At 46.4% G+C, this 72,089-nt stretch overlaps 2 protein-coding genes across 3 annotated transcripts; one reads left to right on the top strand and one right to left on the bottom strand.

Annotated features, from left to right (window-relative positions):
* Positions 1-14,059: 14,059 nt before the first annotated feature.
* On the top strand, positions 14,060-30,954 carry LOC129715376 (E3 ubiquitin-protein ligase TRIM39-like). 2 transcript variants are annotated; one of them, XM_055665257.1, is made up of 6 exons: positions 14,060-14,524; positions 14,613-14,708; positions 15,332-15,565; positions 19,198-19,220; positions 19,316-19,431; positions 26,822-30,954. In XM_055665257.1, exons 1-6 carry the CDS (start codon positions 14,075-14,077, stop codon positions 27,343-27,345), a joined length of 1,443 nt encoding a protein of 480 aa, XP_055521232.1. In that variant the 5' UTR covers positions 14,060-14,074; the 3' UTR covers positions 27,346-30,954. The 2 variants fall into 2 exon arrangements, with proteins under 2 accessions (XP_055521232.1, XP_055521233.1); XM_055665258.1 differs by lacking the exon at positions 14,613-14,708.
* Positions 30,955-53,542: 22,588 nt separating this feature from the next.
* LOC129715378 (zinc-binding protein A33-like) lies at positions 53,543-62,868 on the bottom strand. Its single transcript, XM_055665261.1, has 6 exons — positions 62,362-62,868; positions 62,182-62,277; positions 61,109-61,342; positions 60,228-60,250; positions 60,010-60,128; positions 53,543-55,870 (listed from the first exon to the last, which is right to left on the bottom strand). The coding sequence occupies exons 1-6, from the start codon at positions 62,770-62,772 to the stop codon at positions 55,341-55,343; spliced, it is 1,413 nt and encodes a 470-aa protein (XP_055521236.1). The 5' UTR covers positions 62,773-62,868; the 3' UTR covers positions 53,543-55,340.
* Positions 62,869-72,089: the final 9,221 nt, after the last annotated feature.

Raw genomic sequence — 72,089 nt, 5'->3', positions numbered from 1 at the left:
CGAAGGCACAAGTACCACCACTTCTTCCCGGTCAATGAGGCTGTGGAGATGTACAAGGTAACGTCGCGGGCCAGCTTACCTTACAGGGAGGGCTAGGACAGGCTGGGACTCCCACTTTGACCAATCCACTCCAAAGACGTACAGGTTTCGTAGGCTAATTGGTTTCGGCAAAATTTCAAATTGCCCTTTGCAGCGAATTGTAGACGCAGCCCGGACCATCACGTAAACCTGCGAGTCTGAAGAAGGTTCTTGACCCGAAACGTCACTTATTCCTTCTCTCCAGAGATGCTGCCTGTCCCGCTGAGTTACTCAAGCTTTTTAGAAACATAGGTGCAGGAGTTGGCCATTCGGCCCTTTGAGCCTGCACCGCTATTCAATATGATCATGGCTGATCATCCAACTCAGTATCCTGTACCTGCCTTCTCTCCATATCCCCTGATTCCTTTAGCCACAAGGGCCACATCTAACTCGCTCTTAAATATAGCCAATGAACTGACCTCAACTACCTTCTGTGGCAGAGAGTTCCAGAGATTCACCACTCTCTGTGTAAAAATGATTTTCTCATCTCGGTCCTAAAAGACTTCCCTCTTATCCTTAAACTGTGACCCCTAGTTCTGGACTTCCCCAACATCGGGAATAATCTTCCTGCATCTAGCCTGTCCAACCCCTTAAGAATTTTGTAAGTTTCAATAAGATCCCTCCTCAATCTTCTAAATTCTAGCGTGTGGAAGACAAGTCTATCCAGTCTTTCTTCATATGAAAGTCCTGACATCCCAGGAATCAGTCTGGTGAACCTTCTCTCTACTCCCTCTATGGCAGGAATGTCTTTCCTCAGATTATGAGACCAAAACTGTATGCAATACTCCAGGTGTGGTCTCACCAAGACCCTGTACAACGCCAGTAGAACCTCCCTGCTCTAATACTCAAATCCTTTTGCTATGAATGCTAACATACCATTTGCTTTCTTCACTGCCTGCTGCACCTGCATGCCTACTTTCAATGACTGGTGTACCATGACACCCAGGTCTCGTTGCATTTCCCCTTTTCCTAATCGGCCGCCATTTAGATAATAGTCTACTTTCCTGTTTTCGCCACCAAAGTGGATAACCTCACATTTATCCACATTATACTGCATCTGCCATGCATTTGCCCACTCACCCAACCTATCCAAGTCACCTTACAGCCTCCTAGCATCCTCCTCACAGCTAACACTGCCCCCCAGCTTTGTGTCATCTGCAAACTTGGAGATGTTGCATTCAATTCCCTCATCCAGATCATTAATATATATTGTAAATAGCTGGGGTCCCAGCACTGAGTCTTGCGGTACCCCACTAGTCACTGCCTGCCACTCTGAAAAGGACCCGTTTACTCCTACACTTTGCTTCCTGTCTGCCAGCCAGTTCTCTATCCGCATCAATACTGAAACCCCAATATTCAATTTTTTTTTTCAATTCAACTTTAATGTCATCGCACAAATACAAGTATGAGTACAACGAAATGCAGTTTTGCGTCAGTCCGTAGTAGTTGTGCATAAAGAAAAAAAAAATAGAAAGAGAGAAGATACAGAATAATCAAGAAATACAGAATAATTAAACAATGGGGACGGAGGGACCGGAGAAATTTATCGGCGGGACTCCGAGTTCAGCAATGTGATTGTATTGTTGTAGAAGCTGTTCCTCATCCTCCTAGTACGTGACCTGAGGCTCCTGTACCGCCTCCCTGATGGGAGGAGGGCAAACAGTCCATGGTTGGGGTGTGAGGGGTCTTTGATGATCTTCCCAGCCCGTCTCAGACACATTTTCGGTGGAGGGCATCCATGGCAGGGAGCGGGGCACCGATGATGTGCTGCGCGGTTTTCACCACCTGTTGTAGTGCCTTCCTGTCTGCAGCAGTGCAGCTGCTGTACCATACCGTGAAGCAGGTGGTCAGGATACTCTCTATGGTACAGCGGTAAAAGTTGGTCAGGATCCGGGGGACAGGTGGGCTTTCACAATAGTGTGTACTTTAAGTTTGCATACTAATCTCTTATGTGGGACCTTGTCAAAAGCCTTCTGAAAGTCCAGATATAACACATCCACTGGTTCTCTCTTATCCACTCTACTAGTTACATCCTCGAAAAATTCTATAAGATTCGTCAGACATGGTTTACCTTTCATAAATCCATGCTGACTTTGTCCAATGATTTCACCACTTTCCAAAGGTGCTGCTATCCCATCTTTAATAACTGACTCCAGAATTTTCCCCACCAACGATGTTACACTAACTGGTCTGTAATTCCCCGTTTTCTCTCTACCTCCCTTTTTAGAAAGTGGGGTTACATTAGCTACCCTCCTGTCCTCAGGAACTTCTCCAGAATCTAAAGAGTTTTGAAAAATTATCACTAATGCATCCACTATTTCTGCGGCTACTTCCTTAAGCACTCTGGGGTGCAACTTATCTGGCCCTGGGGATTTATCGGCCTTTAATCCATTCACTTTACCTAACACCACTTCCCGGCTAACCTGGATTTCACTCAGTTCCTCCATCTCATTTGACCCCCGGTCCCCTGCTATTTCGGGCAGATTATTTATGTCTTCCTTAGTTTAAACCAACATCTGCGGTTCATTCTAACACACAAACCTTCCATAGAACCCATCTACACTTCACACTGCCTCGGCAAGGCCAGCAGCATCATCAAGGACCAATCTCTCCCTGGTCACTCCCTCTTCTCCCCTCTCCCATCAGGCTAGAGGTACAGAAGTGTGAAAACGCACACCTCCAGATTCAGGGACAGTTTTATCCCAGCTGTTATCGGACAACCGAATAATCCTACCAAAACCAGAGAGCAGCGCACAAGTACTATCGGACGGAAAAATCGAAGGTTGGCAAAAATGGTGGAGAAACTCAGCGTGTGAGGTCTCGACCCGAAACGTCACCTAATCCTTCGCTCCATAGATGTTGCCTAACCCGCTGAGTTTCTCCAGCATTTTTGTCTACCATAGGACTATCTTTGATCGGATGTTACTGCCTTTATCTTGTACTAAACGCCATTCCCTTATCATGTATTTGTACACTGTGGATGGTTCGATTGTAATCATGTTTCCACAGGCTGGTTCGCACGCAACAAAAGCTTTTCACTGCATCTCAGTTAAAGTGTCATTAAAATAATCTAAACTAGTGTGGTGTAGTGTAGTAGACTGGTGTGTGTAGGATAGTGTTAGTGTTCGGGGCAATTACTGGTCAAAGGAGGACGTGTCACCCTTCATACAGCAAATCAAGAGGCAACTGCTTGGCTAAAGGACTTTGCATTCGCTAAATAAAAAATAACTGGTCAATGTGGACTCGGTGAGCCGAAGGGCCTGTTTCTATGCTATATCTCCAAACTAAACTAAACTTTGAAGCATAGGCGGCTATGGGATGAGGTGTGTGTGTTGTTGAGAGCCGTGGATAAAGTGAATGCTTGCTATCTTATTCCCCCAGGGTGGAGAATTGATAGGGTAGAGGGCGGCACGGTGGCGCAGCAGTAGAGTTGCTGCCTCATAGCGCCAGTGACCCGGGTTCGACTCCGACCACGGGTGCTGTCTGTACGGAGTTTGTACGTTCTCCTCGTGACCTGCATGGGGTTTCGCCGGGTGCTCCGGTTTCCTCCCACACTCCCAAGACGTGCGGGTTTGTTGGTTAATTGGCTTCAGTAAATTTGTAATTTGTCCCTAGTGTGTGTAGGACAGTGTTAGTGTGCGGGAATCACTGGTTGGTGCGGAATCAGTGGGTCGATGCCATTATTTCTGCGCTGTATCTCTAAATTAAAGTAACTAAACTAAAACTAGAGGGCACAGGCTTAAGGTGAGAGGGGTGGGGGAGATTTAAGAGAGACCTCAGGGGCAACTTTTCAACTCAGAGGGTAGTCTGTATCTGGATCGTGCTGCCAGGGAACGCAATAGAAGTGGATACAATTGAGACTTTAAAAAACATTTGGACAGATGTAAGTATAGGCAATAGAACACCGCCATTCAATGTGATCACGGCTGATCATCCCCAATCAGTGCCCTGTTCCTGCCTTCTCCCCATATCCCCTGACTCCGCTATCTTTAAGAGCCCTATCTAGCTCTCTCTTGAAAGGGATATGGGCAAAATGCAAGAAAGTGTGACTAGCCCAGAATGCCAACTTGGTTTGCGCGGAAAAGGTGGGCCGAAGGGCGTTTTTCCTTTCAATAGATGAGCATTGGAATGGCTGAGGCAGAGAAGGTTGTGAAGGAAGTGCAGGTAAAAGGAATTAGTAAGGTATTAGTATTTGTTGAGTTCACTTGCGTTGATTTTATTATTGAGTTGGATGAATTATTACTACGTGTAGCGAGATACAGTGTAAAGGTTTTATGTTTAGTGATTTTATTATTGTTGAGTTTTTTATTGTCGCTTGCAGCGAGGTACAGTGCAAATGTTTTTGAGTTTATAGAGTTTATTACTGTTAAGTTTATTATTGAGTTGAGTTCATTGTTGTCCCGTGTAGTGAGGTACAGTGAAAAGCTTTTGTTGCGTGCTATCCAGTCAGCGGAAAGACTGTACATGATTACAATCCAGCCATTTGTGGCTGGTATGAGCCTGATGGGCCGAAGGGACTGTCTGCTGTCACGAATGGCTGAAGATCTGCTTCCGTCTCCCACCAGGGCAAACTGAAGGCATCCATGGACGCTGCCACCAGGAGGAAGCTCACGGTACTGCGCATGAAGTCCGAGCAGCAACAGAAGATTTCCCACGTGCGGGTAAGGCAGCATCTGCGGGAGGGTGTATGTGATGGATGGGTGGATGGATGGATGGGTGGATGGATGGAACGGGTGGATGGATGGATGGATGGATGGATGGATGGATGGATGGATGGATGGATGAATGGGATGGATGGATGGATGGATGGATGGATGGATGGATGGTGGGTGGGTGGGTGGGTGGGTGGGTGGGTGGGTGGATGGTTGGGTGGATGGGTGGGTGGTTGGATGGATGGGTGGGTGGATGGATGGATTGATGGGTGGGTGGATGGATGGATGGATGGATGGATGGATGGATGGATGGAGGAATGGATGGATGGAGGAATGGATGGATGTATGGATGGATGGATGGATGGATGGATGGATGGATGGATGGATGGATGGATGGACGGAGGGAGGAATAGACGAATAAATGAATGAATGAATCAATTAATCAATGTATGAAGGAAGGAATGAAGGAATGGATGATGCTTTAAGATACATTAAGTTTAAGATACAGACGTTAAGTCACAAGTAAGAATGTCATTGTTCTATCTTGGACATATGACAGTAAACAGTTATGACATGTCGCGGTGATAATCTTTGTCTTGAATACTGTGTCTTGTGTGAGGGACCTCTCCTCATGTGTGAGAGACCTCTCCCTGTGATGAGCATTCTCCCCTGCATGAGATGAAGGAAGGAATTATACTGTATTTTCACAGGTGATATGTCAAAGTGGGATTCTTTATTTTGAGTACCATACACAATGTATGCAAAGAGTCTCCACGTAAAGGGCACAGTCAAAGTTAAGAAGTGTTCATTAGAGTCCGCAATGGTCCCCCTTTGTTATCCCCACCCCCCCCCCCCCCCCCCCCCTTGCCGGGACCCTCTTTGTTCTCTCAGCGTCCTCGACCGATCTCTGGCACTCACCACCGACCCTGCCTCGAGCATCCACCACCTGGTCTTCTCTTGACGGCTGTACAGCGCTCGCTGGGAGCTTCCCACATGTGACGAGGGATCTCCCCTTCCATGTGAGGGATCTCCCCACCAAAGTCAAAGTCAATTTTATTCGTCACACGGATATCAAATGCAGTGAAATGAATTTGTCAGCAGTGATACACTTAAAAAGAATACACAATCTATAAAATTAAAAGTATCATCTTGACCACTTTCCGTCTGTGCTGTATATAGATTTTAGAAAAAATGCTTCCATATATCGCTATGATTTTTTGGCCATCTTACTCACAGTTCTCCTCCGCTGAACAGGCCCCAACGATTTTTGCCATCGATGAAAAATAAAAAAAGTTATGAGTGTGTAAAAAAACCTTGAGATCCTCTCGCCTGTCAATCATCATGATGAAGGTAACGCCCTTTCTGGGGGGATGGACTATAAACCCCAGATGCCTGGACATGACTCAGTCACTCTGCAAGATTGCGAGGGAGAGGCCATGACTCTCATTCTAAGCTGTGAATCAACTGAGCTGTGAGTCTGCAATGTAAATGATTTGTTAGGCCTTAATGAAAATTAAATGAGTTGTTTGGCCTGCCCTGTGCTTGAAACTGCAATGGCAATGGAAGTGAAATGAAGATGCAATGAACTGTTTGGCCTGCCCTGTGCTTGAAACTGGAATGGCTATGGAAATTAAATGAAAATGCAATGTGCTGTTCAGCCTGCCCTGTGCTTGAAACTGCAATGGCAATGGAAGTGAAATGAAAATGCAATGAGTTGTTCGGCCTGCCCTGTGCTTGAAACGCAATGACAATGGAAGTGACAGTCTCTCACCTGTTTTGGGCAGCATTTCTGGCAGTTTCTGAGCTGCCAGCCAACCAGGCCTGAGTACTGAGCTGCCAGCCAACCAGGCCTGAGTGACTGAGCTGCCAACCCACCAGGCCTGAGTGACTGAGCTGCCAGCCCACCATGCCTGAGTGACTGAGCTGCCAGCCCACCAGGCCTGGGTGACTGAGCTGCCAGCTCACCAGGCCTGAGGCACTGAGCTGCCAGCCCACCAGACCTGAGTGACTGCCAGCCCACCAGGGCTCAGTAACTGAGCTGCCTGCCCCAGAATCCATTCGGGCCGCAATGTCCATACTAGCCCTCTGGAAACCAGTCCCTTCGGTCCTCAACACACATACTAGCGCTCCAGAAAGCCCCCCTCCCCCCCACTGGTCACCAATATTGGAATTGGTGGAGTTATGGAATCTCGCGTTGGGGGACCAGCCCTCCCATGTGAACATGGGACCCAACGGGTCCCACTTAGTCTAGAACACAATAAAGGTTAACACAAACATCCACCACAGCATTTTTCACTGTGGTGGAAGGCAACAAAGTTCAGCCAGTCTTCCTCCTTTGTTCATCCGAGGTCGGGGTCATACACCCTCCGTAGTCGCTGCTACGGCCGGCTGGACATTCAGGCCCTCTCATCAAGATGATCTAAACTCCGACGTCGGGATGGTGAAACACACCCCGCGGCTTGGAGTGCCCGAATCGGTACTTTCCTACCGGAGTCCGTGGCTTCAGGATTTTATCGGCCGTGGGCCGGAGCTGTTCTCCAGCAATTCCCGGCGAGGGATCCCAGACTCAGGATGGTAAGTCCACGCCACGCCCGCGGCTAGAAGCTCCGCAGACCATTGCCCCACGATGTTGTGTATATGGACTTCAGTAAGGCCTTTGACAAGGTTCCTCATGGAAGGTTGGTTAAGAAGGTTCAATGGTTGGGTATTAATGGTGGAGTAGCAAGATGGATGCAACAGTGGCTGAATGGGAGATGCCAGAGAGTAATGGTGGATGGTTGTTTGTCAGGTTCGAGGCCAGTGACGAGTGGGGTGCCACAGGGATCTGTGTTGGGTCCACTGTTGTTTGTCATTTACATCCATGATCTGGATGATGGTGTGGTAAATTGGATTAGGAAGTATGCAGATGATACTAAGATAGGTGGGGTTGCGGGTAATGAAAGAGTTTCAAAGTCTACAGAGAGACTTATGCCAGTTGGAAGAGTGGGCTGAAAGATGGCAGATGGAGTTTAATGCTGATAAGTGTGAGGTGCTACATCTTGGCAGGACAAATCAAAATAGGACGTACATGGTAAATGGTAGGGAATTGAAGAATGTAGGTGAACAGAGGGATCTGGGAATAACTGTGCACAGTTCCCTGAAAGTGGAATCTCATGTAGATAGGGTGGTAAAGAAAGCTTTTGGTGTGCTGGCCTTTATAAATCAGAGCATTGAGTATAGAAGTTGGGATGTCATGTTAAAATTGTAAAAGGCATTTGTGAGGCCAATTCTGGAGTATGGTGTACAATTTTGGTCGCCTAATTATAGGAAGGATGTCAACAAAATAGAGAGAGTACAGAGGAGATTTACTAGAATGTTGCCTGGGGTTCAGCAACTAAGTTACAGAGAAAGGTTGAACAAGTTAGGGCTTTATTCTTTGGAGCGCAGAAGGTTAAGGGGGGACTTGATAGAGGTCTTTAAAATGATGAGAGGGATAGACAGAGTTGACGTGGATAAGCTTTTCCCACTGAGAGTAGGGAATATTCAAACAAGGGGACATGACTTGAGAATTAAGGGACAGAAGTTTAGGGGTAATATGAGGGGGAACTTCTTTACTCAGAGAGTGGTGGCTGTGTGGAATGAGCTTCCAGTGAAGGTGGTGGAGGCAGGTTCGTTTTTATCATTTAAAAATAAATTGGATAGTTATATGGACGGGAAAGGTATGGAGGGTTATGGTCTGAACGCAGGTATATGGGACTAGGGGAGATTATGTGTTCGGCACGGACTAGAAGGGTCGAGATGGCCTGTTTCCGTGCTGTAATTGTTATATGGTTATATGGTGTCAACGACACCAGGCTAGCGATCGGAGCACTCCTCACTGGCAACCCCCGGAAAGGGTTCGCCCCGCTCCGTGATGGAAAGTCTGTGCCGATGCTCCGGGCCCGACTCCGGGGAAGGCCGCTCCAATCCATGTCGTTAGGCCGCGAGGCAGGCGACACGGAAAAAGTCATTTCTCCCCCCCCCCCCCCCCCCCCCCCCCCCCCCCCCCATCCCGAAAGAAAGACACCCAAACTGAGACTAAACACACCAAAAAAAACACTAAAAGTATCAATATTGAACAGGCTGCTGGCAGGGCAGTCATCTGGCAGCGCCCCCACCGACCTCCAGTACCCACTGTAGCCGCCCCCCATGCATCACTGTCCGTCTCGCCCGCTGCAGGAGCAGTCAATCAGCCTGCACGCCAACATCCGCTTCCAGTTTGCGTGAATGCACCGGGTGCTGAGCGAGAGGGAGCAACGCCTGAGCAACGAACTGCAGGATGAGAGGAGCGCATCCTGGCACAGATGCAGGAGAACCTGCAGCGCATGCAGGACACGCTGGATTCCGTGGAGCGGTTCCTGCGACAGCTGCAGACACGCATGGAGCAGCGGGACATCGTGGCTTTGATCAATGTCAGCAACGCAGCTCGACGCAATACCATATAAACCATATAACAACGACAGCACGGAAACAGGCCATATCGGCCCTTCTAGTCCGTGCCGAACACTTGCCGGACGCGGCGGGTTTGCCTAATTCTGCTACTGGATCTTGAATATATGGTTGGGTAGGATAGGGCAGAAGGGTAATACACAATAGACAATATGTGCAGGAGTAGGCCATTCGGCCCCTCGAGACAGCACTGCCATTCAATGTGATCATGGCTGATCATCCCAAATCAGTACCACGTTCCTGCCTTCTCACCATATCCCCTGACTCCGCTAATCTCATAGAGGTGTATAAAATCATAAGGGGGATAGATAAGGTGATTGCACAGAGTCTTTTACCTGAGTAGAGGAATCAAGAACCAGCGGACATAGGTTTACGGTGAGGGAGATTTAATAGGAATCTCAGGGGTGACCTCTTCACTCAGATGGTGGTGGGTAAATGGAACAAACTGCCAGAGGAGGGCGTTGAGGCAGGTATTATCACAATATTTTAAAGACATTTGGATAGGAAAGGTTTAGAGGGATGTGGGATGATCGCTTGCAGGCGGGGCTAGTGTAGAATGGGAGGCGTTGGCAGGTTGGGCCGTGAGGGCCTGTTTCCATGCTGTATATCTCTAAATGAGACTTAGATGGGGCACCTTGTTCGGCATGGGCATGTTGTGCCGAATGTCCTTTTTCCATGCTGTATATCTCTAAATGAGACAGTCTTAGATGGGGCACCTTGGTCGGCATGGGCAGGTTGGGCCGAATGGCCTGTTTCGTGTTGTGTGACTGTGACTTATTAACCGAATGAAGACTGAGATATCTTTCTTGTTCATTTCAGGAGGAACGTATTTGGAATAGGAGGTAAGATATCTCACCTCTCTCTTGAAGGCCATGTGTTATAGGAGCAGAATTGGACGATAATGCCCTGATTCAGTCATGGCTGATCTACCTTTCCCTCTCAATCCCATTGTCCTGCCTTCTCCCCATAACATTTCACACCCTTATTGGTCAAGAACCTATCAATCTCCACCTTCAAAATACCCAATCGCTGGGCCTCCGCCGCCGTCTGTCGCACTGAAATCCACAGATTCACCGCCCTCTGACGAGTGAAATCCTTCCCATGTCCATTTTGAAGACTCATTGTGTATGAACTCCGAACAAACTTCTCAGGATGTGTGTTTGATGATGTGAAATAATGTTGATTGGTAAATTATGTACCGATTGATTTTCCTTTTGTCTTTTGCTGTCGATATGTTACTGGGCGCTGGGCTGAGCGAGGAACCTCACGCGTGGATGGAGAGATGGAATAGAACACGGGTAGAGTGCGTGACACAAAGAAAAATAGAAAAATAAATGCAGTAGTAGGCCATTCAGCCCTTCGAGCTAACACCGCCATTCAATATGATCATGGCTGATCATCTAAATTTAGTACCCCGTTCCTGCTTTCTCCCCACATACCTTGATTCTGTTAGCCCGACGAGCTAAATCTAAATCTCCCTTGAAAACATCCAGTGAAATGGCCTCCACCGCCATCTGTGGCAGAGAATTCCACAGGTTCACAACTCTCTGATGAATCTTCTTAGGGTTGTATTTCATTTGATCACTGAAAGCACCAAGGCTTCAATGATTTTAAAAAGTGCATCTACTTCATGAGAAGATTACGGAGAGTCGGTTTGTCAAGGAGGGTGCTGTCGAACTTGTACAGGTGCACAGTAGAGAGCATGCTGACCGGTTGCACGTGGCTTGGTTCGGTAACTTGAACGTCCAGGAGCGTAAAAGACTGCAGAAAGTTGTGACCACTGCCCAGTCCATCATCGGCTCTGACCCCCCCCCCCCCACCCCCCCCCCCCCCCCCCCCCCCCACACCCCCCCCCCCCCCCCCCCCCCCCCCCCCCCACCCCCCCCCCCCCCCCCCCCCCCCCCCCCCCCCCCCCCCCCCCCCCACCATCGAAGGAATCTATCGCAGTCCCTTCCTTAAAAAGGCTGCCAGCATCATCAAGGACCCACACCATCCTGGCCACACACTCATCTCTCCGTTGATATTCGGAGGAAGGTACAGGAGCTTGAAATCTGGAAAATCCAGGTTCAAGAACAGCTTCTTCCCCACAGCCATCAGGCTATTAAACACAACATCAAACAAGCTCTGAACAATAACAGCCTATTGCACTTTATCTGTTTATTTATTGTGCACATATATGGTCTATGGTCTATGGTATATAGACATACTGAAGTTTTATCTCCTGCTCTGTATTATGTTTCCATATACTGTTGTGTTGCAGCAAGCAAGAATTTCATTGTCCTATCTGGGACACATGACAATAAAACTCTCTTGACTCTTGACTCTCTTGGCACGTAATTCGAATAAACAAAACCTTTCTATTATGTTCTTGTGAATTTTACTGGTCGGGCGAATTATCCAAATTCAACAAAGGGGCATTAAATGTATCTATTGCATTAATCTATTATTGTATAATTTCGTCATGTTTTGGGGGGTCTTTGCCCTCAAAGAGGATCCACTCATAGCTTCTACAAATGCTTCCTGATCAATTTAATTCTACCAGAAGTTCACTTCTCGCTCCTGCATTGAGGGTCTCTCCACTATTCCACCTCATGCATGTGCGGCATCTGCTGACTCTTGTGGCCCAGTGAATTCTGGACATCAACAACGATGAACCAAGCATTATAAATTATTATATTCAACAAATCGCATGCGTGTAGAACTTCAAATTAGCAGAATATGGTTTAAAAATATGCAGCGTGTCAAGAAGGTTCGTAAAAATTTCATGCAGGCAACCGCATACATGTCATGTTCAGTTCACTGCAGTGCCGCTTTCAACTGATGCCGAACTGTCTAAATGTTTAAGAAAGAACTGCAGATGCTTGAAAAATCGAAGGTAGACAAAAATGCTGGAGAAACTCAGTGGGTGAGCAGCATTTATGGAGCGAAGGAATAGGTGAAGTTTCGGGTCGAGACCCTTCTTCAGGCTGTCTCAAACGATGAGTTTATCCAGCATTTGTGTCTACCTCCGAGCTATCTAAATGTTTGCACGGCGCAACGTCCCCACCGGCTGGTAAAAACCCGACACTGCAGAATCGGCCGATATATTAACCCATTGCCCGTGGGGATGGTGAATCCGGGGCAGCGAGAATGAACAGATTCCGATGCTGGAGGCCGGCATTGACGTGGGAGCAGTGGCGGTGACTGAGACACAATCCGGCATGACGAGAGAAACGAACAGGAGAGACCGCAAGACCAACCTGGTTGTCTAACTTGAGTAATACATTGTGCTATTATTTGCTCAAGAAGGAACTGCACATACTGGAGAATCGAAGGTAGACAAAATTGCTGGAAACTCACTCAGCGAAATAGGCAACGTTTTGCGGTAGCATCTATGGATTCGAAGGAAAATAGGCAACGTTCTTCTGGGCTTGCCACAAGGGCCCCTAACTCCCTCATCAGACTACTATCTTGCATTGTTTTTCATCAATTTCCCCTTCCTTAACGACCCCTTGTCCTGGACTTCCCTAAATACAATCTGTCCTGGTCTTAAACTTAAAAAATTAAACCTTCTTATTAAGGAGTATAAACCAAGTTAATGTATCCCAGGAATGGGTGATCACTCCCTTTCCTTCCTCAGATTTGGAGTGTAGCAATACTCCATGTCGCTGCAAGACCAGCATTCATTGCACATCACTAATTGCCCTATGAGTAGATCGCTCGGACATTTCCAAGGGCATTTGATCTTCAACCACTTTGAACGAGTTGGATCTTCAACAAAATAAGTGTGGAGCGGTCATCGTATATCAGACAGTTTAATTTTTTCAAGCACTTGATGTGATTTAAGAAAATACTTACAATTGTGTCCCTGGTTTGTGCCACTAGATTCCATGTTCGATAATTAAATCGGTGCCTGACCACCGCAACCCAACCTCCAGTTGATGCCTCGAGTTCACCATTTCTTATTGGATTGCGGCCCGTGAGCTAATAACCATGTTTAAAGCCGGCTTTATTCCCGTCATGATCTTACACACCTCTATAAGATCACCCCTCATCCTACTGCGTTCCAAGCAATAAGGTCCTAGTCTGCCCAACCTCTCCCTGTTGTGAGGCCCTCAGGCCTAGGCAACACCCTCGTCAATATTATCCACATTCTTCACACAGCAGAGTGAACAAAACTAAACATGTTACTCCAAACCCTTTTCCCTTTGAGAATAGGGAAGATTCAAACAAGAGAACATTACTTCAGAATTAAGGGACAGAAGTTTAGGGGTAAATGAGGGGGAACTTCTTTACTTAGAGAGTGGTAGCGGTGTGGAATGAGCTTCCAGTGGAAGTGGTGGAGGCAGGTTCATTGGTATCATTTAAAAATAAATTGGATAGGCATATGGATGAGAAGGGAATGGAGGGTTATGGTATGAGTGCAGGCAGGTGGGACTAAGGGGAAAACAATTTGTTCGGCACGGACTTGTAGGGCCGAGATGGCCTGTTTCCGTGCTGTAATTTGTTATATGGTTATATGGTTAAACTGATCATCCTTAATATGAAATGAAGCACGGTTTCTCCAAATATAGGTGCACCTGAAGACTGGAGCGTGAGAGACGAGTGTACTGATGTGGATTAAAATATGTTTACTTCCATCCTGATCCCGGGCTGTGAACGGAGATGCGGACGGCGGCTTCCACTGCCCCCTCAGTTACACCTCCTCATCGCTGGTCCCTGTCCCTTTCTGCCTTCGACAACCCTAGGGCAATCTCTCCGCTTTCTTCTATATTCAAGCCGGTTTAATGTCTAACTGACCCCTCCCTCGCGTGGGATTAGTTGGGAGCGGCCAGGGCACTGAACACTGAACACTTGCAGCCAAATCACATTCATTCCCCGAGACGGCAGCGCGCGCAATGGAAAACACTTTGAACCAGGAAGTACAGGAGTTAAAAATGGCTGCGAAAGACATTTTCGAGAGTTTAACCGAGGAGGTAGTTTGTCCCATCTGCCTGGATTTCTTCACCGATCCGGTGACATTGGAGTGTGGGCACAACTTCTGCCGCTCCTGCATCACACGGAGTTGGGACAGGGAGGTGAGAAACTCCTGCCCGGAATGTAGAGAGCAGTTTGTGGACCGCACCCTCAGGGTGAATCGGGCCTTGGCGAGACTGTCTGAGAAAGCACGAACATTGAGCCTGTGTCGGACAGAGAAGGAAAGTAAACATCACTGCGAGAAGCATCTGGAAGAACTGAAGCTTTTTTGTGAAACAGACAAGAAAGTGATTTGTCTGATCTGTCGAGATGCGCGGGAACACAAGTCTCACAGCTTCATACCGATAGAAGAAGCTGTTGAAATCTACAAGGTAAAAGCAAACCGATATTGATCACATCATTGTCATGTTTTGTTTATTTTCTGACATTTTTCTTCTCTGATCTGAAACCCAACTCCAGGAACAGGTGAAATCTTCCTTTGAATCTCTGACAAAAAAGAAATCAGAGATCGAGCAAATGGAGCAGCAACAGAAAGAGAAGATTTCTGTTGTTTTGGTGAGGTTTTCCAATTTTGATTTCCTGATCTTGTGTAGTTTTCATCAATGTGACTGTAGATAGAGTGGATGTGGGAAGAATGTTTCCACTGGCGGAACTGTATGACCAGAGGTTATAGCCTCAGAATTAAAGGGTGCTCTTTTAAGGAGGTGAAGAGAAACTTAGAAAAGCGGTCATGGTGGCACAGCGATAGAGTTGCTGCCTTACAGCGAATGCAGCGCCGGAGACCCAGGTTGGATCTTGACTACGGGTGCTGTCCGTACGGAGTTTGTACGTTCTCCCCGTGACGTTTTTTCCGAGATCTTCGGTTTCCTCCCACACTCCAAAGGTTTGTAGGTTAATTGCCTTGGTAAATGTAAACAATGTTAATGTGTGGGGATTGCTGGTCGGCGCGTACTCAATGGGCCGAAGGGCCTGTTTCCGCGTTATTTCTAAACTGAAAAGAATCCTAAACTTATTTTGTCAGAGGGTAATTAATCTATGGAACCCATTGGACATGTTGAGCCAAATGGCTTATTTCTGTGCTCCATGCCAAAGTTTGATTGGCCAACTACCCCCTTGCATATCGTTAGGAAACACAATACAGCAACATTATATATTGATCTTCACCTTTCATTCCACAGGAAGAGTCACACAACCTTCAGTCACAGATCACATCCCAGTTTTCTGAACTGCACCAGATTTTCACTGAGAAAGAGCGGCGTGTACTCGCAGATATCCGGGAAGAAGAGATGAAAATTCGGAACGCAATGGAGAAAAGGCTTGAAGAGATTCAAGCGAATTTAAATTCCATCCAAAAGGAACTCTCAACGTTGCAGGAACAGATAGGTCAAAAAGACAACAGGATATTTCTGAAGGTGAGGGGTTACACTACAGTTAGCGAAGTGAAACTGTACAGCCACAACATGGTGGGTGACATTTCTGAAATTAATGCATTATTTACCAGTAATTCAGAGCTGGGTCAATGTTCGGTCTACCGGAGGACTGGGAGAAATTCAAAGACCAGCAGAGGAGGACAAAGGGCTTAATTAGGAAAGGGAAAATAGATTATGAAAGAAAACTGGCAGGGAACATAAAAACTGACTGCAAAAGTTTTTATAGATATGTGAAAAGAAAGAGATTAGTTAAAACAAATGTAGGTCCCTTGCAGTCAGAAACAGGTGAGTTGATCATGGGGAACAAGGATATGGCGGACCAATTGAATAACTACTTTGGTTCCGTCTTCACTAAGGAAGACATAAATAATTTGCCGGAAATAGCAGGGGACCGCGGGTCAAAGGAGTTGGAGGAATTGAGTGAAATCCAGGTTAGCCGGGAAGTGGTGTTGGGTAAATTGAATGGATTAAAGGCCGATAAATCCCCAGGGCCAGATAGGCTGCATCCCAGAGTACTTAAGGAAGTAGCTCCAGAAATAGTGGATGCATTAGTAATAATCTTTCAAAACTCTTTAGATTCTGGAGTAGTTCCTGAAGATTGGCAGGTAGCAAACGTAACCCCACTTTTTAAGAAGGGAGGGAGAGAGAAAATGGGGAATTACAGACCAGTTAGTCTAACATTGGTAGTGGGGAAACTGCTAGAGTCAGTTATTAAAGATGGGATAGCAGCACATTTGGAAAGTGGTGAAATCATTGGACAAAGTCAGCATGAATTTACGAAAGGTAAATCATGTCTGACGAATCTTATAGAATTTTTCGAGGATGTAACTAGTAGCGTGGATAGGGGAGAACCAGTGGATGTGGTGTATCTGGACTTCCAGAAGGCTTTTGACAAGGTCCCACATAAGAGATTAGTATACAAACTTAAAGCACAAGGCATTGGGGGTTCAGTATTGATGTGGATAGAGAACTGGCTGGCAAACAGGAAGCAAAGAGTAGGAATAAACGGGTCCTTTTCACAATGGCAGGCAGTTGACTAGTGGGGTACCGCAAGGCTCAGTGCTGGGACCCCAGCTATTTACAATATATATTAATGATCTGGATGAGGGAATTGAAGGCAATATCTCCAAGTTTGCGGGTGACACTAAGCTGGGGGGCAGTGTTAGCTGTGAGGAGGATGCTAGGAGACTGCAAGGTGACTTGGATAGGCTGGGTGAGTGGGCAAATATTTGGCAGATGCAGTATCATGTGGATAAATGTGAGGTTATCCATTTTGGTGGCAAAAACGGGAAAGCAGACTATTATCTAAATGGTGGCCGATTGGGAAAGGGGGAGACGCAGCGAGACCTGGGTGTCATGGTGCACCAGTCATTGAAGGTAGGCATGCAGGTGCAGCAGGCAGTGAAGAAAGCGAATGGTATGTTAGCTTTCATTGCAAAAGGATTTGAGTATAGGAGCAGGGAGGTTCTACTGCAGTTGTACAGGGTCTTGGTGAGACCACACCGGGAGTATTGCGTACAGTTTTGGTATCCAAATCTGAGGAAGGACATTATTGCCATAGAGGGAGTGCAGAGACGGTTCACCAGACTGATTCCTGGGATGTCTGGACTGTCTTATGCAGAAAGACTGGATAGACTTGGTTTATACTCTCTAGAATATAGGCGATTGAGAGGGGATCTTATAGAAACTTACAAAATTCTTAAGGGGTTGGACAGGCTAGATGCAGGAAGATTGTTCCCGATGTTAGGGAAGTCCAGGAGTAGGGGTCACAGCTTAAGGATAAGGGGGAAATCCTTTAAAACCGAGATGAGAAGAACTTTTTTCACACAGAGAGTGGTGAATCTCTGGAACTCTCTGCCACAGAGGGTAGTTGAGGCCAGTTCATTGGCTATATTATTGAGGAAGTTCGATGTGGCCCTTGTGGCTAAGGGGATCAGGGGGTATAGAGAGAAGGCAGGTACGGGATACTGAGTTGGATGATCAGCCATGATCTTATTGAATGGCGGTGCAGGCTCGAAGGGCCGAATGGCCTACTCCTGCACCTAATTTCGATGTTTCTATGTGCTGCCGTTATTCCCAAACTAAATGGCCTCCTGCATAAATTATGGTATCTCGGAACAGGCTGCAAAGTCCTTGAAAAAGAGTCGCTGTGATCCTGAGTTCGTGAATGTCTAATATTTCCCCGAAAATAAGGAAAATCTGCAGGAATCATAAGACCACGGAGAAAGTCTTCTGTATGGTCAGCATTAGAGGAAAAGGAGTTTGTGGTGTTAGAACATCCCCATAAAAGCAGTCTAATGATTTTAGCCCAGGATACACATTGGAATTTGTCCTTAACAGCACTTAATTGGACCTGTTCAATCCCTAGTTACCCTTTTGCTCTTAAAGGGGAATATTCTCCGCCCGGTTATTCTTTTGCTGGTAATATACTTGTAGAATCTTCTTGGGCAGGGGGTGGGGGGGTTCTCACAATTATCTGAGCCACATCGTGAGCATTTTGCCTAGCTTTCATGACCTTAACCATCAAATGATGTTACAGCATTGGAGGCAACACAAAACTGAATCAGCGGGATAATTGCAGGATGAGGGGCTTGTCTCATCAGCAGGGTTTATCGAGGTTGGATCGATATACCTTGCAGTTTAAAATAATCAAGACTCATTTTACCATTGTCCCCAAGGTCCACGACTGGATGGAGAGCAGTGAATCTCTGGAATTCTCCAACCCAGAGATTTTTGGGGATTGAAACTGTTAGCAGTATTTGAACCAGAAAGAGCGACATTTTTGTTTTTAATTCCAGGAATTGAACATGAGGGGAATGGGGAAAATAGGAGGAGTTCTGTCCTGGGCAAGATTAGCCATGACCACATTGTGGGGATTAACATTAATCTAGAACGTGGCATACACACATCATCATCTATCATCTGTCATCCATGAATTGAACTTGCAGGGAATGGGGCATGCACGGGGAAATCTCTTGTGCTGATCCTGCTTCTCCTTCAATGTATCTGCAATATAGACCGGCCACTTTGTGCGATTGAGTTCCACATTCCCTTTGCTGCATGACTAATGGGATTTATTAAAGGCCATTCCATATTTCATCTTTGAATTTTAGTCTCCCTAAAAGTAGCTGCCTCTTCTTGCGTATAGCGTGCACAGCCTAAAGTTGCCGGACAACTTGTTCTATTTGGTCATATTTGATTGTGCACGCCGGGTTAATTGCATTCATCGAAACAGGGCGGACCACATGAAGGTTGCAATCTCCCACCCCCCTAAAAGTAGCAATATTATTTGTCCCCCCACCCATTTAAACCCACAGATAATCTTAAATCACCCCATCCCTTCATTCCCTGACATCTTCTTCAGATAACACCCACCATCTCCTCATTCTTGCCCGTAACTTGCACCCGCTTAATGATGGCATCATTTTCATGTACGTTCCTTGTGTTTCCCCCCGTGGTTCTTTGTCCCGACGGAAATATCCTTTATATGTCTGAGTGGCTGCCGCAATAAGAGTTGGTAAATAGAAATATTGTGGAAATTTGCATGCCATTTCTGCTGTCGGGATGTGGATGTTCTGTCTCAGTTATTCACACATGGGTCTTATTTCTTTCAGGAGGCAACTGGTCGGAGAAGGAGGTAGGACACGCTCTTGATTGAAACACTGTATGTTTTGTAGAACAGCTCCGAAATTATGGAAGTTCAGATTCTAACCAGCTGTTAAATATTTGCAGGGTTAGTGATGAAATTAATTCATTGTCAATGACAGATGGTGCCTTGCCAATTGAAAACTTTCATCACCACTTTGTGTTGAACACACTGTGGAGAGAAACCTGTGCCATTCAGCGAGGTAAAACTTGTTCAGTTTCCATTCTTCTCATTGATTACATCTTTAAGTACCACAAATGCAAATATTACGCAGTAATTGTACGCACCTCCACCTCTGGCATCTCGTTCTATCTCTCTACCATCCACTCTCTGAAAACATTGACATTCAATGCATTTTCCAACTTTACCATCTCACCTTAAACTGATGCCCTCAATCTTTAGACTTTAGAAAATTCTGTCTTCCATTCTTCAGCCCATTAGACCTGCTAATTAGGATCACATTTCATCTCAGGTCACCTTCTTCACTCTCCATGATGCCACCAATCTTAATGTCCTCCACAAACCTACTAACATGCCACCCATATATTCATACAAAGCGTTTGTATAAATAACGACCAGCAATGGAGATACAGTCGTCCTCTATGGCACACCCTTTACGAGAGCCTCCAGTCTGAAAAGCATTCCTCCACCAACCCTCTGTCACACTGAAGAGGAACTGGAGCCAGCTTCGTTCAGCCATTATCACATTGAACACAGGATAGGCCTGAGAGGCGAAGCCTACTCCGCACCTATTTTCTTCCTGTCTTATGTTTTTTCTACTTATACAAAGATAAACTTTGCACAGAGCGAAAGTAGCAATGATTGACAATACTTGGTCCCATTATATTTGTTGTGCGGGTGACATTGAGTAGACTCTGCCTGTGCTCGAGAGTTCAGTTGTATTTGAGGAGATCGCTGGGAAATACAAAGTTCCTACACTGCTCAGTGGGCTGGATGCAGGGAGGATGTTTCCCCTGTCTGAGAGGTCTGGAACCAGAGGAAACTCTCTCAGAATGTGGGCTGCACCATGCAGGACAGAGACAAGGAGACATTACAATTCCGGTGGGCGGCGCGACTCATGTCGCAGCGGCCTCTGCAGTCCGTCTGTCTTTTTATTATTTTTTGTCTTGTTTGAATGTAGTTTTTATTTATTTTATTTTTTTTTGCGTATGTGTGTGGGGGGTGGGGGAAACCTTTAAAATCTTTTCCCTGTAAGGAGAACCCGACCTTTTCGATGTCGGGTTTCCGTTGGTGTTGGGTCCGAGCACCGTGGAGCGGCCTCCAACCGGAACGACCTGGGGCTTCAGTCGCGGAGCTGCAGACCTACTTACCATCGTGGAGCTGGCCGAGTTCGGAGCAGGAGGAGTTGTGGTGGCGCTCGGCTGCGAACCGACCCCGGAGATTCGGAGGCTTACTGCAGTTCTGGTAGACAGTAACACCGGGAGCCCGCGGGTCCCTACTGGGAGACCGCTTTTCGGGGCTTCCGCAAAGGCAAGTTGCGGGGTTGAAGAGTGCCTGGAACGGGGCTTTGAATGGCCGCGGGACACTTACCATCGCCCGCCGGGGTCTTTAACTCTGACATCGGGAGGGGAATGGGGAGAGCAGGGGAGAGATAGTCTTTGCCTTCCATCACAGCGAGGAGGAGATGCGCTGTGATGCATATTTGTGTAAATTGTGTTGTGTCTTGGATCTTTTTCTTGTGTGTATGACTGTAGAAACAACATTTCTGCAAATTGTATTGTATTGTATTGTATTGTACTGCACGCAGAGACTGGGCAACCTTTGGAATTCCCTGCACTGGTGGTTGTGGAGACTCGGTCATTCAGTGGTCTTGGAGCCAGAGAGCCATGGTTGTATATTACAGTCAAGCCCTTCGGCCCATCACGTCCATGTCCACCTTTTTTCCCAGCCACGCAATTTCATTTTGCCCACAGTAGAACCTTATTATTCTGCACCTCGTTTCCTAAATCATGCCTCTTACCTGTAGTGATTACATCTGATTCCACAACAACCTCTGGCAAAATATTCAATGTATTTAACCACTCTTTGTGTGAAGAAAACTGTGTCCTCCTGTATTGATATCCCTGCATGAAAATAAAGTTTAGCTGATCTAGCCTATATCCTGCTGCAGACTTTGAGAGACTTCCTTGCAATCTACAACCTTACCCGTTCTCTGCAAACATTGTAGTCACACCTCCTACATTCACTGCCAAGCCATGAAAACATAAAATAAACAGGAAAGGTTGCAGCAGCGATCTCTGCTGCACTCCACCAGTCACAGACCTCCAGGCAGAAAAATCATCCTTCTACACTACCTGCAACCACCAAGCTAACTGTGGGTCCATTTTACCAACTCGTCTTGGATCCCACCTGCCTTTGCTTTCTGGACCAGCCTTACTTGCGAAACATTGTCAAATCCCTCAGTGAAGTTCATATATTGCTTCAAAATGAGATCAGAGTGTTCTTGGTTGTAAAGACGCATCAAATCCACCCTCCACTAAAGAGAGCAAGTAAACAGTAGATTCCCTCGCCCAGTTCACTCCCGTTGAGTGTGATCACGGCGGCAACTCCACCCGACATCTCTACATCCTCTTCAACCACCTCTAATTTTACTTCGGAGTCACCTGAGTGACTTCGTGAAGAAGCCCGCCCCAGGACGCATTGCGGCATTACGTTTCGGCATGCAAAGCGGCAGCCGGGAGTCAGGGCTCCCGAAGAAACGAGAGAAAAAATCTAAGGTTAGGTAAGTACTTACCTTTACTGTTACAGCCCCTTTGCGTCTGCTTGTTTCCCGCAGGGCGTGCAAGCGGCCCCCTTGGACTCCGGGAGGAGTTTTTTCCGTTCGCGGGAGGGGAGGAAAGACGCTACAAGGACCGCACTCACCGGCGGACCATGGATGGGAGCTGTGCCGGTGCCGGTAACACTCCACAGGGGCGACATCCAGAGAGCGCAGGAAGACGGCGCTAGCACTGCGTTGGGGTTCCCCTCAGTCCTCGCTCGCCCTCGAGTACTGTCCAGGTGAGGCAGGCAGGCGGGCGGGAGGAGGCTTCCGACATTTGCGGAGCCGTTAGGGGGACCCACTGTGCAGTGCTGGCGTGGAGTGCGCTGCAGCCCGAGTGCAGGTGAGCAGCAGCCCGAGTGCAGAGAGAGAGAGAGCGAGGACCGCTAATCAGCGCCCCGCTCCCGACTCTGCATCAAGCCGTCAGCATCAGCTGCGGGCTTGGGGGGGGGGAAATGCTGCACCTGCCCGCTCGACGAAAGGACGTCGTTGGGCAGCAAACAGGGGTGGACCGCTTAGCAGGCGGTCCGCAAACCCGACACCGGGACCGAGCCAGCCCGCTAGCACCTGAGCAGCGGGCTGGATGTGTGTAAAACCCGGCGGTGGAGCTGACATCGGACTGGGACGTCTCTCCACCCAGGAGGGGGAGAGACAGCCGCCTGAGCTGCAGGAGCGGCTCTTGGGCATTGGAAAGGTGAGTTTGCAGTTGTGTTTTATTACAGATTTCAGGAACTCAACGCAAAAAACTCGCAAAGAGAAACTGCCCCGCTCCAACTCTACCAGCGGGGCAGCAACCGGCGGCAGCGTCGCTCGCAGAGCGTTTTCGCTATCCCTGAGACCGAGCCAAGCCAGTCTCGCCAGAGCCTACACGGCGGACTGGGAAAGCGGCCAGGAAGCCAAACGGCCGGTCGTCTCCGATTCGTCGGAGGGGGACATGTCTCTACCAAAGCAGAGAGAGACAGCCGCCTGAGCTGCATTTAGCAGCTCCTGGAGGAGAAGGTCCACCGGGAACAGCAGCGCTCCCGGCGAGACAGGACAGGCACCTCCTCCATAGTGTCGTTCAGGCACTGCCCTTTGCTACCCTCATACCACGGTTTGGAGCAGGAGGCTAGCATTGGTGACCAGGGCAGGGCTGGTCTGCAAATGGGGCAGGCGGACAAAATCGGGAGTATGCATGAGGTGCAGGATCAGGAACAGCTGTTGGGTGTCGTGGACCGCTTCGTAGCAACCCCACGGGCTGGAGCACCGCCGGAGCCAAAACAATGGCAGCCAGCAAGAATATACAGCACCAGAGAACTATGAGGCCCTTAAGGGGAATAAGCCTAAAACAGCAAAATCTGGAAGTTGTGGGGACCCTTATGCGGGCATAAAAACTCAAGCTACAGCGGATCCGAAGGCTCCTGATGTCAGCTATCACAGCCTATGCTTGTTCTGTGGAGATAACGAGATCAACACGATTCGAACTAAATAATCTCTGAAGGGAAATACAACACCTGCCCTCAATCTCAAAGATGCAGGCTTGAGCAAAGCCCAGCAGCGGAGGCAGACTCACTGCTATTTGGGAGAGATCTGAACAAAAAGCTGAAGGAGATCGAAGAGGTATCAAAAACTTTCGGCATCATGAGGGCAGGCCAAGGGACGAGCAAACCACGACTTTCGATACCCTAACAGCAGCACCTCACGGCATCCACCAGTCTATGTCTAGAATATGGGACTGGTGAAAGCTTGGGGCCGCACTATCCCCAAAGATCTTTTAGATCAGGGCCCGCCGCGGACCCCCTGGAAAATGCGCCCCCCCCAACGTCACCAGCACATCCTCAGAACAAAAGCACTCAGAAAACAGAAAACACAAAACCGCCAATAACCATGGAGGTAGGTGGGTCTGGTTCCTGCCAGCATATAGAGCGCTTTCTTGGACTATCTTGGCTTTCATATTAATTCAGTCCACGTAACTATAAGGATGCCAAGAGACAACATAGTTGAATTGGCACAAACAAGCACAAAGTAATGGTCAAACTACCAACTACTCGACAGATAACAGAGTAATTGGGAAAAAATGGTACCATTTCTGTCTACATCATTCAGATGTTAGTATCAAAAACAACATATAGGTTGTCATTAAGCATCTCATGAAGTTACCCACTGAAGTAATATCAGAAAGACAGTGGTGGGGTTACCACTTATACTGGGCATTAATTATCTAAAAAATGTTCGGGTGAATTTTATGAGTTTTAAAGCACTTGCATGTATGGGTATAAATAGACTACACTATGGAGGTGGCCTATATTAACCATATGGCAGCATAAAGTCGGTATCATATGAGAAGTTGGTCAAACCAATTTGGCAATGGTATATCCATAGATGTATTTGACTATCAACAACTTACCTGGGCGGTAAGGAAAATACAGTGACAGACACCAGGTCACATAATATTAAGGACTACATCAATTAGATGTTTTCATATAAAGTTAACAAAACTATTAAGCTATATGATGCAAAAGATATTAATGCATTTCATTGTCGCTGTACTGTACACTGACAATGACAATTAAAAATGGAATGTGAAACTGATATCGATTATTTGCATTAACGCTATATCACCAGGTGTTCGGGGATGTCCTATGTATGTCGCGGGGGGAAACCAGACCCTGGGGCAGTGGAATCCTCATTAAAAAATTTCTCTGGCACAGATAGTTCCAGCAGAAAGATCGTCAGCTATATATATTAACTTTTCTGACCTATAGGTTATGTTGTCATTCAAGAATGTATTTATAATATTGATAGACAAATGCGTTCACGCTGCATTGGTGAAATTAATTCTATGTATTTTTCCCTTCTGCCTCACCAATCGAGAACAACGCACAGTACAAAAGGATTCTGCTTCAGGTATTTGATAGTACCTGACGAACTTACGCAGCCCTTGTTTCACTTCACGCCATGACATGGCTGTTGAAACTTGGATGGTGTTTTTCCAGTACCCAGAATTATTAATATCAGAGCCGGGCACAAATCAACTGTGCCATGAGAAATAAGCTCCTGAGCTGCAGATTCTGCGCAAGCCTCTGGGACTGGGATTGTTATACTGAATAATCGACACCATGTCAGCATCCTTTTGAACATCCACTGGACTACAACACTTGTCCAGCATCAAGAGAAGTACTGCAAGGATAAAGGGGAAAACCTACTCATCCGATACAGGTACTACGAACTGGAATTCCTGGAGAACCTTCATCATGATGAAGGATTCGGCTACAGTGCCATCAACACAGCTAGAATTGCCCTGCCTGTTCTTTTTCAAAACAGCTACAGGACAACAGGCCATGGGGTCACTGGCTGGTGGTAAATTTGAAGGGTATTAAAACTCTAAACCCCTAGACTAGGTACACCTATATATGGGATGTCACAGTGGTTAACCACACTTCAGGGGATCCCACCAGCCAGAGTCCTAAACCTGAACCTTCTATGCACTAAAAACATATGTTAAAGGCACATGGAGCAGCACAGAGTGTCCAGTCACTACTCCTATTTTCAACTAGACACCATGCTCACAGCTTCAGACCAGATCTCTATCATTTGTTCAGGGAATGGTCAAACCAGACCAGGAACACCTTATCCAGTCATAAAAAACGGGCTACCCGCCAGAAAACACGGTATGTGCCAAGACCCTATTACCTTACATAGACACAACCTAATTATGCGAGGGAGATGAAAAACCTTGTGGGTTGGTCACAAAACACCTTGTGGTCGGGTAACAAGCCTTTTTTGAAATGGCTCAAGCAGGTTAAAGCTGCTGGGATAAAACTAACATGTATAAAGTTGTCATCCCACAGGAGAAGCTTCCACGTCAACGGCAAAAGAATGGACGTGCCTGTAAACCACATCCTGGCTACAGCAGAATAGTGGGGGTAAAACGTTCAGAGAAATAAATTATTATAAACCGTTGACAAAACCTGTTTTTATTTGCAGGAAGATTCCAATCTGCAAATATTCAAATTAGCCAAGGGGAGCATTTAAAATTCTTCAGTGTTATTGTAAAATACCATTGGTTTTTTTCTATAAACAGAATCATTGGTTGATTATGATAACACGCTTCCTCCCTCAAAGGCTTCGGCAGCGAGTGATATAAAACTGTTACACGGTTTGAAATCACAGAGCTTTGAAATCTTCACGAAGTCACTCACGTGACTCCGAAGTAAAATAGTAAGATTAAACGAGAACTTACCAGTTTGAAGTTTGATCTGTATTTTATGAGGAGTTACGATGAGGGATTACGTGCCCTCCGCTCCCACCCTCATTACATGGATCAAACTGATAATTGATGTCTCTTTATTCTTTACTATGTTACTTCAAATACGTGTCTGTCTGTGATTCCACACCGCTGCTTTGAAGTTATGCCGCAATGCGTCCTGGGGCGGGCTTCTTCACGTAATCCCTCATCGTAACTCCTCATAAAATACAGATCAAACTTCAAACTGGTAAGTTCTCGTTTAATCTTACTATCACCAATCACACCATTCTCCTCATCTTCCAATCTGCTTCTCCTTCGCCATCTACTGGCAAGATATTTGAATACCCAACTTATTTCTCCATTTCCACCCGCAATCTCTCGTTCATCCTCACTTTCCGTATCCGTTTTCCCAGTCCACACGCCGCCGCCCCCTCCTGTTCCCGATAACCCGCGAAATTCCCCCTCCCCTGCACTGTTGAGAAACTCCGGGAAAGATGTGTGTTGTCCATCCGATGTTGTTGGGGTGAACCCCAGGGAACCCCACGGTGCCCGAGGGACTCTCTGATTCTCTGCTTCTCCCCCCAGTCTCCGTCACCCTGGATGTGGAAACAGCGCATGCGCGGCTCGAGGTGTCTGTGGATCGGAAGAGGGTGAGATGGACCCGGACCAAGAGGGGTCTCCCTGACACCAGGAACAGGTTTACAGATTGGCCGTGTGTGCTGGGATCGGAGGGATTCACATCGGGGAGACATTACTGGGAGGTGGAGGTGGAGGGCAGTCGGTACTGGTGTCTGGGAGTCGCCGCAGAGTCTGTGGAGAGGAAGGGACCGGTCCCACTGACCCCGGAGACTGGAGTCTGGAGGATTAGGCGGTTTGATGACGAGTTTGATGCATTCACCTCCCCTCTATCCCGTCTCCCCGCCCGTCCCATCCCCGGGAGGGTGGGAGTTTATTTCAGTTACGAGTCCGGGACAATTTCATTTTACGACGCGGACACCAAGTCCCATCTCCACACATTCACTGGGAATAAATTCACGGAGAAACTTTATCCTTTCTTCGGGCCTTGGGATAAAAACCGGTGGCTGAGAATCTGCTCCGGTTCCGTGTAAAAGGGTGGGGTCCCGGGACCAGCGTCAGGAGCGGGGCTCAGGGGCTGTGGGGCAGAAACCCGGTGGACAGCAGGTCGGCGCTGAACGGCTCCCATTTAATCCCCAAATTCCACATCGTGAAACCCCAGTGGGCGCGGAAATAAAATCAGGGGGAATGTAAATGTGGGAAATAAACAGCAACTGAAATCAGAGCTGTCTGGCTGTAGATCCATTCATTTTAACGCATTAACCGCATCCGGCAATGGAACAGAAATTACTTTTGTGGAAATATAAATATTGAAACAATCGCCCTTCCCGCGGGTTCAGTAGCAGCTGCGGGCAGCGGGTCCTGAGCTCCGGGCTCCCCCGGGTCCTAAAGTCCGCCAACTTTAAGTGTCGGGTCCTAAAGCCCGCTGACTCTTGTCCCTTCCCACCCAAACCACCCCCACCCCTGCTACTTTCCCTTGCAACCGCAGGAAATGCTACACTTGTCGCTTTACCTCCCCCTCAACTCCATCCAAGGTCACAAGCAGTCTCTCCAGGTGAGACAGAGGTTCACCTGCACCTCCTCTAACCTCATCTATTGCATCCGCTGTTCCAGGTGCCAACTACTCTACATCGGTGAGACCAAGCGTAGGCTTGGCGATCGCATCGCCCTACACCTCCGGTCAGTTCACAATAACCAACCTGATCTTCCCGTGTCTCAGCACTTCAACTCCCCCTCCCATATCCAATCCGACCTTTCTGTCCTGGGCCTCCTCCATGGCCAGCGTGAGGCCCACCACAAATTGGAGGAGCAGCACCTCATATTTTGTTTGGGTAGTTGGGTAGTGGCATGAACATTGGCTTCTCCAATATCAGGTAGTCCTTGCCTTCTCCCTCTTTCCCAGCCCTCCCACAGCCTACTGTCTCAGCCTCTTCCTTTCTCTTTCCCGTCCCACCGTCTCGCCCACACGCATCAGTCTGAAGAAGGGTCTCGACCAGAAAAGTCACCTATTCCTTCTCTCCACAGATGCTGCTTCACCCGCTGAGTTTCTCCAGCATTTTTGTCTACCTGAGAATTTAAAGTGTGTTTGCAGCATTTGCTCTCCACACAACAGATCCATTTTTCTGGAACAGATCTTTGGAAGAATGGGTTCAAACTCAAGGAGGCAGGGAATTGGTGTAAACTTTGCTTTGACAGCCAATGAGTGGGTGCTTCGAGCTGCCCACGACATTAACATCATTTAATGATTTAAAGGGCTGTTGTAATACAACAGACGGTGCAAAGCAAGGCCGGATTTACGTATAAGCTTCATAAGCTTAAACTTATGCTTTGTTAGCAGTCTTGTTAGTTAGCAGTCTTGTTGTGCGTGGCCCCTTGGGCAAGAGTGACCATAATATGGTTGAGTTCTTCATTACGATGGAGAATGACATCGTTAATTCAGAAACAAGGGTCCTGAACTTAAAGAAAGGTAACTTTGAGGTTATGAGATGTGAATTGGCCAAGATAGACTGGCAATTGATTCTTAATGGGTTGACGTTGGATATGCAATGGAAGGCATTTAAAGACTGCATGGATGAACTACAACAGTTGTTCATCCCAGTTTGGCAAAAAAATAAATCAGGGAAGGTAGTGCATCTGTGGATAACAAGGGAAATCAGGGATAGTATCAAAACAAAAGATGAAGCGTACAAATTAGCCAGAAAAAGCAGCGTACCAGAGGACTGGGAGAAATTCAGAGAGCAGCAGTGGAGGACAAAGGGCTTAATTAGGAAAGGGAAAATAGATTATGAAAGAAAACTGGCAGGGAACATAAAAACTGACTGCAAAAGCTTTTATAGATATGTGAAGAGAAAAAGATTAGTTAAAACAAATGTAGGTTCCTTGCAGTCAGAAACGGGTGAATTGATCATAGGGAACAAGGACATGGCAGACCAATTGAATAACTACTTTGGTTCTGTCTTCACTAAGGAAGACATAAAAAATCTGCCAGAAATAGCAGGGGTCAAATGAGATGGAGGAACTGAGTGAAATCCAGGTTAGCCGGGAAGTGGTGTTAGGTAAATTGAATGGATTAAAGGCTGATAAATCCCCAGGGCCAGATAGGCTGCATCCCAGAGTATTTAAGGAAGTAGTCCCAGAAATAGTGGATGCATTAGTGATAATTTTTCAAAACTCTTTAGATTCTGGAGTATTTCCTGAGGATTGGAGGGTAGCTAATGTAGCACCACTTCTTAAAAAGGAAGGGAGAGAGAAAACGGGGAATTACAGACCAGTTAGTCTAACGTCGGTAGTGGGGAAACTGCTGGAATCAGTCATTAAAGATGGGATAGCAGCACATTTGGAAAGTGGTGAAATCATTGGACAAAGTCAGCATGGGTTTATGAAAGGTAAATCATGTCTGACGAATCTTATAGAATTTTTCGAGGATGTAACTAGTAGAGTGGATAAGGGAGAACCAGTGGATGTGTTGTATCTGGACTTTCAGAATGCTTTCGACAAGGTCCCACATAAGAGATTAGTATACAAACTTAAAGCACTCGGTATTGGGGGTTCAGTATTGATGTGGATAGAGAACTGGTTGGCAGACAGGAAGCAAAGTGTAGGAGTAAACGGGTCCTTTTCACTGGCAGGCAGTGACTAGTGGGGTGCTGCAATGCTCAGTGCTGGGACCCCAGCTATTTACGATATATATTAATGATTTGGACGAGGGAATTGAATGCAACATCTCCAAGTTTGCGGATGATACGAAGCTGGGGGGCAGTGTTAGCTGTGAGGAGGATGCTAGGAGGCTGCAAGGTGACTTGGATAGGCTGGGTGAGTGGGCAAATGCATGGCAGATGCAATATAATGTGGATAAATGTGAGGTTATCCACTTTGGTGGCAAAAACAGGAAAGTAGATTATTATCTGAATGGTGGCCGATTAGGAACAGGGGAGATGCAACGAGACCTGGGTGTCATGGTACACCAGTCATTAAAAGTAGGCATGCAGGTGCAGCAGGCAGTGAAGAAGGCGAATGGTATGTTAGCATTCATAGCAAAAGGATTTGAGTATAGGAGCAGGGAGGTTCTACTGCAGTTATACATGGTCTTGGTGAGACCACACCTGGAGTATTGCGTACAGTTTTGGTCTCCTAATCTGAGGAAAGACATTCTTGTCAAAGAGGGAGTACAGAGAAGGTTCACCAGACTGATTCCTGGGATGTCAGGACTTTCATATGAATAAAGACTGGATAGACTCGGCTTGTACTCGCTAGAATTTAGAAGATTGAGGGGGGATCTTATAGAAACTTACAAAATTCTTAAGGGGTTGGACTGGCTTGATGCAGGAAGATTGTTCCCGATGTTGGGGAAGTCCAGAACAAGGGGTCAAAGTTTAAGGATAAGGGGGAAATCTTTTAGGACCGAGATGAGGAAAACCTTTTTCACACAGAGAGTGATGAATCTCTGGAATTCTCTGCCGCAGAGGTAGTTGAGGCCAGTTCATTGGCTATATTTAAGAGGGAGGTAGATGTGACCCTTGTGGCTAAAGGGATCAGGGGGTATGGAGAGAAGGCAGCAACGGGATACTGAATTGGATGATCAGCCATGATCATATTGAATGGCCGATCAGGCTAGAAGGGCCGAATGGCCTACTACTGCACCTATTTTCTATGTTTCTATGTTAAGCCGGGGGGGGGGGGCCTGGGCTGGGCCGGATTTACTGAAGCCTAGGGTCTCAACATCTAGGGGGCCTCCGGTCAAGGAGTAAAAAATATCCCAGAGAAAAAAATTGTAGCGCTATCAGCGTTTCCACTTTGACAGAAATTACCCGAAATTCTGGTTCCGGCCCGCTGGAAGTTTTGGGGAACTGTCTGCGCAGTTGGGGGAAGCCGGTGACGCTGTAGCGACGCAAAATGACACTGTCTCTCTGCACGTGGGCCCGGGAGGGTTGAGATCTCCATTTGCACTCCACACAATCACCTCGATGCTTCGTGTCTACTCCAGGTAAGTAGTGGAATATTACCTTGAGGGAGTGCCCGTTTTTTTCCGGGCGGGGGGGGGGGGGGGGGGGCTGCGGTGTCTGCGGCGCGATCAGAGCCTCACTGCGTGGGAGAGAAAGAGGGGGGCTGTGAGAGGGGGAAAGGGGCGGTTGAGGCAGAGGGGGGAGAGGGAGGGGGAGAGAGAGGGGAAGGGGGAGAGAGAGATGGGAGGGAGACAGAGGTGGAGGTAGAGGGAGGGGGAAGGATGAGGGGGAGAGGGAAAGGGATTGCAAAATCTTTAGTGAGATTGTAAAATTAAGGTAGGTTTTAGAGCAATTATATTTTCTCCTGAATAATATCAAAAACAATTTATCAAATCAAATCAAACAAACTGCTTTCTTTTCCTTGACATCAACAATGAAAAATATGTATTCCATAGTTTGCGACTTTCATTTTGCATCATAATTTTAATGTGCACACACTAACACAGTCGAACAGTAACAGGCAATCAAATCAACACAAAACATTTTCTAAAAAAAGGAGTTATTTACTGCAAAAACGTACAGTATTTGCAGTGTTTGTGTGCTCGTTTATAACATTCTACATGACATTTCGCAGTACAACTTGATTATTAAAACAAGGACAGCTTCAATTCTTTTTTTTTCTTTTATTTATTTTAAAAGATTAGAATAAGAAAAATAAGTTAGATAGTAAAGGATAGAAAGATATGAAATATATAGTGTGTGAAGAAAGAAAACAAGTAAATGAAGAAATTTGAGAGAGAAAAAATAGAGAAAAGAAAATAAAATAAAAAAGAAAAGGAGATCATTATTTATAATCTTGACCAACCCTCGTCCAGTCCTGAAACAGTCATTTTTTACAATTGTGTTGCACCATATGATTCCAAAAAAACGACGAATGGAGACCAACTCGTTATGAATTGGTCTGATTTATCCATTAGGAGGAATCGCATTTCCTCAAGATGAGCGGTGTCCAACATACTTGCAATCCACATTTTAAGCGTTGGGATTGATGTACCCTTCCAAAATTTAAGTATGATTTTTTTGTTATTATTAAACCATAGTTAAGGAATAGATTTTGAGATGTGTTCAATTTATTCCCATCTTCCATTACGCCAAATATAATCATTTCAGTATTAGGTTCCATTCTTGTCTTGAATAATTTTGTAAATATTTCAAAAATATCATTCCAAAATATATAAAGTTTTATGCAGGAAACTAAGGAGTGTGTTATAGTTGCCTTTTGGGCTAGACATTTATCACAAGTGACGGATATATTTGGATAAAATTTGTTCAATCTTGTTTTTGAATAATATAATCTATGTACAATTTTAAATTGAATTAGATTTAGTCTTACATTAATTGAACATTTGTGAATATATATCAGGTATTTTTCCCATTTAACCTTCGTAATTTTTATCATTAGTTCCCGTTCCCGCTTCTCTAAGTACCTCTGTCGATGGTAGGTCTATATTTAGAATACTATTATATAAATATGATATTAATTTTTGTGAGTCAGCTTCAATATTCATTGCTTCTTCCAATAAGTCAGGAGTTACTTTTTGATATCCTTGTATATATTTTTTCACGAAATCGCAAATCTGAAGATATTTAAAATATTGGTTGTTTTTCAATTTAAATTTTAATTGTAGTTGTTGGAATGATAGTAGGTTTCCCATTTCATACATATCCCCGATCCTTCTAATTCCGAGACTTTCCCATTGGTTATATGTCTTATCAATAAGAGATGGTTTAAATAAAGGGTTATGCGCTATTGGCATTAACAGTGATAGATTTCTTAATTTTAAAGATAATTTTATTTGTTTCCCAATTCTTATTTTAGCATATATAATTGGGTTCTTCTTATATATTGTGTTATTCCGTTTTTTTGGGGAGAAGTGGATCGTTCCTATATTACAAGGATGGCAATCCTCCTTCTCCATTTTTATCCATTCTGTCTGTTGGGTAGAACTATCCAACCAATAAATCATATTCTTAATATGCACTGCCCAGTAATAATACATAAAATTCGGAAGTGAAAGTCCCCCGACCTCTTTTGGTTTACATAAGTGTTTTTTTGTGATTCTATGTGATCTATAGTCCCAAATATAATTTGTAATGTTAGAGTCTAATTTAAAAATATATATATTTTGGTATATATACCGGTATAGACTGAAATAGGTACAATAATTGTGGTAGGAAGATCATTTTTATTGCATTTATTCTACCTAATAATGATAAGGAAGTGTTTTCCAAAATGTGATCAGCGTATTAAGTTTATTTAATAAAAGTATGAAATTAGCATTGAATAATGCTTTATATTTTCTAGTAATCTGAATAGTCAAGTCAAGTCAAGTCAAGTTTATTTGTCACATACACATACGAGATGTGCAGTGAAATGAAAGTGGCAATGCTCGCGGACTTTTGTGCAAAAGACAAACAACAAAACAACCAAACAAATTATAAACACAATCATAACACACATATTCTTTTACATAATAAATAATGGAAGGAAAAACGTTCTGTAGAGTTAGTCCCTGGTGTGATAGGCGTTTACAGTCCGAATTGCCTCTGGGAAGAAAGTCCTTCTCAACCTCTCCATTCTCACCGCATGGCAACGGAGGCGTTTGCCCAAATACCCAAATATTTAAATTTTTCTGTTGCGATTTTAAAGGGGAACTTCAATAAGTGTGTAGGTTCTTGAGGTTTTAATGTCATGATTTCACTTTTGTTCCAGTTTATTCTATATCCAGAAAAAGACCCAAATTCCTCTATTAAGTTTAATAAATTTGGTATGCTCGTGTGTGACTTTGTAATATATGAAAGTATATCGTCTGCATATAATGAGATTTTATTCTTTGAGTCCCTGGTATTATAGCCCTGAATATTCGGATGAATTCTTATACTTTCAGCCAGGGGTTCTATCATAAGGGCAAATAGCAGGGGTGATAGTGCACATCCCTGCCTATTACCCCTTGATAGTTGAAATTTTTGAGATAACATGTTATTAGTTAAATTTCTTGCCATCGGTTTATCATATAATAATTTTACCCATGTTATAAAATTATCTCCCATATTAAATGTTTGTAGCACTTTATATAAGTATTGCCACACTTTATATAAGTATTGCTACCTGATCAAATGCTTTCTCTGCATCCAAAGAAATAATTGATATATCTTCTTCCTCTACTTTATACGAGTGCATTATATTAAACAGGCGTCTCAGATTATTAAATGAGTATCTTTTAGGTATAAACCCCGTTTGATCAGGGTTTATCAATTTACTAATATATTTGCTTAATCTTCTTGCTAAAATCTTTGTTAAAATTTTCTGATCTGTATTTAAAAGTGATATAGCTCTGTACGAGCCCGGTTCTTCTAAATCTTTATCTTTTTTTGGAATAAGCATAATAGTTGATTCTGTTAGTGTTTCAGGTAGTTTGTTTTCTTTGAAAGCATGGGAGTATAAATTAAATAAATAAGGGGTCGTTATCTCCTGAAATGTTTTATAAAATTCATTATTAAAACCATCTGGTCCCAGTGTCTTACCATTTTTCAGCGATTTTATTGTTTCACCTATTTCTTTGATTGTAATTTGAGCTCCTAGTTCCTCTTTTTCCAAAAGGTCCAGTATTGGAAGATTACAGTTATCTAGAAAAAATATTATTTTACTATCTTCTATTTTAATTTTAGATGTATATAAGTTTTGGTAAAATTGGACAAATCTATTATTAATATCTTTAGGTAGTATTAGTAATTCACCTTTCTCTGATTTAATTTTGGTTATAGTATTTTCCTTTTATTGTTTTTCAATTGGCGAGCTAAAAGCTTATGTGGTTTGTCACCAAACTCAAAATGTTCCTGTTTTGTAATTTGGAATAGTCTTGCCGATAAAATTCGATTAAGTTTAAATTTCAGTAATATAATCTTATTGTGTTTATCTGTCGTGGAATCTTTGGCATTATCCAACTCTAACTGTCTGATTTCTTGTTCTAACAACAATTGTTCTGTCTTATTCTTTTTATTTTGAAAATTTTGATATGAAATGATAATTCCTCTCATAAATGCCTTAAAAGTTTCCCATAATAAAGAAGGCAAAGTACCTGGTATATCATTTGTATCGAAAAAAAGTTTCATTTGTTGTTTTAAATATTGATAGCCTTGCATGTCATTTAAAATATGTGTATTAAACCTCCAAAAATTATTTTTTACCCGGCATTCCCTCAAATTTTACTGAAAATGTCAACGGAGAGTGATCTGAGATACTACTAATGTGGTATGTTGGGTTGTTTGTATATGGCATTAATTTCATATCCACTAAAAATAATAAATTCTTGAATAAGTTTTATGCACCGGAGAGTAAAACAAGTATTCCCTTCCAACTGGATTAGCAGATCTCCATACATCTATTATATTAGTATTTTTTATATATGTATTTAGAAGTTCGTTAGTTTTAGATTTTAAATGACTCTTCTTTTGTTTTGCTGATTTATCTAGATATGAATCTAAAACACAGTTAAAGTCCCCCCCTATTATCACATTTTGGTAATTAAACTCTGATATTATGTCAATAATTTTATCAAAAAATTGGGGGTTATCAAAATTCTGAGCATAAATATTTATCAAAGTTAGTGGGGTTGCATAAATTTCACCCGAGATTATAATATACCTTCCCTCTTTATCTGATATAGTATTCTTTAATTTAAAAGGAATACCTTTCCTAATAAGAATAGCTGTACCCCTAGATTTAGAAGTAAATGAGGAGTAGTATGTTTGGCCTATCCACTTCGCCTTTAATCTTATTTGTGTTTTTTGTTTCATGTGTGTTCCTGCAAAAACATTATGTCGCTTTTCAACGATTTTAGCTGGGCAAACTTTTTACCCCTCTTAATTGGTTCGTTGGCACCCCTTATATTCCAACTACAAAATGTAATTCCTCCATTCTTTATTTGTCTATCGTCTTGCATTGTAATCAGGGTAATATTCCTGAATCATATGGTGCAACCAAATACCTCAGAATTTTAGGACTTGGGTGGTCATCCCGGTTTATTAGATTTATATTGCATCTCCTTCTTGTAAAGTGCCTTAGAAAAATAAAAAAAAGAATGTGATATACAATCACTTTCAAAAAAATTAAACAGATAAAAATCTTGATTGTGCTTTAAAAAAAAAAGGTGCTATTAAGGTATCTAAGGGAAGATACCTTAAGGACGAATAGCCATCAATGATGGCTAAAAATGTATAGACCTCCGTGATGTTGTTATACATTGAGCTCCTCCCCCTTGGTGAATCCTCATAAAAAGTTACATACCGTTTCATATTTTGTCTTTTCTTATATGAGTTTATCAAACCAGCGCCAGTGACAGCCGAGAGAAAAAATAAAAAAACTTAATTATCAGGAAGAGACATAAGGAGTAAAAAAAAAACCCAAAACAAATATAGAACACAACATATACACGATTATATAAGTATATATGTCCTTCCAATTTATCCAATCTTAATCTAATCTAAACTTTCCAATATATATCCCCCCAGGATTCTTACATAATATCCCATTCTATAACTACCATACATCATACAAGCCGGTACCAAAGGGTTAACTACCGTACAAGCAGGTGCCAAGGGGTTAAACTTTGAGCTTTTCATCCAAGGTTGAATATAACCAAGCTCTCTGAATAACACATTCCAACGAGATAAGCTTTTTAATTGTCTGGGTAGCTCGGCCATTTTAATCAGTTCAAAACTCTGTAAAAAGTTAAATCTTCTTCCTTATCGACAGCTTGTCCCGATGTTTTCTTAACGATGTCCTCTGCATACTTTAAAGCTTTTCCGGGATCTGCAAATGAGCGTTCAACGCCGTTATAAGATACCTTCATTTTTCCGGGAAAGTAAATTCCATATCTTACTCCCGGGACATCCCTCAAAGTGTGTCTTGCCGGTGTAAACAATCTCATTTTCTGGATTACCTCAGGAGAGTAATCGCGAAATATTCGAACATTATCCCCACGGTATGTCAGCTTCTTCCCATGAGTAATCTTTTTCAATATAAATTCCACTGAAGAGATGTCACGGAATTTCGCAATTATCTGTCTTGAATAATTTGTTCCTCTTGCAACATACCCAACTCGGTTAGCGACGTCTATTCTTGGTTCTTCTGACAGTTCAAAGACATCTTTGAGTAAATCAGTAACGAAAGTACATGCTTGAGATTCATGTCCCTCTCGTCCTTCCTTTACTCCGAGAATCCTCAGGTTATATCTCCGAGTTCTTGATTCCAGGTCCAGACATTTATCAGTCATTCGTCCAAGTTTTTCCTCTTCAGTTTTCTGTGATTGTTTCAAACTCTTTATTTCCGAGACAATCTCTTTTATCTCATTCTCCATCTCTTCCATTATCTCATCCAGCTTTCCGATATCATCCTTTACACCTTTAAATTTCTTGTTGTAATCATTTTCAATTCTGACACACTCTGATTTTAATCTCTTATCAAATTCCTTATACTGCTTTTTCAGTTTGTTTAACTAACTGCAAGTATTATCAATTTTTTGAGAATTTTTCTCCATGCTAGTCTCCATATTCTGCTTGTTACTTTCCATGTGAGACTCCATACTTTGCATCTTCTCCAGTGTAATGTTAATTGTAGCAGTCATATCTAAAAACATTTGTTTCACCTCTTTCTCCTTCTTGTCTCCTTTTGTTGCCATTTCAAACAGAGACCCTTGGCTGTAAGAATCTTCTTTTTCTGAACCTTCTTCTGTCGTTTGCAGAGTATCCAATACTTTCTCGAGCTGAAGGCTGATAGTGTTTTTCTCTGGCGCCCTTGAACGATTATCTCTGCTCATTTAAACTCATTTAAACATCCGATTTCACCATTAATCTCCCCAATTTTCACGTCACCTTCTGATGATATCACACAACACCAGGCGACTTTGGTGAGTTTTTTTTAAAATCGGTGCTGACTTAAAACGGCTTTTACAATTTTTTTATGGGGGAGAAGCTCAATGCCGCGCGTTAATTCTCCATGACGCCGCCGGAAGTCAGCTTCAATTCTTGATTTTAAAAAATGAATACATCAATGACCCCAATCATCCCATTCCAACCACTCATTACTCTTGACTCAACCAAAATTATTTCTGAAATATTGTTCATAGATTTTGTGCATAAATTGCTCACAAATAAGGCTCAGAATACACCAGAGAGCATCTAAAACCCCAGAGCTTCCAGGGACCTGGACCCCAGCCACAAGGGTCTTTCAGCTTTGCACTTGTGATATGAGCTGTGTGCACTTATTTCACATACCATTTTTTGTAATCCTGCCATGCCACCACACTTTTTGAAAAGCTTCGTACCAGCCTGGTGTATAATATGTTTGACACAGTCATAGGCCTATGTTACATATGCTGTCACAACGACCTGTAGTCTCTAAACAACACTTCAGTGATTTTGCTTGCCCTCCATTTCAGAATAGTGTTTTAAGCCGATAACTCGACACTAGCACTGGCAATAAATAAAAAGCGCAGCTTTCCTGCCCGTGTCTCATTGGCCATGTTCGGCTGCACATCGGTGTCAATTTGGTGGACTCTTCCATCTTCCTCTCGTCGTGGGGGATTGGGAGGCGCCTCAAAAGTGGAATAGCCTATGGCCTCTCTTCATCTAAATCCGGCTCTGCTCGTCCTAGACTCTCCCACTGGTGGAAACATCCTCTCCACATCCATTCAATCCAAGCATTTCACTATTCAGTAAGTTTCAATGAGGTCCCCCCTCAACCTTCTAAACTCCAGCGAGTACAGGCCCAGTGCCGTCAAACGCTCATCATATGTTATAGGTTCACCAGGTTAATTCCCGGGGATGGCAAGACTGTCATATGTTGATAGAATGGAGAGGCTGGGCATGTATACACTGGAATTTAGGATGAGAGGGTTTCTTATTGAAACATATAAGATTATTAAGGGTTTGTACACGCTGGAGGCAGGAAACATGTTCCCGATGTTGGGGGAGTCCAGAACCAGGGGTCTCAGTTTAAGAATAAGGGTTAGGCCATTTTGTATGGAGATGACAAAACACTTTTTCACCCAAAGAGAGTTGTGGAATTCTCTGCCTCGGAGGGTGGTGGAGGCCGGTTCCCTGGATACTTTCAAGAGAGAGTTAGATTGAGCTCTTAAAGATAGCGTAGTCAGGGGAGAAGGGAAGAATGGAGTATTGATTGTGAATGATCAGCCATGATCACATTGATTGGTGGTGCTGACTCGAATGGCCTAATCCCACACCTATTATCTATTGAAATACTTTTTCACCCAGAGAGTTGTGATTCTGTGGAATTCTCTGGCTCAGAAGGCGGTGGAGACCAATTCACTGAATGGTGGTGCTGGCTCGAAGGGCCGAATGGCCTACTCCTGCACCTCTGGTCACTCATTCCTGGGATTGTTCTCGTAAACCTTCCCTGGACTCTCTTCAGAGCCAGCACATCCTTCCTCAGATATGGGGACCAAAATTGCTCACAATATTCCAAATGCGGCCTGACCAGTGCCTTATATAGCAGTGGCTGTGGAAAGCATCTTGTCCGGAAACATTACCATCTGGTTTGGGAATTGCTCTGCCCAGGACAAGAAGGCTCTGCAGAGAGTAGTGCGTTCGGCCGAACGCACTATGGGAACTTCACTCGCTCCCCTGCAGGAACTATACATCAGGAGGTGCAACTCCAGAGCCAATAAAATCATGGGAGACCCCTTCCACCCCTGCAACGGACTGTTCCAGCTGCTACGGTCAGGCAAGTGCCTCCGTTGCCATGCTGTGAGAATGGAGAGGATGAGAAGAAGTTCCTTCCCAGAGGCCATTCGGACTGTAAACTCCTATCTCACCAGGGACTAACTTTACTGAACGTTTTTCCTTCCAATATTTAATATGTAAAATAATATGTGTGTGCTTATGATTGTGTTTATAGTTTGTTTGGTTGTTTTGTTGTTTGCCTTTTTGCACAAAGTCCGCGAGCATTGCCACTTTTATTTCACTGCACATCTCGTATGTGTATGTGACAAATAAACTTAACTTGACTATAGAGCCTCAGCATCACATCCTAGTATTGAACCCATCACAAAGAAAGTTCATCAGCGACTCAGAAGCCCTAACCGATTTGGTTGTTGAAAGAAAACTCCATTGGCCTTCTGTAAGTTGTGGATGGAAACTCTATCAAACTTCTGCAGGAGTACATGAGCACAATGATTGATGGAGCTGGAAGCCTCGCTCGGGACTGACTTTGAGCCCCACCGCGGGCCGTGGACTTACCATCGGAGCCTGCGATTCCTTACCTGGGATCGATGCTCCAACCACGGCCTGCAGACTTTACCATCGAGGGGTCGCACGCTAGGGGTGAGGACGAGTCGGGAAGCTCCAATGATGCAGAGGTTCGGCCAGCCCCGACCCGGGGTCCGATTGCCCGGCGGTGAGGAACTGACATCCCCCCCCCCCGATGCGGGAGCTTGCTCGCCCGAGTGCGGAGGGCCAAAACGCCATCGGCTACGGTAGTCAAGATCGTCCAGTCAACGGAGGGTTCGAGCAAAGAAGGGAAGAGATTAAACTATTTTTCGCCTTCCATCACAATGAGGAATGTGGAGGAGTCACTGTGGTGGCTGTTCATGTCAAAATGTGTTTTGTGTGTTCTGTTGCTGTTTATTTGTATGATTGACTGGGCAAATGAAATTCCACGTATGTTGCAAAACATACTTGGCTAATAAAGTATGATTGTGATGAATATAGAGCTGGAATGAACAGGTGATCACAGCAGGAACTGCAGATAGAATAGAATAGAATAGTTTCTTTATTGTCATTGTAACATGAACCATGTACAACGAAATTTAAAAATGTCAGCCAGTCAGTGCACCATTCAAACATTTCTAAAGCTAACGATACATACAAGATAAAATATTAAAAGATAAACAACTAAAATAAATATCATGAAAATAGCACGCATAAACACCCAACCCTCCATCCTTCTGTCGATTTCACAGTGTACCACAGTCCCTTAGTATGTATCGCCCCTGCGTTCCTTGGCGGCTACATTTAGTGCTTTTATACCAGTGGGGTAAAAACAGTTTTTTAGTCTGTTCGTCCTTGTCCTTGTAGATTTGTACCGTCTGCCTGACGGCAACAGTTCAAACAGGGAGTGTCCGGGGTGGGAAATGTCCTTTGTAATACTCTGGGATTTTTTGAAGCAGCGGGAACTGTGTAAGTCCTCCAAGGTAAGGAGAGGGCAGCCGACAATCCTCTGGGCATTGTCAATGGCCCTCTGGAGCGCTTTCCTCTGAGCCGCTGTGCAGCTGGTGTACACACGCATACACAGTATGTTAGTATGCTCTCAATGGAGTACCGATAAAAGGACAGCAGCAGTCTCTGAGTGATGTTATTCTCTTCCTGAGCACCCTCAGGAAGTGCAGTCTCTGCTGGACCTTTTTCAGCAGCGCAGTGGTGTTCACGCTCCACGTCAGGTCCTCCTCAATATGGATTCCCAGGAAGCGGAAATCCGCCACCCTCTCCACACAGTCCCCTCTGATAATCAATGGTACCATGTCCATTTTATTCTTCCTAAAGTCTATTATTAATTCCTTTGTCTTTAAGGTGTTGAGGAGCAGGTTATTTTCTTCACACCACACTGTCAGCTGCTCCGCCTCATCCCGGTAGGCGTACTCGTCCCCCCCGGAGATGAGTCCCACCACCGTAGTGTCATCCGCAAATTTGACAATGGTGTTGCTGTGGTGGGCGGGGGTGCAGTCATGTGTGTAGATGGTGTAGAGCAGGGGGCTCAGTACGCAGCCCTGTGAAGAGCCGGTACTGAGGCTGAGGGCCGTGAATGTATGATGGCCCACTCTGACTCTCTGGCTGCGACCCGACAGGAAGCTATTTATCCACGTGCAGGTGGAGTGTGGAAGTGTTTACATTCAAAGAAAAACACAAAGTGCTGGAGTAATTCAGCGGGTCCGGCAGCATCTCCAGAGAAAAAGAATGGGTAACGTTTTGGGCCCTTCTTGAGCAGTTTAGTTTCTTGTCACGTATACCGAGGTACAGTGAAAAGCTTTTGTTGCGTGCTAACCAGTCAGCAGGAAGCAAAACGTGATTACAATCGAGCCATTCTTCAGACTGAATGCAAAAGTCCCCATTCGGCCGTTCGAGTCAGCACCACCAATCAATGTGATCATGGCTGATCATTCACAATCAATACTCCATTCTTCCCTTCTCCCCATATCCCCTGACTCCGCTATCTTTAAGAGCTCAATCTAACTCTCTCTTGAAAGTATCCAGGGAACCAGCCTCCACCACCCTCCGAGGCAGAGAATTCCACAACTATCAAGGTGAAAAAGTGTTTTGTCATCTCCATACAAAATGGCCTAACCCTTATTCTTAAACTGTGGCCCCTGGTTCTGGACTCCCCCAACATCGGGAACATGTTTCCTGCCTCCAGCGTGTACAAACCCTTAATAATCTTATGTGTTTCAAGAAGATTCCTTCTCATCCTTCTAAATTCCAGTGTATACAAGCCCAGCCGCTCCATTCCATCCAGCACTCTGTGAAACGTCACCTATCCATGTTCTCCACAGATGCTGCCTGACCCGCTGAGTTACTCCAGCACTCTGTGAAACGTCACCTATCCATGTTCTCCACAGATGCTGCCTGACCCGCTGAGCTACTCCAGCACTTTGTGAAACGTCACCTAATCATGTTCTCCACAGATGCTGCCTGACCTGCTGAGTTACTCCAGCACTCTGTGTCCATCTTCGGAGGGGTGATCGTTGGTCAGCACGGACTCGGTGGGTCGAAGGTCCTTTTTCCACGCTGTATCTCCAAACTTTAAACACAACTAGTGAACGGCCTGGATAGAGTAGATGTGGAGAAGATCTTTCCACTAGTGGGAGAGTCTAGGACTAGAGGGCACGGCCTCTGAATTAAAGGACGTTCCTTTAGGAAGGAGATGAGGTGGAATTTCTTTAGTCAGAGGGTGGTGAATTTGTGGGATTCTTTGCCACAGACGGCTGTGGAGACCAAGTCATTTGATATTTTTTAAGGCAGAGATAGATAGATTCTTGATTAGTGCGGGTGTCAGGGGTTATGGGGAGAAGGCAGGAGAATGGGGTTAGGAGGGAGAGATAGATCAGCCATGATTGAATGGCGGAATAGACCTGATGGGCCGAATGGCCTAATTCTGCCCTTAAAACGTATGAAGAGTGAACACGGCAGCTGGGAATAGATGACCACAAGGCAGAGTGTGGAGGCAGCCTGTTTATTTAGACCAGGGCACGTTATTTACAGTCGCTCAGTCTGGGCCGGGAGGGTCACAGCTCCGACCCCAACCCCAATGCGCTACAATCGATCCGTGATTGGACAATGGTAGTGGGGGGGAGGGGCAGAGCAGGGGGGGTGAGGGGGCGAGGGGAGGTGTGGTGACAGTGTCGGTGGCGGGGGGGGGGGGGGGGGGGGGGGGTGAGGTGTGGGTCACAGATGTAGGGTCGCCAACTTTCTAACTCCCAAATAAGGGACAAAAGGTCAAAATAAGGGACAAATTCCCAACGGCAATTTGTTGCCCGACTAGACCATGGCTGGGTGAATGACGAGTTGGCCCGGGTGCTGGAATTCACCCAAAGCACAGCCAATAGGCCAGCTGAGGAGTTTTAGCCCAGACGCAACGTCACGCGCAAAGTCCGGCGCCCCGTCCAACTAATGAACCGACGATTGGCCGTGAGAAGGAGGGAGGGGTGGTGGTATCGGCGGTAAGTGAAGGTCCGAAGGTCGGACAGCTGGCCGGGCTGCCGACCGACCGACCAACGGGGCCACGGGAGACACTGCTGCTGCTGCACTCCATGGGCTGCACCACGTGGGGAATCTTATATAATTTTTCGAGGATGTAACTAGTAGAGTGGATAAGGGAGAACCAGTGGATGTGTTATATCTGGACTTTCAGTAGGCTTTCGACAAGGTCCCACATAAGAGATTAGTATACAAACTTAAAGCACACACTATTGGGGGTTCAGTATTGATGTGGATAGAGAACTGGCTGGCAGGCAGGAAGCAAAGAGTAGGAGTAAACGGGTCCTTTTCACAATGGCAGGCAGTGACTAGTGAGGTACCTCAAGGCTCAGTGCTGGGACCCCAGCTTTTTACGATATATATGAATGATTTGGACGAGGGAATTGAATGTAACATCTCCAACTTTGCGGATGACACGAAGCTGGGGGGCATTGTTAGCTGTGAGGAGGATGCTAGGAGACTGCAAGGTGACTTGGATAGGCTGGGTGAGTGGGAAAATGCATGGCAGATGCAGTATAATGTGGATAAATGTGAGGTTATCCACTTTGGTGGCAAAAACAGGAAAGTAGACTATTATCTGAATGGTGGCCGATTAGGAAAAGGGGAGATGCAACGAGACCTGGGTGTCATGGTACACCAGTCATTAAAAGTAAGCATGCAGGTGCAGCAGGCATTGAAGAAGGCGAATGGTATGTTAGCATTCATAGCAAAAGGATTTGAGTATAGGAGCACGGAGATTCTACTGCAGTTGTACAGGGTCTTGGTGTGACCACACTTGGAGTATTGCGTACAGTTTTGGTCTCCTAATCTGAGGAAAGACATTCTTGCCATAGAGGGAGTACAGAGAAGGTTCACCAGACTGATTCCTGGGATGTCAGGACTTTAATATGAAGAAAGACTGGATAGACTCGGTTTGTACTCGCTAGAATTTAGAAGATTGACGGGGGATCTTAAAGAAACTTACATATTCTTAAGGGGTTAGACAGGCTAGATGCAGGAAGATTGTTTCCGATGTTTGGGAAGTCCAGATCAAGGAGTCACAGCTTAAGGATAAAGGGGAAATCTTTTAGGACCGAGATGAGGAAAACATTTTTCACACAGGTGAATCTCTGGAATTCTCTGCCACAGAATGTAGTTGAGGCCAGTTCGTTGGCTATATTTAAGAGGGTGATAGATGTGGCCCTTGTGGCTAAAGGGATCATGGGGTATGGAGAGAAGGCAGGTACAGGATTCTGAGTTGGATGATCAGCCATGATCATATTGAATGGCGGTGCAGGCTCGAAGGGCCGAATGGCCTACTCCTGCACCTATTTTCTCTGTTTCTATGGGATGGGTGAGGCGGGGGCCGGGCGCGACACCCCGACCCGACAGTCCCCTCGACCCGAGTAGTAGCAGTCAAATACGGGACAAGAGCGGTCCCGTACGGGACAAAGCAATTTAGAGACCAATATACGGGATTTCCGGGCTAATACTAGTCACAGAGACGGGAGTGGGAGAACAGGGAACATCAGGACATTGGGATGGACAGGAAACCGCGGAGACAAAGGGCGGCACCAAGCCGGTCCTGTTGAAGGTACGACTGACTCTCTGGGCCGGTTTACTGCTCACTGACCCCCCTGCTCCTCCACCCCCACCCCCCCCCCCCCCCCCACACACTCCCCCACGCCCGCGCTGGCCATTCGCCGGCAGGGGCTGGACTAGCCCAGGCAGTCCTCGTTGTAAACCACTTGGGTCCGCTTGTCCCGGTGACATCCTTTGGCGTCGTTCTAGACGGCTGCAGAGAGCAAGGGGAACGGCTCAAGGCTCTTGTACCACACATGCACATCCTCCCCCCGCCCTTGTACAGTACCACACCCCCCCCCCCCCCGCCCCCCCCCGCCCCCCCCCACCTCGCACCGGGGCGGCCTCAGCCCGGACAGGGCGCCCCCGGCGCCGGCCCGTGGCCCCGCCGGGGGCGGGGCGGCCTCAGCCCGGAAATGACGGCGCCGCCCCCGGCCCCAGAGATGGGGCCGAAGAGAGGGGGGTAGAGAGAGGGGGAAGAGAGAGGGAGGGAGAGAGGGGAAGAGGGAGAGAGGGAGAGAGAGAGAGAGAGAGGCAGAGAGAGGGGGAGAGTGGGGGAGAGAGAGGGGGAAAGAGAGAGGGAGAGGAAGAGAGGGGAGGAGAGGAGAGAGGGGGGGATAGAGAGAGAGGGAGAGAGGGATAGAGAGAGAGGGAGAGAGAGGGGAAGAGAGAGAGAGAGAGAGAGAGGGGGGAAAGAGGGGGGGGAGAGAGAGGGGGGAGAGAGAGGGGGGAGAGAGAGGGGGGGAGAGAGAGGGGGGGGAGTGAGAGGGGGGAAGAAAGAAAGGGGGGGGGAGAGAGAGAGGGTGAGGGGTGAGAAGAGAGGGGACATACATCACTCACCTAGACTGCCACAGACGGAGAGAGGGGAGGGGAGCGAGGGAGGGTGGGGGGGGGGTTATACACCCCAGAGAGATTTTCCGGAAGCCGTCTCCGGCATGAGTTGTTTTCGAGCTATCATCACCTTCAGATACACCGTGCCCACCATGCGAAGAGGTCCTTCTGAAGTAGTACAGTGGTTGTTACGCCGTATATGCTCCCAGGATGAGGCGTTCCACACCAGGACATCTGAAATGTCCTCATTCTTCAGGGAACGGGGATTCCTCTCCTCCACCATAGATGAGGCTCGCACCAGGGTCTCTTCCATATCTCGCAACACTGCTCTCTCTCCCCATCCCCGCACTCGTAACAAGGCCAGAGTCCCCCTAGCCCTCACCTTTCACTCCACCTGCCGTCACATACAACAAATAATCCTACGTCATTTTCGCCACCTCCAACGTGACCCCACCACTCGCCACATCTTCCCACCTCCCCCCAATGTCTGCTCCCTCCGCAACTCCCTTGTCAATTCTTCTCTTCCCTCCCGTACCACCCCCTCCCCAGGCACTTTCCGTTGCAACTGCAAGAAATGCATCACCTGTCCCTTTACCTCCCCCCTCGACCCCATCTCCTCCCATCCCCCCGCCCTCGGGCTCCTCCTCCTCCCTTTTTCCTTCCTTCTCCCCGCCCTATCAGTCTAAACAAGGGTTTCGGCCCGAAACGTCACCTATTTCCTTCGCTCCATAGATGCTGCTGCACCCGCTGAGTTTCTCCAGCATTTTTGTGTGTGGCCATCTTTCTTGCGGGCACGCCTCATCGAGGTCGGCCATCTTTGGTACAGGCATTAATGTCACTGAACTGTTGGAGACTTCGCAGGAGAACTTCTTCAAAGCAGCGGAGCTAATGTCCTGGTGCCCCATGAGGAGGGCGGCCATCTTTGTTTGGGGCACTAATGTCCCGGTGCCCCATGGGGAGGGCGGCCATCTTTGTTAAGGGCAGCTCTGCCCATTCGTTCCCATTATCGACGCTTCCCTCCGCCATTATTGTTGTGGGCAGTGAAACAACTTAAAATAATTTTAAAAGAGGATGATATCCTTCCAAAGGTAACGTCTAATCTGCCTTGAAGTCGGCGTGGAGAGACGTTTGTTTCTGTCTGGCGCTGGGATGTTGTGGTTAAAGGAAGGAGGAGGTCGTGAACCCTCTGGGGTGAAAGGTCATCTGACAAAGGTGGAACCAAATATCTTATAGCTCCTCTAAGATCTTTGGGTGGAACTGGAGAGACTGAGTGAGAAAATAGAGAGAGAGAGAGAGAGAGAGAGAGAGAGAGAGAGAGAGAGAGAGAGAGAGAGAGAGAGAGACAGACAGAGAGAGGGAGGGGAGAGAGAAAGAGACATAGGTTTAAGGTGAAGGGGAAAAGATTTAATAGGAATCCGAGGGGTAACTTTTTCAAACAGAAGGTGGTGGGTGTATCACTGTATGGAACAAGCTGGCAGAGGAGGTAGTTAGTGACCTGCGGTGAGGTCAATGGCTGACAAGGCACTGGCTTCTACCCCATCCTAACTTAGTTGTGTGTGTGTGCGTGTGTTAGTTGTGTGTGTATTAGTTGCCTTGCGTGATGTGTGTGTTAATTGTGTGTGTGTTAGTTGTCTGTGCGTGAAGTGTCTGGGAGGAAAGGAGATAAGGGAGGGAGGGAGGGAGGGAAGGAGAGAATAAAGGGAGGGGGGTAGAGAGAAGGAGGGAGGGAGGGAAGGATAGAAAGAAAGGGGGAGGGAGGAAGAGAGAAGGGCAAAGAGAGAGAGGAAGGAGGGAGGGAGGGAAGAAGAGGAGGGAAGAAGGGAAGAGAGGGAGGGAAGGAAGGAGAAAAGGGAGGGAGAGAGCCGGCGGCGGGAGTGGATGTCGGGGTCCCGAGCCGAGAGTAGATTACTCCAGCGTGGGGCCCAAATGGGAGCTCTCGGCGGCCCAGAGACTCCGAATCGGCCGCTACACATCAACTTGTTCGGCACGGACATGTAGGGCCGAGATGGCCTGTTTCCGTACTGTAATTGTAATATGTTATATGAATCAACCTACCAGTCAGCGCCGCCAGCGGTGGAATCCAGTACCGCGCCGCCGCTGCTGAAGCTCGCTAACGTGGAGGGAGAGTGAGGTAGCGTCAATTACGTGAGCCTACGTAATTGACGCTCGCTCTTCCTCCACTGGGCTCAGGACATGCCCGCTTGTGAGGCAGACGTGATCGCTGCCTCCCCTGGTGCTTTACATTGCAGTTTTATGAAGAGACCAGCGAGCCTAAATTTAATATATTTATATGTTAAGTAAGCTACCTGGACTATGGAAGGTAAGGACATGTAATGAAGCGGTTTACAAACATTACATTGACGATTTTGACCAGAACAAATGATTAGATTCATATAAAAATTACATTTATAACACAAATCAGTGGAAAATCTATATATTTATTTTATTTTATTATTATTTTTCTTTACTTTTCTTAACAGCTATTTTCATTGGGAGTATGACAGGTGAGGCTCTGCCTCCCCTGATCGCACGTCCCTGGAGGTAGTTGAGGCTGGGAATATCCCGTTGTTTAAGAAACACTTGGACAGGTACATGGATAGGACAGGTTTGGAGGCATATGGACCAGGCGCAGGCAGCTGGGACTAGTGTAGCTGGGACATGTTGACGGGTGTGTGCTGAAAGACCTGTTTCCGCGCTGTATCACTCTGTGGCTAGTGGAGATGGGGCAGGTTGGTCGGTGTGGGCAGGTTGGGCTGAAGGAAGGGCCTGTTTCCACACTGCACCACACTGTATCACCCCCCGCTCTACAGAGCTCCCTCTGCGAGACGTGCTGGACCTGCCTCTCTCTATCCTGGAGGTGGGCAGTTCTGGCAGGTTTGACCTGATCACTCGGCCACTGAAGAAGGATGTCGTCCACCCGTTGACCACGGTGAGTGTGTGGAAGCCTAGTCACGGTGGCGCAGCGGTAGAGTTGCTGCCTCACAGCGCCAGAAACCCGGGTTCCATCCTGACCACGGGCGCTGTCTGTATGAAGTTTGCACGTTCTCCTCGTGACCTGCATGGGTTTTCTCCGAAATCTTCGGTTTCCTCCCACACTCCAAAGACGTACAGGTTTGGCGGTGTAAATGTAAAAAAATGTCCCTAGTGGGTGTAGGATAGTGTTAGTGTGCGAGGATCGCTGGTCGGCGCGGACCCGGTGGGCCGAAGGGCAGGGCCAGATTTAGATGAAGAGCTAAACACTTGTGAGACCCCCCCCCCCCCCCCCCCCTTCCCTATCCCCACCCCCACGACTCGAGGACCATGACTACTCGACAGTGACAGTGTGACACTTTTAGATCCTACTGTATGTTGTCATTAAACAGTTGGTTTTAAAATACATATTGGATTCACCTCGGAGCGGGCGATGCCTTACCTGGGTCACCGTTTGAAGCTCTGGAGTGTTGGGCCTGCTGCTTCAACATCATGGAGCTGTGGTTTGCGGAGTTTCCAACCTCGGGCCTCGCTGATTTCAACATCGTGGAGCCCTGGGATCCCTTTGCCGAGGGCCGCCAGCGTGAATCTCCGCCCTGCTCAGCCTGTCGACTTCGGGTGGTGCGGTAGGGAAGGGTAGAATTGACCAGGGAGTTGCGGAGTCGGCAGTCTTTGCGGAAAGCAGACAGGGGGGGAAATGGGAATATGTGGCGAGTTGTGGGGTCACGTTGGAGGTGGCGAAAATGACGGACGGTCTGTCCACTTTATCGTCTATATATCTCTCGTTTCCCTTATCTCCAACTAATCTGAAGAAGGGTCTCGACACGAAACGTCGCCCATTCCTTCTCTACAGAAATGCTGCCTGTCCCGCTGAATTACTCCAGCATTTTGCGTCTATTGACCTGTACTGACTAGCACTCCCTCCATCCCTCTTTCCCTCCCCCCCTCTCTTCCTCTCTCTTTCTTTCCCTCTATCCCTCCCTCCCTCCCTCCTTCTCTCTCCCCCTCCCCCACAGCTTCCGCACGGATTGCCTCCTCACGCCTTGGACCTGGTCGCGGAGGCAGAGTTGCACTTCTTGTCCGACCCGGAGAAACTTCCCCTGCATCACTTTGAGAACTCCCAGAAGTAAGTTGGGACGGGGCTGGGACGGAAGGCGAGGGGGGGGGGGGGGGGGGGGGGGAGAGGTTCATCGGCACGCCACGCCTCAGCCCCTGCGGGTCGGCACGGAGACAATTGCATTGACTTCTGCCACTGACTCACTAGCCCGCGCCAAGGTTTCACAAGCTCATGTGACAGGAGCAGAAATGAGCTCTCTATAGATGCAGTTTGAGCTGAAAGTAGGCATGCGTCTACAGCAGGCAGCAGGGACGTGCGGTCAGGGGAGACAGAGCCTCACCTGTCATACTCCCAACGAAAATAGTTGCTATGAAAGCTAAAGAAGAACCAGACTAAGTGGAACCCGTTGGGTCCCATGTTCACACGGGAGGGCTGGTCCCCCGACGCAATATTCCACCTCTCCACCAATTCCAATATTGGTGGCCAGTGGGGGGGATTTCTGGAGGGCTGGTATGGGTTCTTGGGGTGGCAGCTCAGTCCCTCAAGCCTGATGTGCTGGCAGCTCATCCGGTTGGCGGCGCGACTCTCGTCAGCAGCGGCCTCTGCAGCCCGTCCGCGTTTTTATTATTTTCTGTCTATGTTTTTATGTAGTTTTTGTTATTTTTTGTTGGGGTGTGTGTGGGGGGGGATGGGAGGGAGGGGGAAACTTTTAAATCTCTCCCTGCACGGGAGACCCGACCTTTTCTTGTCGGGTCTCCGTTATCGTTGGGGCTGCAACGAGGAGCGGCCTCCAACAGGAAGAGACCGGGGACTCTGGTGCTGACGACTCACCGTCACCGTCGCGGGGCTGGCCGAGTCCGGAGCGGGTGGAGCGGTGGAGGAGCGCTGCTGCTGCTGCTGCTGCGGCCCGACCTCCGGAGAGTCGGAGGCTTCAACTGCAGGTTTGGTGGACGGCGGTACCGGGAGCCCGCGGGTCCCTGGAGGGAGACCGCTTTTCAAGGCTCTCGCAACAGCGACTTCTCCCGCCCGAGTTGCGGGGTTGAAGAGCTCCTGGAGCGGGGCCTAACGTCACCGCCCCGCGCGGCTTGGAATGGCCGCGGGACGCTGCGAGCGCACACCGGGGGCTCTAACATCAAGCCCCGGTGTGCGACCTCGCACCACCCGGCGTGGCTTTAATGGCCGCGGGACAATTGCCATCGCCAGCCGGGGGCTTTGACTTTGACTCTGACATGGGGGGGGGGGGGGGGGGGAGTGCAGTGGAGAGATAAGTTTTTTTGGCCTTCCATCACAGCAATGTGATGGATGTTTATGTAAATTATGTTGTGTCTCGGGTCTATTTGTTTGTAATGTATGGCTGCAGAAACGGCATTTCGTTTGGGACCTCAAGGGGTCCAAATGACAATTAAATTGTATCTTGTATCTTGTATCTTGCTCACTCACGACTGGTGGGCTGGCAGTTGACTCACGGCTATTCCTTGAAATTCCATTTCAAGCAGGGTGCAAGGCCACCAAATTCAAGTAGTTTCATACCACTTTCAGCAGGGTGCAAGGCCGCCAAATTCAAGTGCAGTTTCATTCCACTTCAAGCTGTCACCGTTCCTCTCTCCCTTCTCCCTCTCCCCATTCTCTCTCTCCACCATTCCCTCTTCTCTCTCTCTCCCCTCTCTATTCCTCTTCTCTCTCTCTCTCTCTCTCTCTCTATCTCTCTCTCTCTCTCTCTCTCTCTCTCTCCCTTCCTTCTTCTCTCCCATTCTCTCTCATCTCCCCTCTCTCTCTCCACATTCTCTCTCTCTCCATTCTCTCTATACATTCTCTCTCCATTCTCTCTCTACATTCTCTCTACATTCTCTCTCTACATTTTCTCTCTACATTCCTCTCTCTCTCTTCTCTCTCTTCCCACATTCCCTCTCTCTTCTCTCTCTCCTCCCCCTTCTCCTCGCTCCCATTCGCTTCCTCAATCATCTCTCTCTCTCTCTCCTCTCTCTCCTCCTCTCTCCCCTCTCTCTCCGCTCTCTCTCTCCCTCTCTCTCTCTCCCTCTCTCTCCCTCTCTCTCTCTCCCTCCCTCTCTCTCCCTCCCTCTCTCTCTCTCTCCCTCTCTCTCTCTCCCTCTCTCTCCCTCCCTCCCTCCCTCCCAGCCAGGGGTCCACCCCTCTCTCTCCTCAGGGAGACGCGGTGATCAATACAGGTAGGGCCGGGCCACTGATACTAGCCAGCAAAGATGCTAGCCAGTGCCTCCCCAGCCATTGACCTCACCGCACGTCACTGTTGTGTAAATGTAAGCGGGTTGTTGCTGTGCGCACTCGATCTTGGAGGGAATAATCCATTTCTGATGCGCAAACAGGGGTAGTGGATGGATGAAGTAACCGATGGCGTCCGCGGGCTTGGAATGGACTTTGGTCACTCGCGTTTTCTGTGAAACAAAGACAGAGACGGCGGGAAAGCGAAGCGAAGAGTCGGGGCTCGAGCAGAGGAAAGTAAGAGCTGGTTGGAAACTGGCAGTGAGGGAGATGAAGCATTAAAGCGGTGAACAAGAGCAGGAAGCAGCACCGATACAGACATGATGTACCCGAGAGAGAGGTGAGGGAGGGGTCTGGAGGCGACTGAAACAAGGAATGATCTACATATCCTCCAGAGAGACAGCCAGAGTCTGAGCTCTGCTCTAAGATCTTTGAGCACAACGGGCTCCCACCTGGAACCGGGAATTCGGTTTGAACCCATTCTTCCAAAGATCCGTTCGGAAGAAAACGAATCTGTTGTGTGGAGAGCAAATGCTGCAAACAGGTTATAATTTCAATGAATCGACGGACTTTAAAAGGTACATAAAAAAGCTGGATAAACTCAGCGGGTGCAGCAGCATCTATGGAGCGAAGGAAATAGGCAACGTTTCGGGCCGAACCCCTTCTGCTCCACAGATGCTGCTGCACCCGCTGAGTTTCTCCAGCTTTTTTGTGTACCTTCGATTCTCCAGCATCTGCAGATCCTTCTTAAACGACGGACTTTAGGACCCAGGGGAGCCCGGAGCTCAGGACCCGCCGCCTGCGGGAAGGGAGATTGGTTCAATCTTTATATTTTCACAAACGTAATTTCTGTTCCGTTGCCGGAAGCGGTTAACGGGTTAAAATGAACGGATCGACAGACAGACAGCTCTAATTTCAGTTGCTCTTTATTTCACTCTTCCCACATTTACATTCCCACTGGTTTTAACCATATAACCATATAACCATATAACAATTACAGCACGGAAACAGGCCATCTCGGCCCTACAAGTCCGTGCCGAACAACGTTTTTTTCCCTTAGTCCCACCTGCCTGCACTCATACCATAACCCTCCATTCCCTTCTCATCCATATGCCTATCCAATTTATTTTTAAATGATACCGACGAACCTGCCTCCACCACTTCCACTGAAAGCTCATTCCACACCGCTACCACTCTCTGAGTAAAGAAGTTCCCCCTCATGTTACCCCTAAACTTCTGACCCTTAATTCTGAAGTCATGTCCTCTTGTTTGAATCTTCCCTATTCTCAAAGGGAAAAGCCTGTCCACATCAACTCTGTCTATCCCTCTCATCATTTTAAAGACCTCTATCAAAGTCCCCCCTTAACCTTCTGCGCTCCAGAGAATAAAGACCTAACTTATTCAACCTATCTCTGTAACTTAGTTGTTGAAACCCAGGCAACATTCTAGTAAATCTCCTCTGTACTCTCTCTATTTTGTTGACATCCTTCCTATAATTTGGCGACCAAAATTGTACACCATACTCCAGATTTGGTCTCACCAATGCCTTGTACAATTTTAACATTACATCCCAGCTTCTATACTCAATGCTCTGATTTATAAAGGCTAGCATACCAAAAGCTTTCTTTACCACCCTATCTATATGAGATTCCACCTTCAAGGAACTATGCACGGTTATTCCCAGATCCCTCTGTTCAACTGTATTCTTCAATTCCCTACCATTTACCATGTACGTCCTATTTTGATTTGTCCTGCCAAGGTGTAGCACCTCACATTTATCAGCATTAAACTCCATCTGCCATCTTTCAGCCCATTTTTCCAAATGGCCTAAATCATTCTGTAGACTTTGGAAATCCTCTTCATTATCCACAACACCCCCTATCTTGGTATCATCTGCATTCTTACTAATCCAATTTACCACACCTTCACCCAGATCATTGATGTACATGACAAACAACAAAGGACCCAACACAGATCCCTGAGGCACCCCACTAGTCACATGCCTCCAACCCGATAAACAGCCATCCACCATTACCCTCTGGCTTCTCCCATTCAGCCACTGTTAACTCCATCTTGCTATTCCTGCATTTATACCCAACAGTTGAACCTTCTTAACCAACCTTCCATGAGGAACCTTGTCAAAGGCCTTACTGAAGTCCATATAGACAACATCCACTGCTTTACCCTCGTCAATTTCCCTAGTAACCTCTTCAAAAAAATCAAGAAGATTAGTCAAACATGACCTTCCAGGTACAAATCCATGTTGACTGTTCCTAATCAGACCCTGTTTATCCAGATGCTTATATATATTATCTCTAAGTATCTTTTCCATTAATTTGCCCACCACTGAAGTCAAACTAAACTGAAGTCAAACTAACAGGTCTATAATTGCTAGGTTTACTCTTAGAACCCTTTTTAAACAATGGAACCACATGCGCAGTACGCCAATCCGCGGGGACTATTTCCGCGCTCACTGGAGTTTGTTTCACGATGCGGAATTTGGGGATTAAATGGGAGACGTTTGGTTCAGCGTCGACCTGTTGTCCTCTGGGTTTCTGCCCCCGAGCCGCGTTCCTGACGTCGGTCCCGGGACCCGACCCTTTTACACATCCGGAGCGGAACCGGACCAGATTCTCAGCCAGTTGTCGTCATAAGTTTCGAAGAATGGATAAAGTTTCTCCGTGAATTTATTCCCAGTGAAGGTGTGGAGATGGGACTTGGTGTCCGCGTCGTAAAATGAAATTGTCCCGGACTCGTAACTGAGATAAACTCCCACCCTCCCGGGGATTGGACGGGCGGAGAGAGGGGATGGAGGGGAGGTATCTGCATCAAATTGGTCATCTTCACGGTCGATGCTCCAGACTCCAGTCTCCGGGGTCAGGTCGTCCTCTTCTTTCCTATTCACAGACTCTGCGGCGACTCCCAGACACCAGCCCCGACTACCCGCCACCTCCACCTCCCAGTAATGTCTCCCCGATGTGCATCCCTCTGATCCCAGCACACACGGCCAGTCTGTAAACCTCTTCCCGGTATCAGGGAGACTTCTCTCGGTCCCGGTATTTCTCACCCTCTTCCGATCCTCAGACACCTCGAGCTCCGGATGCGCTGTTTCCACATCCAGGGTGACGGAGACTGGGGGAGAAGCAGAGAATCAGAGAGTCCCCCGGGGGTCAGGGGGAGAATCGGGCAGCGCGGCCCCGGGACCGGGGAAGAAGCTGCTCGGCCACAGGCACAGGCGGGCGGACAGCTGACACCTTCACCCCAACAACATTGGATGGTCAATAGATATCTTACCCGGAGCTTCACAACCGGGCAGGAAAAGGGGAATTCCGCAGGTTATCGGGAACGGGGGCGGGCGAGGCGTGGCGTGCGGTCGGGGAAAACGAATGCGGAAAGTGAGGATGAACGAGAGATTGCGGCTGGAGGTGGAAAACTACAGCGGGTATTCAAATATCTTGCCAGTAGATGGCAGAGGCAGATTGGAAGATGAGGAGACTGGTGTGGGTGGTAATTAGAGGTGGTTAAAGAGGACGTAGAGATGTGTGGTAGAGTTGCTGTGATCAAACTGAACGGGAGTAGACAGGACGGGCAAGGCCATCTGCTAGTGTTTCCTTGCATTCTTTAGAGGAGGGTGGATTTGATATGTTTGTACAACCAAGAACACACCGATCTCATTGTGAACCAAAATATGAACTTCACTGACGGACTTGACATTGTATGTAAGGGTGGTCCAGAAAGCGTAGGCAAGTGGCATCCAAGATGAGTTGGTAAAATGGTTCCAAAATTGGCTTGGTGGTTGGAGGGGAAAGTCTGTGACTGGTGGTGCTGCAAGCTTTGCTGTTTATTTTATGTTTTCATAACTTGGATGTGAATGTAGGGGGTGTGACTACTAAGTTTGTGGAGAACGGGTAATTTTGTGGACAGCTAGGTAGTCTGTCAAAGTCTGCAGCAGGATATAGGCTAGATCATAGAAACATACAAAATAGGCGCAGGAGGAGGCCATTTAGCCATTGTGATCATGGCTGAACGTCCCCTATCAATAACCCATGCCTGCCTTCTCCCCATATCCCTTGACTCCACTAGCCCCTAGAGCTCCATCTAACTCTCTCTTAAATCCATCCAGTGACCTGGCCCCCACGGCCCTCTGTGGCAGGGAATTCTACAAATTCACAACTCTCTGGGTGAAAACTTTTTTTCTCACCTCAATCTTAAATGGCTTCCCCTTTATTCTAAGACTGTGGCCCCAGGTTCTGGACTCGCACAACATTGGGAACATTTTTCCTGCATCTAGCTTGTCCAGTCCTTTTATAATTTTATGTTTCTATAAGATCCCCCTTATCCCTCTAAACTCCAGTGAATACAAGCCTATTCTTTTCAATCTTTCCTAATATGACAGTCCCGCCATCCCAGGGATCAATTTCGTGAACCTACGCTGCACTGCCCCAATCACAAGGATGTACTTCCACAAATTCGGAGACCAAAACTGCACACAATACTCGAAATGTGGTCTCACCAGAGTCCTATACAACTGCAGAAGAACCTCTTTACTCCTATACTGAAATCCTCTTGTTATGAAGGCCAACATTCCATTAGCTTTCTTCACTGCCTGCTGTACCTGTAAGCCAACCTTCAGTGACCGGTGTACAACGACACCCAGGTCTTGCTGCACCACCCCCTTACCTAACCTAACCCCATTGAGATAACAATTGGCCCCCTTATTTTTGCCACCAAAGTGGATAACCTCACATTTATCTATATTATACTGCATCTGCCACGCATCTGCCCACTCACTCAACCTGTCCAAGTCACCCTGCAACCTCCTAACATCCTCTTCACAGATCACACTGACATCCAGCTATGTGTCATCCGCAAACTTGCTAGTGTTGCTCCTAATACCCTATTCCAAATCATTAATATATATGGTAAACAGTTGCGGCCCCAACACTGAGCCTTGCGGCACTCCACTCGCCACTGCCTGCCATTCTGAAAAGGACCCGTTCACTCCTACTCTTTGCTTCCTGTCTGCCAACCAATTTTCTATCAATGTCAACACCCTTCCCCCAATACCATGTGCTCTAATTTTAGTCACCAATCTCCCGTGCGGGACCTTATCAAAGGCTTTCTGAAAATCTAGATACACAACATCCACTGGCACCCCTTCATCCATTTTACTTGTCACATCCTCAAAAAATTCCAGAGGATTTGTCAAGCATGATTTCCCTTTCATAAATCCATGTTGACTTGGACTAATCCTTTTACTGCTATCCAAATGCCCCATTATTACCTCTTTAATAATTGACTCCAGCATCTTTCCCACCACCGAAGTCAGGCTAACAGGTCTGTAATTCCCCGTTTTCTCTCTCTCACCTTTCTTGAAAAGTGGGATAACATTAACTATCCTCCAATCCACAGGAACTGATCCTGAATCTATTGAACATTGTAAAATGATCAATAATGCGTCCACTATTTCTGGAGCCACCTCCCTGAGGACCCTGGGATGCAGAGCATCAGGCCCAGGGGATTTATCATCCTTCAGTCCCATTAGCCTACCCAATATTATTTCTCGCCTAATGAAAATTTATTTCAGTTCCTCTACCACCTTCGATCCTCTGCCCTCCAGTACATCTGGGAGATTGTTTGTGTCTTCCTTATAGAAGACAGATCCGAAGTACTTGTTCAACTCTTCTGCCATTTTCTTATTGCCGGTAATAATTTCACCCATGTCTGCCTTCAAGGGACCCACATTTGACTTTGCTAATCTTTTTCCCTTAACATATCGAAATAAGCTTTTACTGTCCTTCTTTATATTCCTGGCCAGCTTCCCTTCGTACTTCATCTTTTCAGCCCATATTGCCCGTTTTGTTTCCTTCTGTTGCCCTATGAAAGTTTCCCAATCCTCTGGCTTCCGGCTACTCTTTGCTGTGTTATACATCTTTTATTTTAGTTTTATTCTATCCCTAACTTCTCTTGTTAGCCACGGTTGCCTCCTACTCTCCTTAGAATCTTTCTTCCTTTTTGGAATGAAATGATCCTGCGTCTTCCGGATTATGCCCAGAAATTCCTGCCATTGCTGTTCCACCGTCATTCCTGCTCGAATCCTTTTCGAATCTACCTTGGCCAGCTCCCCTCTCATGCCTTCATAGTCCCCTTTGTTCAACTGCATCACTGACACTTCCGATTTAACCTTCTCTTTCTCAAATTGCAGATTAAAACTAATCATATTATGACCACTACCTCCAAGCGGTTCCTTTACCTCGAGTTCTCTTATCAAATTTGGTTCATTGGACAACACTAAATCCAGAATTGCCTTTTCTCTGGTCGGCTCCATTACAAGCTGCTCTAAGAATCTATCTTGGAGGCATTCTACAAACTCTCTTTCTTGGGGTCCTGAACCAACCTGATTTTCCCAGTCTATCTGCATATTGAAATCCCCCATCACCACAGTGGCATTACCTTTGTTCCATGCCAGTTTTAACTCCTGCTGCAACTTACACCCGTCATCCGGGCTACTATTTGGGGGTGTGTAGATAACACCAATTAGTGTCTTCTTGCCTTTGCAATCGAAACCTTATTGTCATGCATGGATATCAATACTGGTGGACGCAGTTTTCTTCACACAAAGAGTTGTTAATACCTGGAATATTTTGCCAGAGGAGGTGGTAGAATCAGATATAATCATTACATCTAAGAGGCATTGCAATTTAACAAATAGTGTGTAGAATAATACGGTTCTAATGTGTGCAAATGGGATTTGTGTGACTGGGACAAAAGGTGGACATGGATGCGATGGGCCGAAGGGCCTGACTCTGTAATGTATAACCATGGCTCTCTTGCTCCATGAACACTGAATGACTGGTTATCCACAGCCTCCGGTGCAGGGAATTCCAAAGGTTGCCCAGTCTCTGCGTGCAGTAATGTCTCCTTGTCTCTGTCCTAAATGGTCCGGCCTACATTCTGAGAGGGGTTCCACTGGCTCCAGACCCTTCAGACAGGGAAAACATCCTCCCTGCATCCAGCCCACTGAGCTCTATAAGGGCTTTGTGTTTCACTGAGATCTCCTCTAATACACCTGAACTCTCGTGTACACAGGCCTAGTCTACGCAATTTCATCCAGCACAGCAAACCTATTCACCTAGGAGCAAGGATTTGTTCAAGTGCAAACTTCGCCCTCTGTCTCCGTGATGCCTCTCCCAGTCCATTAATAACATTAATCTTCACATATAGCATAAAGATGTCTTTAAAAGGAACAATGGAAAATGTATCAGGTTTACCTCGTTTGATCATATCAGATGTTTCTCTCAATGCCATATTGTAGAAAAAGGTGCGATCAAACTTTTCAATGGGCAACAAGTCATCTACCAGCAACATTGGTTTGGTTTCATCAATAACCCTGCAAAAATTTAACAGCTGGTTGGAAACTGAGCATTAGCAGTTTTTTTTTAGCTAGACTACAGAAAAATTCCTTGTTTCAGTCAAAAGCATGTCCTACCTCCTCTTGCGACCAGCTTCCTCCTGAAATAAATAAAACACAAATCTCAATAGACTGAGATGGATCATCATGATCCCAACGGTGGGTATTTCACCAAATTTGAACAAAAAATAACCCCCTCTAATAAATCCCATTTTCCGAACTCTCTGCCGTTGTCACACCGACAGAAAGTGGATATTGTCCTAGAGACATCAACACAATAGACAATAGACAATAGACAATAGGTGCAGGAGTAGGCCATTCGGCCCTTTGAGCCAGCACCGTCATTCAATGTGATCATGGCTGATCATCCCCAATCAGTACCCCGTTCCTGCCTTCTCCCCATATCCCCCGACTCCGCTATTTTTAAGAGCCCTATCTACCTCTATCATGAAAGCATCGGGGTAAACACGGGGGAAAGCACTAGGAATGTCGATAAAAATAACTGAGAGTATTGCAACTTACGTGTAATGCCGGGCAGGTCGTGGGATTTTATCTGGAGAAGATATCAGAGATAATGGGATGGAATATGTTAATAGTCGTGGCGGAGTTAAATGGGTGAGGGTTTGGAAATAATATCACTACTTGTGGGGAGACCAAAAATCAAACTTGAACTATAATATAAGCCTTTAATAACTTTCAAAAGATATACAGTAAACAGAACGTGGAACTCACAGGATGGCCTGGAGATAATATTGCAGATAAATTTGTTGAAGTGGGATAAATACATGAGGATTCCTAGAATTTGGGGCATTATTGTCGGATGTGGTGAGTAGATGGAACAGACGGAACATTGACCCAGTACTGAATTACTGGTAAATGCAGCATTTATTTCAGTAATTTAACCCACCATTTTGTGACTGTGCACTTTCACTTCAACAAACTGTAGTGTAACCCCTCACCTTCAGAAATATCACGCCGTCCTTGTGTTCGATTTGTTCCCTTAACTTTGAGAGTTCCGCCTGAATGGAATTTAAATTATCTTGAATCCCTAGAAGATTTTTCTTCATTCTTTTTACAATCTTCTTCTCTTCCTTCCGGATATCTCTGAGTGCGCGCTGCTCTTTCTCAGTGAGAATCTGGTGCAGTTCAGCAAACTGGGATGTGGTCTGTGACTGAAGGTTGCGTGACGCTGCCTGTCAGATGAAAGATTAAAATCAATATATTGTGTCATTCTGCTGTGTTTTCTCATGACATGGATGATAACATTTGGCAACTGGATCTCGAGTCCTGAAGTGCAGAAATAGGCCCTTCGGACCAACATGCCCATGCCGGGCTCTGTACGTATCTACATTAATCCCATTTACATGTATTTCATCCATAGCTTTCATTACGTTGTCTTGATAATTCTGAAATATTTGGTGAAAGTAATGTACAAGCACATCATTCCTAGTTCACCAGTACAATTCCCTGCAACCTATTCCATTTCGTTTTGTCCATTAAACCTCACTGGACAGAACCAAGTCACCAGAACTAGCAGACAGCAGCACCACTTAGAATGACAGACTTCATACAGCACAGGTTAGATACCGACAAAGACTATTTCCACCTGGCCCACCTGGTTCTAAAATGTTCTCTCCACGAATTTGTTCAAATATATATTAAATATTGTTATGGTACCTGAATCAACTACCTCCCCTGGCAGCTCGTTCCATATACCCCCTACCAATGTTGCCCTTAATGTTTGTATTAAATCTGCACTCTCTCAACTTAAACCTATGCCCTCGCATGCTCGACGCCCTACTCAGGTTAAGTGACACAGTATTCACACTAACAATTTGTTTTGTGATATTAGACTTCTGCAGTAGACCATTCTTCAGACTCCCGTGCTCCAGTGAGTAAAGTCCTTGGATGCCCAACCGCTCCCAAGATCTCAGGTCCTCGACTACTGAGCTCTATAGAGATGCCCATTATTACCCGCATCACAGGGATCAAATCTACACAAAATAATTAAATCGATAGTACAAAGTCTCACCTGAACTCCAGAAATACTCTGTTTCTGTTTCTGTTCCATTTGCCCGATCTCTGATTTCTTTTCTGTGAGAGATTCCAAAAAAGATTTCACCTGGTCCTGGGGTTGAGATAAGAGAATAAAAATGACAGACAATAAAGAATAGATTATACAATGATGTGATCAAAATCGATTTGGATTTACCTTGTAGAATTCAATTGCTTCATCTATCAGCATGAAGCTGTGAGTCTTGTGTTCCCGCCCAGCTGCACAAATCACACAGATCAGCTTCTTGTCCGCTTCACAAAACAACATCAGTTCTTTCTGATGTTTCTCGCAGTGATGTTTACTTTTCTTCTCTTTGAGATTCAGGCTCAGTGTTCGAGCTTTCTCAGACAGTCTAATCAAGGCCCGATTTACTTTGAGGGTGCGGTCCACAAACTCCTCTCTACATTCCGGGCAGGTGTTTCTCACCTCCTTGTCCCAACTCTGTGTGATACAGGAGCGGCAGAAGTTGTGCCCGCACTCCAGTATAACCGGATCGGTGAAGAAATCCAGGCAGATGGGACAAATTACCTCCTCGGTCCAACTCTCGACCTGGTCTTTCGCAGCCATTTCCTGGTTCAAAATGTTTTCACTAACGTGGCGCTGCTGAATATGCGCGATCACGTGACCGTCACGGTGGCGCAGCGGTAGAGTTGCTGCCTTACAACGAATGGAGCGCCCCAGAGACCCGCGTTTGATCCTGACTACGGGTGCTGTCTCTATGGAGTGTGTACGTTCTCCCCGTGACCTGCGTTGATTTTCTCCGAGATCTTCGGTTCTTCAGAGACTTGGTAAATGTAAACAATTAGCATTCTAAGTGTAAAACATGTCCCGAGTTGGTGTAGGATAGTTTTAATGTGCGGGGATCGCTGGTCGGAGAGGACCCGGTGGGCCGAAGGGCCTGTTTGCCCACTGTATCTATAAACTAAATTAAGCGCAACCGCTACAAGTGGGTAGAGAACTGGCTGGCAGACAGGAAGCAAAGAGCAGGAGTAAACGGGGCATTTTCACAATGGCAGGCAGTGACTAGTGGGGTACCGCAAGGCTCAGTGCTGGGACCCCAGCTATTTACAATATATTAATGATTTGGACGAGGGAATTGAATGTAACATCTCCAAGTTTGCGGATGACACGAAGCGGGGGGCGGGGGGGGGGGGGGGGGGGGGGGGGGGGGGGGGGGGGGGCTGGGGGATAGGTTCGATGTGAGGAGGATGCTAGGATGCTGCATGGTGACTTGGATAGGCTGGGTGAGTGGGCAAATGCAGTATAATATGGATAAATGTGAGGTTATCCATTTTGGTGGCAAATAGACTATTATCTGAATGGTGGCCGATTAGGAACAGGGGAGATGCAACGAGACCTTATAGAATCTTATAGAAACTTACAAAATTCTTAAGGGGTTGGACAGGCTAGATGCAGGAAGATTGTTCCCAATGTTCCCGAAGAACAAGGGGTCACAGTTTAAGGATAAGGGGGAAATCTTTTAAGACTGAGATGAGAAAAACATTTTTCACAGAGAGTGGTGAATCTGTGGAATTCTCTGCCACAGAAGGTAGTTGAGGCTAGTTCATTGGCTATATTTAAGAGGGCCTTGTGGCTTAAGGGATCAAGGGGTATGGAGAGAAGGCAGGTACAGGATACTGAGTTGGATGATCAGCCATGATCATATTGAATGGCGGTGCAGGCTCGAAGGGCCGAATGGCCTACTCCTGCACCTATTTTCTATGTTTCTATGTGTCACTGCGCCCGGTGCCGTCCCGGGCAGTGAATGCTATTTGGCTGCAAGTGTTCAGTGTGAAGATGTCCTGGCCGCTTCCAACTCATCTCACACGAGGGAGAGGTAGATTGTACATTAAACTTGCCTGAATATGGACGAGAAAGACTAAGGTAAGACAGAAAGAGACGGGGCCCGGCGCTAAGGAAGTCTCGGGTGTAAACTGAGGAGGCGTTGCACCTGTGGACCCGCCGCCCTCATCTCCGTTCACAGTCCGGGATCAGGATGGACGGAGACCTCCCTCCGCCCTTATGTTATTCCACAACAGTGCACCTGTCTCTCGTGTAGCAGTCTTCGGGGCAATCTATGTTTGCGTGGATTGTTTAAAGGACTTTATATGACCCTCTGAGTACAACATCAGGAAATAGTCACAATGTGCTGGAGTAACTCAGCGGGACAGGCAGCATCACTGGAGAAGGTAAGGGTCGAGTCGAGACCTTTCTTCGGACACTTTCACACATTTTTTTCTACATCTCATTATATCACCGTCTATATCTCTCGTTTCCCTTTCCCCTGACTCTCAGTCTGAAGAAGGGTCTCGACCCAAAACATCACCTACTCCTTCTGTCCAGAGATGCTGCCTGTCCCGCTGAGTTACTCCAGCACATTGTGACTATTTCTTGATGTTGTCCTCTGGGTAACACCCTCTGGTTGAATTTGGACAAATCGCACGACCGGTCACATTCACGAGAACCGAATAGAAAGATTATGTGTTTTCGAATTATGTGCCTGGTGCTTCTATACTGCAATTGAAATAAAACTAAATACATTTGGACAGTGTAACTTGTTTCTAAACTCTGTGAATGTTTCTGTCTGCAAATTCATTCCTGCATTTCAGTTGCCATTCGTGGCTGCACTTCAAATCGACTTACGCCTGTAAAGCACTTTGGGGTCTCCTAAAAGAAATGTAAGGACATCGTGTAAATGTAAACAGAGACGGCGAGAACGCGAAAGGGAGAGTCGGGGCTCGAGTGGGAGCTAGTTGGGGACTGGCAGTGAGGGAGATGAGGCGTTAAAGCGGTGAACGAGAGCAGGAAGCAGCTTCGATACAGACATGATGTACCTGAGTGAGAGTTGAGCGAGGGGTCTAGCGGCGACTGAAACAAGTAGCGATCTACGTATCCTACAGAGAGACAAGCAGAGCCTGAGCACAACGGGCTCCCACCTGAAACCGGGAATTCGGTTTGAACCCATTCTTCCAAAGATCCGTTCCGAAGAAAACGAACCTGCAACGGGCCCCAACTCTACTCCAGCCAACGGCAGATCGCGCTTTCAATAAACGATTCCTGGCCCACTTGGACTCCACCAAAGACCTTAAACTCGCCCGTCTCAAGGCCGATCCTGCTACCTACACTGCACGACTCGACCACCTGCAGGCCCCGGGTCCCAACACTGCCCCCCCGCCGCCGGCCCAGACACCACCAGGTCCCGTTACACCACCATCCGGATCTGGATGTAATACGCTTCAAAGTTCTAGATAGAGCATCACTCCGCCAGGGACGTGCGGTCAGAAGAGGCAGGGGTATCTCAAAATGCTGGAGTAACTCAGCGGGACAGGCAGCATCTCTGCAGAGAAGGAATGGGTGACAGTTCGGGTAGAGACGGTCCCCAGCATGTTGTGCCTATCTAAGGGGAATAAGGCGTTTCAGTTTAGTTTATGGTCACGTGTTTCGAGGTACAGCGAAATACTTTTGTTGCGTGCTATCCAGTCAGCAGAAAGACAATACATGATTACAATCGAACCACTGGACAGATACTCGATGATGGAATAACGTTTAGTGCCAGGTTAAACCAGCAAAGTCCGATCATAGTTAAAGTGAGAAATGTTGAGATGGGAGTAGGGATTTAAGAGATTTAAGAGTGTGGGTTGATTGTAATATTTGATTATAGATCTGCATCGCACTATCTAGACGCCTTGGTTGGGCGCCATCTCGGAAGCATTAGCGGCAAGAATGACCTGCAGGGGCGGAAGGAAATCTGAGTGTTCCGTGTTCCACTCTCACTGATTCCACGGTGGCGCAGCGGTAGAGTTGCTGCCTTGCAGCGCTTGCAGCGCCAGAGACCCGGGTTCGGTCCCGACTGACGGATTTGTACGTTTTCTCCGAGATGGCGTGGGTTTTCTCCGAGATCTTACATACAAAGATGTGCAGGTATGTAGGTTAATTGGCTTGGTGTATTTGTACAATTGACACTAGTTTGTGTAGGATAGCGTTAATATTCAGCCTGACGAAGTGTCTCGACCCGTCACCTATTCCATCTATAGATGCTACCTCATCCGCTGAGTTTCTCCAGCACTTTTGTCTACCGTTAATATGCGGGGATCGCTGATCGCACGCACACTAACACTACCCTACACCAACTAGGGACATTCTTTACATTTACCAAGCCAAGTTTTTTACATTTACCAAAAATTTGAATTGAATGTGGAGGGAAACCGATCTCTGAGAAAACCCACGCACATCACGGGGATCACGGGGAGACAGCACCCGTCGTCAACATCGAACCCGGGTCTATGATGCGCTGCATTGGCTGCAAGGCAGCAACTCTGCCGCTGCGCCACCGTGGCGGTCACGTGATCGCCCATATTCAGCAGCTCCACGTCAGCGGGAAGTGTTCAAGAAGGAACTGCAGGTGCTGGAATATCGAAGGTACACACAAATTACCTTTGTGTACCTTTGAACCAGGAAGTGGCGGATTTAAAATGGCTTCGAAATACCAAGTCTAGAGTGTAAACGAGGAGGTAGTTTGTCCCATCTGCCTGGATTTCTTCACAGATCCAGTGTCACTGGAGTTGGGACAGGGATGGAAGAAACTCCTGCCCGGAATGTACAGAGGAGTTTGTGGACCGCACCCTCAAAGTAAATCCGGCCTTGATTAGACTGTCTGAGAAAGCACGAACACCGAGCCTGAGTCGGACAGAGAAGGAAAGTAAACATCACTGCGAGAAACATCAGGAAGAACTGAAGATGTTTTGTGAAACAGACAAGAAAGTGATTTGTCTGATCTGTCGAGATGCGCGAGAACACAAGTCTCACAGCTTCATACGGATAGAAGAAGCTGTTGACATCTACAAGGTAAAAGCAAACCGATATTGGTCACATCATTGTGTCATGTTTTGTTTACTTTCTGACATTTTTCTTCTCTGATCTGAAACCCAACTCCAGGAACAGGTGAAATCTTCCTTTGAATCTCTGACAAAAAAAGAAATCATAGATCGAGCAAATGGAGCAGGAACAGAAAGAGAAGATTTCTGTTGTTCTGAGAGGCTTTGTACTATCCATGTAACTGTTTTGTGTAGATTTGATCCCTGTGACGCGTGTAATAAGTGGGCACCTCTATAGAGCTCAGTAGTCGAGGACCCGAGATCTTGGGAGCGGTTGAGCACAGCTCCCTGGAGCTCCCTGGAGCACAGCAGTCTGAAGAATGGTCTGCGGCAGGTGTATAATATCATGAAATGGAATGATACGTTAGAGGTCAGTATTTTACCCTTAGTAGGGGGATCTAAAATGTGAGGGTATAGGTATTAGGTGCGAGGGAAAAGATTTAAAACGAACATGAAGGACAACTTTGGTAGTGGGTACATTGAACGAGCTGCCAGATGAGGTAATTTTGTTAGCTACTGTAACAACATTTAAAAAGTACTAGACTAAGTGGGACCCGTTGGGTCCCAGCATCACACGGGAGGGCTGGTCACCAACGCTCTCTCCACCTCTCCACCAATTCCAATATTGCTCGCCAGTGGGGGAGGGGGGGGCTGTCTGCTGCGCTAGTGCGCTAGTATGGGTGTTGCGGGCCGAAGGTACTGGTTTCCAGAGGGCTAGTATAGATATTGTGGGCCGAAAGGATTCTTGGGCTGGCAGACAACTGATGCAACGGCAGCCAACTGATGCAACGATTTTAAAAGCCAAGGCGAGGAAAACAATTGGGATGCAGCCACCTGACAACCAAACTTCATTTTGTGCACACAAACTTAAAAAAAAAAAGGTGAAGCAAACTATTGGGCTGCAGCAACACCTGACAACCAAAATTCATTTTGTGAAAACAAACTTTTTTTAAAAGGCGAGGCAAACAATTGGTCTGCAGCCACTTTACAGCCGCATCGAGGGGACTCACCGTGGAGTAGACGGTCGTTCTGTGTTATTCGCAGCTCAGAAAGCCGTGACCCTCTCGCTTCCTGGGTCTGGCAGAAACTGACTGAGGCACAACACTTCCAGGTTTTATAGTCCCTCCCCCTGCCGCCAGCAGAGAGAATGTGGATTTAAAAAAACCCATTAATATCTCTCTGATTTTTCATCGATGTGAAAAATCCACTGGTCCAGGAAGGTGGAGGGGGTCACTGAGCGAGGTGTTCAAAAATGACTGCTGTAGGTGGCGGCGTTCTCTCGGAAATCGCACCACAGTGGGCCAAAAACGGTGAAGATCAGACTTTTAGTAATATAGATTCGAACAGATTCGTGGAGAGAAATGTTTTGGAACAATATAACCATATAACAATTACAGCACGGAAACAGGCCATCTCGGCCCTACAAGTCCGTGCCGAACAATTATTTTCCCTTAGTCCCACCTGCCTGCACTCATACCATAACCCTCCATTCCCTTCTCATCCATATGCCTATCCAATTTATTTTTAAATGATACCAATGAACCTGCCTCCAGCACTTCCACTAGAAGCTCATTCCACACCGCTACCACTCTCTGAGTAAAGAAGTTCCCCCTCACATTACCCCTAAACTTCTGTCCCTTAATTCTGAAGTCATGTCCTCTTGTTTGAATCTTCCCTATTCTCAAAGGGAAAAGCTTGTCCACATCAACTCTGTCTATCCCTCTCATCATTTTAAAGACCTCTATCAAGTCCCCCCTTAACCTTCTGCGCTCCAGAGAATAAAGACCTAACTTATTCAACCTTTCTCTGTAACTTAGTTGTTGAAACCCAGGCAACATTCTAGTAAATCTCTTCTGTACTCTCTCAATTTTGTTGACATCCTTCCTATAATTGGGCGACCAAAATTGTACACCATACTCCAGATTTGGTCTCACCAATGCCTTGTACAATTTTAACATTACATCCCAGTTTATATACTCAATGCTCTGATTTATAAAGGATAGCATACCAAAAGCTTTCTTTACCACCCTGTCTATATGATATTCCACCTTCAAGGAACTATGCACGGTTATTCCCAGATCCCTCTGTTCAACTGCATTCTTCAATTCCCTAACATTTACCATGTATGTCCTATTTTGAACTGTCTGGGCCAAATGCGGACAAGTGGAAATAGCGCAGATGGGGCGTCTTGGTCGGTATCTAACACCCCTTGCTGTATGACTCTATGAAATCTATCATTCTTAGTGGTGCTGCTGTCCGCTAGGTGACCTGGTTCTGTCCACTGAGGGTTAATGGACACACAAAATGGAATAGGTTGCAGGGAATTGTACTGGGGAAATGGGAATGAGGTGATTGTACGTTAATTTCTCAAAATATTTCAGAATTATCAAGACGAGCTCTTGAATTGCCAAGGTAATGAAAACTACGGATTGAATACATGTAAATGGGATTAATGTAGATACGTACAGAGCCCAGCATGTGCATGTTGCTCCGAATGGCATATTTCTGCACTCCAGAACTCGACATTAATGAGCCAAATGTCACCTTCCCCATCATGAGGAAACACAGCAGAATGACACAATATATTGATTCTCATCTTTCATCTGACAGGAAGCGTCACACAACCTTCAGTCACAGACCACATCCCAGTTTGCTGAAATGCACCAGATTCTCACTGAGAAAGAGCAGCGCGCACTCGGAGGTATCGGGAAGAAGAGGCGAAGATTGTAAAAACAATGGAGAAAAACCTTCAAGAGATTCAAGAGAGTTTAAATTCCATTCAGGAAGAACTCTCAAAGTTACAGGAACAGATAGACCTCAAGGACGGCGTGATATTTCTGAAGGTGAGGGGTTACACTACAGTTTGGCGAAGTGAAAGTGCACTGTCACAAAATGGTGGGTTAAATTCCTGAAATAAATGCTGCATTTACCAGTAATTCAGTACTGGGTCAATGTTCCGTCTGTTCCATCTACTCACCACATCCGACAATAATGCCCCTAATTCCAGGAATTTATTCTTAACATTCACGTATCTATTCCACTTCAGCTTAAATTTATCTGCAGTGTTGCCTTCAGGCCACCCTGCGAGTTCCACGTTCCCTTTACTACATTTCTTGTGGAATTTATTAAAGGCCATCATACATTCCAGGATTTATCTTTCTTTTCCCCACAAGTAGTGATAATATTTCCAACCCCCACCAATTTAAATCCACCGCTGCCCTTAAAATATTCCATCTATTATATCTGACATCTTCTCCAGATAAAATCCCACGACCTGCCCGGCCTTACTCGTAAGTTGCATACTCGCAGTTATTTTCATCGACATTCCTTTGACAATATCCACTTTCTGTCTGTGTGAGAACGGCAAAGTTGGGAAATGGGAATTATCAGAGGGTTTTTGTCGCAATTTGGTGAAATATCCGCCGTCGGAATCATGATCCATCTTAGTCCATTTAGATTTGTGATTTATTTATTTCAGGAGCATGCTGGTCGCAAGAGGAGGTAAGACATGCTTTTGGCTGAAACAATGTATGTTTTCATAGTACAACTCAAAAAAACAGCTAATGCTCAGTTTCTAACCAGCTGTTAAATATTTGCAGGGTTATTGATGAAGCCAAACCAATGTTGCTGGTAGATGGTGCGTTACCCATTGAAAAGTTTGATCTCACTTTTTTCCACAACATGGCATTGAGAGAAACATCTGATATCATCAAACGAGGTAAAACTGATACCTCTTAACAATAAACAATAGACAATAGATGCAGGAGTAGGCCATTCGGCCCTTCGAGTCAGCACCGCCATTCAATGTGATCATGGTTGATCATCCCCAATCAGTACCCCGTTCCTGCCTTCTCCCCATATCCCCTGACTTCGCTATTTTTATGAGCCCTATCTAGCTCTCTCTGAAAGCATCCAGAAAACCTGCCTCCACCGCCCTCTGAGGCAGAGAATTCCACACTCACCACTCTCTGTGAGAAAAAGTGTTTCCTCATCTCCATTCTAAATGGCTCATTCCTTATTCTTAAACTGTGGCCCCTGGTTCTGGACTCCCCCAACACCGAGAACACATTTCCTTCCTCTAGCGTTCCAAACCGTTAATAATCTTATATGTTTTCATTAGATTCCTTCTCATCCTTCTGAACTACAGAGTGTACAAGCCCAGCCACTCCATTCTCTCAGCAGATGACAGTCCCGCCATCCCGGGCATTAACCTTGTAAACCTACGCTGCACTCCCCCAATAGCAAGAATGTCCTTCCTCAAATTAGGGGACCAAAACTGCCCACAATACTCCAGGTGTGGTCTCACCAGGGCTCTGTACTGCAGAAGGACCTCTTTGCTCCTATACTCAACTCCTCTTGTATAAAGGCCAACATGTCATTTGCTTTCTTCACTGTCTGCTGTACCTGCATGCTTACTTTCATAGACTGATGTACAAGGACCCCCAGATCCCGTTGTACTTCCCCTTTTCCCAACTTGACACCATTTAGATAGTAATCTGCCTTCCTGTTTTTGTTACCAAAGTAGCAAATTTATCTTAGTAGCAAAGTACCTCACATTTATTCACATTAAACTGCATCTGCCATGCATCTTCCCACTCATCCAACCTGTCCAAGTCACCCTGCATTCTCATAGAACACTCCTCACAGTTCACACTGACACCCAGCTTTGTGTCATCTGCAAATTTGCTAATGTTACTTTGAATCCCTTCATCCAAATCATTGATGTGTATTGTAAACAGCTGCGGTCCCAGCACCGAGCCTTGCGGTACCCCACTAGTCACTGCCTGCCATTCTGAAAGGGACCCGTTAATCCCCACTCTTTGTTTCCTGTCTGCCAACCACTTCTCTATCCATGTCGGCACTCTACCCCCAATATCATGTGCCATAATTTTCCCCACTAATCTCCTTTGTGCGACCTTATCAAATGCTTTCTGAAAGTCCAGATGCACTACATCCACTGGATCTCCCTTGTCCATTTTCCTAGTTACATCTTCAAAACATTCCAGAAGA

The sequence above is a fragment of the Leucoraja erinacea genome, unplaced genomic scaffold (genome assembly GCF_028641065.1).
Source record: "Leucoraja erinacea ecotype New England unplaced genomic scaffold, Leri_hhj_1 Leri_114S, whole genome shotgun sequence".
Lineage (NCBI taxonomy): Eukaryota > Metazoa > Chordata > Chondrichthyes > Rajiformes > Rajidae > Leucoraja > Leucoraja erinaceus.
This window is presented reverse-complemented; position numbering and strand designations above follow the sequence as displayed.

Coding starts and splice junctions, on each gene's coding strand:
- LOC129715376 (XM_055665257.1), top strand. CDS start 14,075: ATGGAAAACACTTTGAACCAGGAAGTACAGGAGTTAAAAATGGCTGCG. Junction 14,525..14,612: donor AAGCTGTTGAAATCTACAAG/GTAAAAGCAAAC, acceptor ACCCAACTCCAG/GAACAGGTGAAATCTTCCTT. Junction 14,709..15,331: donor AGAAGATTTCTGTTGTTTTG/GTGAGGTTTTCC, acceptor TTCATTCCACAG/GAAGAGTCACACAACCTTCA.
- LOC129715378 (XM_055665261.1), bottom strand. CDS start 62,772: ATGGCTGCGAAAGACCAGGTCGAGAGTTGGACCGAGGAGGTAATTTGT. Junction 61,343..62,181: donor AGAGTATTTCTGGAGTTCAG/GTGAGACTTTGT, acceptor TTCATCTGACAG/GCAGCGTCACGCAACCTTCA. Junction 55,871..60,009: donor ATCTGATATGATCAAACGAG/GTAAACCTGATA, acceptor CTTCTCCCCCAG/TCTCCGTCACCCTGGATGTG.